Raw genomic sequence first — 71,568 nt, 5'->3', positions numbered from 1 at the left:
GGCAGAAGGAGAGAGCTGCAGACTGGGTGGTGCTGGCTTCTCGTGGCAAGGACGGCAGAGAAGCTGAGGTCATCATCTGTCCTTGTCTTGGGGGAGAGACTGTCTGCTGTTACATTGGCTTTGCTTACAGCCCCTGGTGAGTATCAAGCTGGACTAGTCAGCAAGTAGAATAAGGGGCTTGAGACCTGGGGGCTGGAGTCACCATTGGTCTGGGACAGATACTGAAGAGACCAGAGGGTCTGAGGGTCAGGTGCTGGAGAGACTGGGAGGCCAGAGCCAGCTGCGGGAGACCAGCAGATTTGGTAAGGTTGTAGGTCTGGAACACCTACTGAAGAGTCCTGTTGCACTTGTGTGGTTTTGTACCTGAGGCAGCTGGGAGACGACGGGATCCTGGAGCCACCTACTGGATAGGCTACTGGAGGGGACCTGTATGGCTTCTGTGTGTACATTTGTATGTATTTCCCACTGAGACTCTTTCATCCTGATTATCATGACAGAGAACAGGATCAAGGCTGTTTGTGCTGTTCGTATTTGTGCGAGGGCTTTCTTTTCAATCAGTGTGGATCTATGTGACGTGGCATATGCATGCATGCACGCACGTGTACGTGGGCCAGTTGGAAAACACATGCTCAGCCTCACTACTTGGCTGAACATGGGGACATGGAGCTGTAGCAGCTTTGTACTGCATTGAGGTACTGGATTTGGCAAGTAATAACAGTAGGATTTTTCCTATGCTAGTATCTTAGAAACAAAATCTCTGTACACTGTTGGAGGCAGGGAACTTCTGGGAGGCAGCGAAGACATAAAGAGGAAAATGATGGAGGAGACTGTTTAACAGAAAAGAAACCCATATGAATGAAGGGCCAGTAAGTACAGTGCCGTGTCATTTCAAAATAAAGTGGTGTTTACTCTCTGGAAGGAACCCTAGAGCTCAGGTATGGAACTCTGGGGATTTATACTTGAGATTAATTTTCGTACTGCCTCTTGGCAATCAGAAGAGTGTCCCTTCAGACACATTACATAGAAAACTTTGGCTTTAAAAACGAACGAATGTAGGGAGTTGAACAGAGCGGAACAGCTCTTTGTTTTGCCTGTTGTCTGAGAAACTACACAGAACTTTCTAATAAGGCTTCCCTCTTCAAAAACACAGAGCGGATCAAATCACATTTGTCCAGATCCTACAGGTAAGGAAATGCTTGTGTATAAATGCTAGTAACATTCTTTTAGCAATAATTATCTGCTGTACATCTAAGTGTAGATGTTCAGCAATCTGAAGTGAAGTTAGATGTAGACTAACAGATCAAGCAACTGTGGGATTCAATATAAATTAATTTCACTAAGGTAAAAAGGACACAGCAATGCGTTAGAAATGCTAGTTGGTTTAATGGTAAAACTGGAATTATTTTGTGAACTGTGCGTTCATTTTAATATGGACTTAATTTAAAACAGCTGCTCTGAAGATGTTCTGACACACCTGCAATCTTTATGATAGAGAACCATTATTTTCTTCAACAAAGAACCCCCCCACCCCCTGCCAAAAACAAAGAAAAAAACAACCCAGAAGAAGGAAGACATCGAGGGAAACATAGGCAGTAAAGTTGTGCGAGATTGCTCAGAACTGGTCAAAGTTTGTGCAGAGATTAGAGCTTGCACTTCAGATCTACATCACTCAGCATGGTGAGGGTGTATGCACCTTCCACTGGAGTCAGAGGGAAAAATGAGAAGGGAGCTGCAGTGTAAAGAGTAAAGGAAGCCGCATTCTTAGGAAAGCTCACAATTTTCTTTCCTTTTCCATGTCCTTCTCTTCCAGATCTCTGTGGTCGCAGTTTGTGCTGCTTCATCTCTAGCACAGCATGCAGAATGAAACGATTGTCACAGAATTCATCCTCCTGGGGTTCTCCAGCAACCCAGCCTTGCGGCTTTGCCTCTTTGGCCTTTTCTCTGTCCTCTACTCTGCCACTCTGATGGGAAATGCGCTTGTCTTTGTGCTCATCTGCCTGGACTACCGCCTTCACAGCCCCATGTACTTCTTCCTCTGCCATCTCGCCATTGTGGACATCTGCTATGCCTCCAACAATGTCCCCCACATGCTGAGGAACCTCCTTGGACAAGGCAGAACGATCTCCTTTGCTGGCTGTGGTACACAGATACATCTTTATTTAATCTTTGCACTTACAGAGTGTGTGCTGCTGGCCACAATGTCTTATGATCGCTATGTGGCAATCTGCAATCCCCTCCGCTATGCCCTCATCATGAATCGGAGGGTGTGCCTCATCCTTGCCACAGTTTCATGGTCTTTAGGGTTCCTATTTGGTACACTACAAGCCTCTCTGGCTTTCCACCTGCCTTTCTGTGGCCCCCACAAGGTTGACCACTTCTTCTGTGAAATCCTTGCTGTCTTAAAGCTGGCCTGCGCTGACACTACTGCCAATAAAACCCTGATCTTTGCTGTTTGTGTGTGCTTCCTCCTCTTCCCTTTAGCCTTAATCCTAATTTCCTACCTGCACATCCTGGCCACCATTCTGCACATCCGCTCTGCGCCAGGATGGCACAAAACCTTCTCTACTTGTGGCTCCCACCTGACTGTGGTGGGTCTGTTTTATGGAAATGCCATCTTCATGTACATGGGGCCTGGGAGCAGTAACTCACCTGGGAGGGAGAAAGTTCTTTCCCTTTTCTACAGTCTCATCAGCCCCAGTTTGAACCCCCTGATTTACAGTCTGAGGAACAAGCAGGTGAAAGAAGCCTTGCTGAAGCTTCAGAGAAGGAAAATAGTTTTTCATTCTGTGTAGTTCGGGCTCTAGGCTTTCACCAGTCTCCTGCCCTTCTTCTTGAGCTCTTTGAGTATTTCTCACTGAATTCTAAGCGTTTAAAATGTAACACAAGAGATTATTCAAATGTATCTGTTTCTCTGTACAGTCTAATGAATATCATAACACAAAGTGACTAATTATTATTCCTTTTATTAGAGATAACTGATTATTCTTCCTCATATGCAGCCATCCTAGGCAGGTAGTATGTTTTACCAGAACTGTTGATTCAGCTGGAAAAAATAGTTTGTCTTCTCGGTTCTAACTGGCAGACAGAACAAACTGCTGTGTAGCTGGGTTTTTTCTGAGTATATCAGTTGATCTAATAAGATATTATTTTTCCCTACCATATTTGTATTTCCGATATCCTTAGGATGCTAGAGCTTCAGCACTATTATTAGAAAGAAAACCAGAGAAAACATGATCCTAATGGGCTTTGCTTCTCAGGAGGGTGGATGAGCCTGTGAAGGATTTTCCTTCTGCACATTTTTGAGCCTCACACCTCTTATGCCAGAAGTGAACATGACAACCACTGCAGCGCAGAAGCCAGCTTTGTGTGGTTTTGCCAGGCTGCTACCCACAGCAGTTCCTTGGACTGAGCTAGCTGAGGTATCTGCACGCTGCAGTGTAGTTCTTGCATTGAGCCTGACTCAGGGTGTAGGCTCTTAGTGCCTCCCTGTTTAACCACATTAAAACGCCTGTCTTACAGCAGCTCTATTTGCTGACGATTATGCTTTGGAAAATGTTCCCTGGTCTAGGTAGATGGCACATCTAAGTAGCAGAGCTAATGGTTAAAAAATGCCCTATATTCTGCTGGTCTATCAGCTTTCATGGAATTAATTGCCTGCGGGGTCATTCTTTCCAGGAAATAAGGCTGCTAACTGGGATGGGGTTTTCAAAATAATGGACTACATTCAACACGTGATTCGTCTAGATCTTTCTACTTGGCACAAGTAAGAAATAATAAAGAAACATCCCTTCCCTAAAGTGGATTATTGCAGATTTCAGCATGAAAACCATCATCATTACCATGGTACCTACAACATTTGGATAATTGGCTCTGTAAGAGAGCTTCACTGCCTTTGTTTTCCTGTCTTATCCCCACATTGGCTCTCAGTTCAGAGACAGAGATAATTCCTGCACGCAGAGACTCACAGAAGAAGTTAGACTGGAAGGGACCTCTGGGGGTCAGCTGGCCCAGCACCCCATTTCTGAAGCAGGGTACCTCCCGATGCATGCTCCTTTGCACAACTGCATCATTCTTGCCAGTCCTTGAGACCACCAATGCAGTCCTGAAGAATGTTATCCGGTTCCTCATTTTGTGCCACCCTGTAGAGGGAAGAAGAAGAAGAATGGTCTTGTCTTTACAACCCAGGTGGGCGTAGAGCCATTCAATGAAGTATGAGTCTCCTTCAGCCCCGCTGATGATGGCCTCTTCTCTGGGAACAAAACTCCTGGAGTTTCATCAGACCTATGGCACAGCATGCCCCTGGGCCCCTGAGCTGGCGGCTGTTAGCTCCGTGCCCATTTACGCTCCATTCAAGCTGAGACTCTTGGAGAGCACAGCTGGGCTTGTGACTTTTCTCCTCTTGGCCACTTGGTGTGAGATTGAGGAACGCCTTTGTCATAGGCAGTGTACCATTTCTTTGAACAGAGGGAAACAGACTTGCTCTCTTACACCCTTCCACATCATTTTGGTAGGTTACAGTCAATAAACCTGAAGCACAGGCAGAGAAAAGGACAACAGTGACTGTGACTTGCTCTCCCTGTTGCGACCTGTGCTTGTTGTTTTGGTGGTAGAGAGACAAAGCTGTTGTTAAGTCCAGCCAGGGAGCTGATCTGTCTCTGATTCTCCTCTATCCAAAAGCATCTGCCCTAGTTACGCCACCCAGCAAAACACCGTCATGCCTAAAGGTTGGGCTGTCTGCGCACACCCATATTAGAACTGAAGGGAGCAGTATATGCCTCAACGATGGGGATCTAACACCTTGCTCAGGGGCTGGGGCTTTTTCTGATCATGCCCGAGGCTTATGTCCATTTGCCTCCCTCAAGTCCTTCCTCCCTGGTCAGATTCAGCAAGATTAGATGCCAAATCCCTCAGCCCCCATGTAAGTACCTCTTTCCTGTCTGGGAATGGTGCTGTTTGAATCTCATGTTCTCCCTTCCTGCACACATGTGATCTCAGTCATGCTAAAATCACCTTCCTTCTAACCACATCGCAAACCTCGTTAGAATAACTCTCTCTGAGCATGCACTTTTGCTAACTCCAGGCATCCCTCAAGAGGTTGCCCATCCCTTTTTAGAGACTGCTGCACAACCTAGCCCTGACTCATTAGGATAAGTGATAGGCATCACTACGATGAACTTTATCTTTAACCACATTTTGCTCTTGATATTACCTGAGAGCTTAAGCCCTCTGGAGCTGAAGTCCTTGACGATATGTCTCCCTTTGGCCACCAAATGTGAGCCTGTTGCTCCATGCCGCTGTTATGTTCCCCTGGACTCCCTATGGCTGACCCAAGCCAAGGGCACCAGATGCTGGTCCCTTTCCAGACCTTCCTTCAAATCACAGGTCATGATTGCCATCACAGGCTGGAACTGCAGGAGCTTCACCTTTCACAGTTCAACAAAAGCCAGGTCCACAAGGGCATCTAAGCACCTAAATTGCAGCTAATTTTTGGTATGCTGTGCAATCAGGTGCTTTTTCCCCATCTCCACTTCCCCGTAGTTGACTGTAGTTTACTCAGCAGCAATCTCTGTTTGTTCTGGTCTTTGAGGACAACCTCTGGGGTTTGAGGTTTGGGGTTTGGGTTTGGGGAGGGATTTAACAGCGGGTATCCGACAGGAATCACTTCATCCATGAGACGGCAAGGGAGGAAGAGCTGAAGAGCACAATGGGAAAGGGAGGAGCAGGTGACAATGGCTCTTCCAGGGAGCAGCTGTAGATGAAGAAGTGGCTGGAAGAACGCAAGAGGAAGTGGCTGAGAAGGGAACTGAACCTGACCTAAGTAAATGGTGAAATCCCAACTTTTATCTGACAACAATTGTCCACAAATGCTCCAGCAGCAGCAGTGGCTGTGCCTGACCTGCCATGCAGGCAATCCGCTCCCAGAGGCTGAACCGATCAATATTTCAGGTAATGGAGCCAGTGGGCCAAGGCTCTGCCTGCCCAAACAGCACAGGGCAGGGTCCCGTGGCACCTGGAGAGGAGCCGCACAAGGCATTGTTCAGGAGTCAGCGTTTCAATGATAACAAGTCTGATGGGGCTTCAGCAAGTGGCACAGGTGATTCCCAGTGCTGTTGTTGTGCTGCAACACAGGCCACAGTGGGGGTTGTTAAAAGGTAAGAGTACTACTTTTGGAAAGCATTTACATGCCTGCTGGCAATGATGTTTAGGGGTTGGCCCGCAGGGCCCCCAGGAGATATGTGGTGAAGTCACTGGGACTGTAAGCAAAGCCAATGCAACAGCAGTCTCTCCCCCAAGACAAGGACAGATGATGACCTCAGCTTCTCTGCCGTCCTTGCCACGAGAAGCCAGCACCACCCAGTCTGCAGCTCTCTCCTTCTGCCACAGCCCGAGCACCTCCCGGCATGGCTGCTGCAGGCATGGGAACGCAGGCACAGCAGATGCAGATGCAGATGCAGCGGGGGAAGAAGGCTCCAGGATTTCACTGTGAACACCACCTCCCTGCTGCCCTGTCCACTCTCATGTCCATAATAAATATAATCCTTCTCCTGTTTGCAGGCACACCCATAAATGCTTCTACACATTTATTTCAATGGCAGCTTGTTGGGAATAAAAGCTCAGCTTGTGCTGGCGTTACGCTGAATCTGAAAATGTGTTACTGTGGTTGGGATCGTTAAACTACAATCAGGATCAAAACACAAGGGTCAGTCAGCCTTTTGGAGGGACTAAAACCACCCCATTTAATTTCTTTGTGCCCGAAAGGTGTAACACAGAGGGCTCTTACTGGTCACTACCTCTAGCTCTTCCTCTGTCTTGCCCCAGCAAATACAGGGCTTTGTCCTCTCCCACTTTCCCATGTCGCCCCTGATAGTTCTCTCTATAGCGCCAGGATCCCCTTTTGTCCAGAACAATGAATCACCAGCCAGGTGCCATTGCTGACTCTTTTCCCTCACAGCACTCATTTCCATTCTTCCTTTGCATCCATTTTCTTTCCTTCCACATGCCTTGAAGGCTCAGAAAATGCTTGGTGCCATTCACAGCAGGGCTGGATATGTCCTCTCTGAGTCCCTCTGCTCTGCCAAAGCTTGCCTGTCCCCACATCCCCCCTTCACTGCCCAGTCCCACTCTCAAGGTTTCTCCCACAGTGCCCCGCGGAGTGGAAGCAACCCCACTCATTTGAAGATGCCTGGTTCCTCCCATCACCCCCTGCTTGAGGAAGAGTCCTGTTCTTCTCACATTACATAGAACGGGGACCAACTTGCGGAGAGGACTGGAAACCACCGAGCCAACAGGGCTGTTAGCAGAGAGGCTGTAAGCAGTGACAAGGCCAGGACTTGGAAAGTCTCAGAGTCAGCATCTGTTCTCCCCTCCTCCGCTCCAGCCTTGCCCCATAGCTAGAAGAAGAACCTTGCAATTAAGCAAACGTGGAACATGGTTCCTTTCATAGGCAGAAAGTCTAGCACAGTTATTTAACACACCTCAAAACACCTTGCAATTAGACAAACCGGTAACATGGTATCTCTCTCTCCTGCCAGGTTATCTTGTGCCACACACCTCAACACCAGGAAAGGAGAGAACCAGAACACTGGTCATGCTTGGCTTATTTTCCCATTTCCAGACGCGGGCTGTTTTTTTTAACCTTGGGTTGCCCTAATATACTGAAGATATTTTAAATCTCCTAACATTGCAACAGCTGACTGTTGCGTTTGGAGCACTGATTATTAGTCAGGAGTACTTGCTTATTTTATAAATTCCCCATGGTATCAGTATTTATATCAGCAACAAGAAGTTTGTGGTGCCACTGAGATCATTTCCCAGGTGTCCTAGGGATGTGTTTATGTGCTACGTATTGCCTCTGAGGACTAAAGACAATGGGAGAGGGATGTGTCTTTCCCCTGGTCCCCACTGGAAACCACTTCTGGAACGTGTCAGTAGAGTGAGACTGAAACAAGAGAGTGTTTTAACTGTCCTTGAGCCAAAGCGCTTCACGCCCCAACTTCCATTGAAATCCTGCAAGAAGGCAACACACTTCCCTATGGCACGTGTGCCCCTCCTTTGCCTAAACGTATAGGATCCAGAAGACCTTGCAGTGTGGAAACAAACAGGAAACGTGGGGAAAAATGAGTAAGATTCATTGTCAGAAAGCAGCTTTTCCTGACTTCCCAGGGTCTCGAGTGGGGATACGCCCGATGGGAACATCCCACAGGAGGGCCTTTCCCTGTGTGCTTCACCTGGAAGACAGGCAGGCAGTGTGGTCAGACTGGATGAGAAACCTGAGGGCTCTTGGAGAGCCATGGAAAGAAAGGTGTGGAAGACACCGGCCATCGGGCTGCATGGGCAGGCAGCTGTGGGAATGGGCTGTGATGAGCCCAAGCTCTCCTGCCCTCGCTGCCCAGGAAGGGCAAACGCAGATGGACTGCGAGGCACCTGCTGTCTCTCCCATATTCCCCCTTGGGACAGTGCAAGAGGAACCTCCAGGACCCTTTGCTCTTCCACAAGCAGTCACCCTCACCATCTTTCACAGCCTGTGCCCATCCTTTGCAGGGCAGATCCCTTCTCCCCCTCTCAGCTGCTTTCAGACCAAGTGCAAACCTGAGCTGGAGGCAGGCACTGCCCATCAGGGCCAGTTGTCCTCCAGGCAGGTTGCTGCCTTCCTTCTCAGCAAGGGCTGCACTACAGCCTCCCTTTGCAGAGCTTCCCCAGAGCCACAGGCTGCCTGCGTCCAGCTGTATACCTTGACTAGCCAGGACATGCTAGTCCAACACACGGCACAAGAGGCCTGATGTCCCACACAGCATTGCAAAAGCTTTTATCTTACCCTTAGATCATAATGGTAGAAGCTTTCTCAGTGCTTGGCATGTGTGAGCCACTGCATGGCCAAGCACCCTCTCCTCTCTCCTCTCCTCTCCTCTCCTCTCCTCTCCTCTCCTCTCCTCTCCTCTCCTCTCCTCTCCTCTCCTCTCCTCTCCTCTCCTCTCCTCTCCTCTCCTCTCCTCTCCTCTCCTCTCCTCTCCTCTCCTCTCCTCTCCTCTCCTCTCCTCTCCTCTCCTCTCCTCTCCTCTCCTCTCCTCTCCTCTCCTCTCCTCTCCTCTCCTCTCCTCTCCTCTCCTCTCCTCTCCTCTCCTCTCCTCTCCTCTCCTCTCCTCTCCTCTCCTCTCCTCTCCTCTCCTCTCCTCTCCTCTCCTCTCCCCTCCCCTCCCCTCCCCTCCCCTCCCCTCCCCTCCCCTCCCCTCCCCTCCCCTCCCCTCCCGTCCCCTCCCCTCCTCTCCTTGTGTCCCTGGCCCTGCCCTGAAACAGCTCTCCCTTCATCCCTTGCCTCTCACTTCTGACCCAAACCCATATTGCCACTCATGGGGAGAGGACTTCCTTCCCTTTGTCATGGCATCCCAGAGCCACAGGCTGTCCAGACATGGGTCCCATCCAGTTTCGAATATCTCCATGGGTGAAGACTCCACAACCTCTCTGGGCAACGCCCCTGAGCCTTCTCCTCTCTGGGATGAACAGCTCCAGCAATCTCAGCTCTTCCTTCCAACAAAAGCTACCTTTTCCCAAGCTTTCCTCTTCTTCTTCCAATGCCTCCTTCCCCTTCCCTCTCCGTGCTGGTTCGGCAGAGCAGGCTGGAGAATAACCCAGGCAGAAGGAACTCCAAACCAGCCTCAATGCCTTCTGTGGTTAACAAAAACATAGGTACCTGGGGCGTGACAGCAGGTGTGTCTGGGCAAGGCTGTGGAGGAGAAAAGCCTTGAGTACATCTCAAGGACTGCAGAATATTCCTGTCTGTAGCACTGCATCTCCTGTGCTTCACCCCAGAGGTAATGCAGGTGATATGTTTTCCCTGGATTTGTATCCTGAGTTCTTTTCAGGTGGCTTCTGTCAAGATAAACGTGTTAAAGACATTCACACTTTTTTTATGCACACTCAGCCTTCTGGGATTTTTCTAGCAATATGGGTAGTTTTTCAGATGGCACGAGGAGTACTTTTTTTTCTTTTTCGACTTTTTTTTTTTTTTTTTTAAACTAAAAATTCATTCCAACTTATCATTTAGGTACTTTGGAAGCCCACTCCCTCCTCACATATTGTCCAAAGTGGATTTCACACTTTCAGCTTAAATAGTAAAGCCAGGTCTTCCCCTTGGCCCAATTTTCCATGTCTTTTCAAATTTTCCACTGTCTGCTCTTACAGTCCTTGAGTCAGGGATGCCTTTGAAACGTACGTGGAAGCCTCATGACATGCAGAGGCCGTGCCTGTCAAAGAGCAGCAGCTGGACTTGTTTTCTTTTTTTCCAGGTTAGCTCTAGCAGAGGTGCAGAGGAGATAAATCATGCTGCTTCATATAAAAGCAATATCTCAGGGACCCAGAGCTGTACCTTTCCTAGTGTTCTGGGAAAAGTTGTGGAGTTTTGGAACCACTCTCTGGGATGATGGAAAGAAGAATATCCTTCATGCATGAGGTCATTTCAGAAACAGAGTATTTTCAAATGCCTGTATCACTAGGAGGAATGCACTCAATTTTATATTTGGCTTCTGGTATTAATAGTAAATTCTTGTTGCTTTCCAATTGCTCCAGAGTTCTTACCATTGATATAATATGATTTTTCATACCCCAGTCTGTGTAAGTAGTCACATATCCAAATTAATATCTATGAACCTTGCTATCTTTGTGGCACTGTTTCATAGAATCATAGAATCATTTAGGTTGGAAAAGACCTTTGAGATCATTGAGTCCAACCATCAACCCTACTCTACCAAGTATACCCCTAAACCCTATCTCCAAGCACCAGATCTAAACAACCTTTAAACACATTAAGGGATGGTGACCCAACCACCTTGCTGGGCAGCCTATTCCAATGTCTGACAACCCTTTCAGTGAATATTTTTTTCCTGATGTCAAGTCTTTACCTACCGTGGTGCAGCTTGAGTCCGTTCCCTCTTGTTCTATCATTAATTACCTGTGAGAAGAAACCAGCTTTCTTGCCCTTCTCTGGACTCTCTCCAGGACCTCAATACCTTTCTTGTATTGAGATGCCCAAACTGAACACAGTGTTCGAGGTGTGACCTCACCAATGCTGAGTACAGGGGGATGATCACCTCCCTACTCCTGCTGGCCACACTATTCTTAATATAAGCCATTGGGTTTTTTGGCCACCTGGGCACACTGCTGACTCATATTCAGTCACTTGTCAATCAGTACCCCCAGGTCCTTTTCTGCTGGGCAGCTTTCCAGCCACTCTTCCCCAAGCCTGTAGCTCTGCATGGAGTTGTTGTGGCCCAAGTGCAGGACCCGGCACTTCTCCTTGTTGAAGCTCATACAGTTGGCCTCAGTCCATTGATCCAGCCTGTCCCAGTCCCTCTGTAGAGCCTCCCTACCCTCAAGCAGATTGACACTCCCACCTAACTTGGTGTCATCTGCAAACTTACTAAGGGTGGACTCCATCCATTCGTCAAGATCATTGATAAATATGTTAAACAGAAGTGGGCCTAGTACTGACCCCTGCAGGACACCACTTGTGATCAGCTGCCAGTTGGAGTTAACTCCATTGATCACCACTCTCTGGGCCCGGCCGTCCAGCCAGTGTTTTACCCAGCAGAGCGTATGCTCATCCAAGCCATGAGCAGCCAGTTTCTTCACTAGAATTCCATGGGAAACAGTGTCAAAGGCTTTATGGAGGTCTACGTAAACAATATCCGTAGCCTTTCCCTCATCCATCAGGCGGGTCATCTTGTCATAGAAGGAGATCAGGCTCGTTAAGCAGGAGCTGCCTTTCATAAACCCACACTGGCTGGGCCTGATCACCTGGTTGTTCCGTAAATGACTTGTGATGGCACTCAGGATGATCTGCTCCATGACCTTCCCCGGCACCGAGGTCAGACTGACAGGTCTGTAGTTTCCTGGATCCTCCTTTTGGCCTTTCTCATAGATGGGTGTCACATTTGCTCTTCTCCAGTCCACTGGGACCTCCCCGGTTGGTCAGGACTTCTGGTAGATGATGGAAAGAGGCTTGGTGAGCACATCCGCCAACTCTTTCTGTACTCTTGGATGTAGCCCAGCCCCATAGACTTGTGTGCATCTAAGTGGTGTAGTAGGTCACTGACCACTTCCTCTTTAATTGTGAAGGCCACATTCTTCCCCCCCTTCCCTGTCTTCCAGCTCAAGGGGCTGGGTGTCTAGGGAACAACCGGTTCTGCTACTAAAGACTGAGGCAAAGAAGGCATTCAGCACCTCAGCCTTTTCCTCATCCTTTGCCACTGTGTTTCCCCCCCTATCTAGTAAAGGAGGAAGATTCTCCCTAGCCCTTCTTTTGTTGTTGATGTATTTACAGAAACATTTTTTATTGTCCTTAATAGTTGTATCTAGTTTAAGTTCTAATTGGGCTTGGCTCTCCTAATTTTCTCCCTGCATACACTCACTACTTCTTTATAGTCCTCATGAGAGACCAGCCACTTCTTCCAAAGGTCAGAAATTCTCCTTTTGTTCCTGAGGTTGTGCCAAAGGTCCCTATTCAGCCAGGCCAGTCTTCTTCCCCGTCAACTCATTTTTCAGCACATGGGGAGAGCCTGCTCCTGTGCCTTTAAGACTTCCTTCTTGAAGTATGTCCAGCCTTCCTGGACACCTTCACCCTTCAGGGCTGCCTCCCAAGGGACTTTGTCAATCAGTCTCCTGAACAGGCCAAAGTCTGCCCTCTGGAAGTCCAAGACGGCAGTTTTACTGACCCCTCTCCTTACTTCCCCAAGGATTGAAAACTCTATCATTTCATGATCGCTATGCCCTAGATGGCCTCCAACTTTTACTTCCCCCACAAGATCTTCTCTGTTCACAAGGAGCAGGTCCAGGAGGGCACCTTCCCCAGTTGGCTCCCTTACCAGTTGTGTCAGGAAGTTATCTTCCACACCCTCCAGGAACCTCTGGGACTGTTCTCTCTCTGCTGTATTGTATTTCCAGCAGATATCTGGAAAATTAAATTCTCCCACGAGAACAAGGGGTAGCGATTGTGAAACTTCTCCTAACTGCTTATAAAATATTCCATCCACCTCTTCATCCTGGTTGGGTGGTCTGTAACAAATTCCCACCATGATATCAGCCTTGTTTGCCTTTCCTCTGATTCTTACCCACAGTTACTCAACCCTTTCATCACTGTCATTAATTTGTGTGTATTCATACATCTTCCTAATATAGAGGGCCACCTCACCACCTCTTCTTCCTCGCCTATCCCTTCTGAAAAGTTGGTAGATACTGATTGCAGTGCTCCAGTTGTGGGAGTCCTCCCAGCAGGTTTCTGTGATGGCAGCTATACCATAGTTTTCTTGCTGCAGAATGGTCTCCAACTCCTCTTGTTTATTGCCCATGCTGCATGCATTAGTATAGTTGCACTTCAGCTGAGCTAATGATCCTGTCACCATTTTGGGAGGAGAAGCCCTAATTCCTACCTGACCATTCTCAGCCACTTCCACGGTCACTAACTTATCAACAAGCCTAGTGTTTTTGCTGCTGCATGGGTCATCATCCCCCACCTCAACTGAGATGTCAGACTGAAAGAACACACTGGCGCGCCGACCCACGAGCACCGATATGCCGCATCCAGTGTCCTCTCTGGCAAGGCTGGTTTCATCCCCATCCCCCTTCGAAGCTAGTTTAAAGCTCTTCCTATAAGCCCTGCTAATTCTTGCCCCATGATCCTTTTCCCCCTTTGAGATACGTTAACCCCATCTGTTGCTAGCAGGCCAGGTGTCTTATAGACCACTCATGGTCAAAGAACCCAAAGTTCTGCTGATGGCAGCAGGCTCAAAGCCAAGAATTCATCTGATGGCTCTTCCTATCAAAACCCTCATCACTCCCTGCAATTGGTGGGATAGAGGAGAACAATATTTGCACTCCTGATCCCTTAACCAGCTGACCCAGGGCCCTGAATTCTCTCTTCATTGCCCACAGACTTCTTGATTTAAGTCCATCACTACCTACTTGAAAAATTAATAACAGATAGTAATCCAAGTGATGAACCAGGGTAGGAAGTTTTCTTTTTACTTCCTTGACCTTGGCCCCAGGAAGGCAGCAGACTTCCCTAAGAAGTGGGTCCGGTCTGCAAATAGGGCCTTCCTTTCCCTTCAAAAGTGAGTCCCCTATGACAAGCACGCGCCTTTTGTTCTTTACTGAGGCTGTTTTGATACAAGGCTTAGTCTGACTTTGTACTGGCGACACCACTAAGTTAGGTGAGCCTTCATCCTCATTTTTGTGTTTGATTCTTCCTGCAGAGCAGCGTATCTATTTTGCAAGGGCACCTGGGGGGTGCAGTAGCTATTGGGGTGCCATGCCTGCTGCGCCTGGCAGGAACTTATCGCCACTGATCCCTATCCTCTAAGTCATCACATTCAGTGAGATGGAGAGAGGATAGGGAATCCTCTGTGTCCTTAGCACTGTGTGCCTGTTGGGACTGTTCCAAGGAAGGTAGAGTCTGACTCATACACGTACTCCACAAATCTTACATATACTCCACAAATTGCGGCTCCTGATATTCATGATCTCTCAAACAGCAGTAAATTCTTAATAGAATAAACACTTGAGTGTCAGTATTTTACAAATCCATTGGATTCAGTCTTCCTGGCTTTCTTTAGCATGCTGGAAACTAGAAATCTACCTTTAAAAGTAATGGCCAATATATTCCCAATGTCATTTGACTCAAACAGCTTGGGTAAAATACTGAATATAGCAGGAAACTTCATATGCAAATACTTTTATGAAGCCACAACAGAAATTAGAATTCTGTTCTTGAGTTGTTCTGCTCATAAAAGTCACCTGTCTATTAAAGGTATCATTAATTTCTAGTTGTTGGGAAATTAAGGGTCTGCAACTTACCTTTTGCCCCAGCTCTCATGGAACTGAGTCCATTTGTTCATCATAAAGTAGCTTCTTCAGAGTAAGTAGAAAGCACAACAGGGACACAGTGCTGCTTCTCCATGTAAAGAAGCTGGGACCCAACAACCCAGTCTGGGAGAGTGAAATCCCTTGAAAACTGGGGCATAAGGCTTACATTTCCCATTTTACAGATCATTCTGAAAAAACCTCCCATGCCTTAAAAATCTGTTTGTAGATGCCTCACAAGGGGAGAGTATTCAGTGCATTCTGAAATATGAACAGGACAATGGCACCCACAGTGATTGTTTTGAGGAGCAAACCTTGTCACAGTTCATTTTGCAATAAGCCCTTACCTGTTTGTGGCACAATGACAGAACGAAGTTGTGCCAGGGGTGGTATAGATTGGATATTAGGAAAAACCTCTTCAGCAAAAGGGTTGTCAAACATTGGAGCAGGATGTGCAGGGAAGCATTTGAGTCACCATCCCTGGAAGTATTTAAAAGAAGTGTACATGTGGTGCTTAGGGACATGGTTTAGTGGTGGACTTGGCAGTGCTCGGTTTATGCTTGGACTCAGTGATCTTAAAAGGGTCTTTTCCAACCTAAATGATTCTATTGATTCTATGACCAGAAGGTGGCAGCAGGTCAACATCGAGACTATCCAGGATACGTCCCTTTCCTTTATGAGATTCCCAGTCGTTTCGCTATCCTACAAAGGCATTTTACAGATGTTTCTGATACAGGAAGTTTTAAGCGGGACACAGGGAAAAAAGAAAATGCTTATCTTAAAAGTTCAATTCGTATTTCATCTTTCATGATAAGAGTCTTGGTCTTATCTAAATAAGAATTTTGCACTGATTAACTACAGACTAATGTACATTGGTTTAAAAGTCAGCACATGATATTTCATACTGCATTCAGTTTCTCTTTGATAACATTCTGGTAACAAACTTCAGTATCCTAAACTTACTATATTATTATACTATATCATAGTGTAATTTTAAAATAATTAAGAATTTTTTAAGGATGCATTTTCAACTATAAAATCCTGCTGGTTTAATTGCTATGTCACAAAAAGCATATTTTCTAGTAAACACTACTTTTCAAGTATGTTGCACATTTTCTCACAGGTGCTCTACATATGAGCTTTCTATAGTGTGGTGGTTTGCTGTCTGGCAGGGTATTGGCATGGTTTTGGTAGAGGCAGAGGGGGCTACCGAGATGGCTCCAATAAGGGGCTTTGAGAAGCTCCCCCGGCTCGTTTCGGCCCCACCTCTGGCCAAGGCCAGACCAGTGGCGCCTCTGTCAGTAACAATTTAAGAGTGACAGAAGCGGTTGATTGTGTCTCTTTGTTCTGTTTGTAGTGGTGAAAGAAGGGGGATGGCAGAGGGACAGCCCTGCGGACACCTAGGAGCAGTGAGGAAGCAGAGGGGGAGCTGTGCCGGAGCAGGGGTTCCCCTGCGGCCCGCGGGGGGGTGGCGGCTGAGCCCCTGCAGCCCCTGGAGCCCAGCGGCGGCCCAGAGGTCGCCCTGCAGCCCGCGGAGGGCCCCGGGCCGGAGGGGCAGGGACCGGGCCCGGAGCAGAGCGCGACTGCGGCCGTGCTGGAGCCGCCCGTGGGTGGGAGGGCGGCAGCCCCGGGAGGGACCCGCGCTGGGGGGTTCTGGGGAGCTGCGGCCCCGCGGGAAGGACTCGCGTTGGGGCAGCGGGAGGAGGAATGTCTGTCGGGAGAGGGACCCCGCGGTGGGGCAGGGGAGGGCTGCGAGGGCCTCTGTGCCTGAGGAGGAAGGAGCAGCGGAGACACCTTGTGCCGGAGGGACTGTGACCCCCATTCCCTGCCCCCTGCGCTGCTGGGGTCAAAGAGGGAGCAGAGCTGAGCCCGGGGAGACCGGAGGGGTCGGGGGTGGGGGGGGAGGTGTGTTGTATTTAAGATATGGTTGTATCTCTCATCATCCTTGATGGTGGTGGTTGTTTTGTATTAAATGTATGTTGTTATCCCCAAGTTGAGTGTGTGTTTTGCCCGTGACCATAATTGGAGAGTGAGCCCTCCCTGTCCTTTGTCTCGACCCTCAAGCCGTCTCGGTTGTATTTTCTCCTCCCCATCCTTCAGGGGACGGGGTAGGGGTGAGTGAGCAGCTGTGTGGTGCTTTTGGAGCCAGCTGGGTAGGCTCAAACCACGACATATAGTTGTCATCCAAAGCAATGAAAAGCTGTTCACATGTGCCCTGTGTATTTTTCTGAGGCAAATACCACATTAAATGGCAGATCATTGTAACAGAAATCTTGAGTTCAGAATGAATGGCACCTGAATGGAAATATGTTTGTAGAGGGGTCTGAAAAAGGAACAGGAGTCAAAGACATGTCATGCTTTATTTACTTTGTGCGGAAGGTTGTAATTCAAATAACCAGAGAACAAGGACCGCAGCAATTTAAAGCCATAAAGATAAGCTGATAAAGAGGTGAAAAACAGGATTGCAGCCATAAAATACTCAAGTAGAAAAATAAAGACTGAAATTCAACAGTTTTTCCTCAGACTTGCAAGGAGCAAGAGAGGATAGTCAGACAAAAGATGTCAGAAAATCTCCACTCATGGAAGATGCAAAATGTACAACCAAAATTCAGTTAATAATTATTTGTGACTGCCAATCAAGAAGAACCTTTAGAGACATGATGAGAACTGAGCAACTGCTGACAGCTCTCTTCTGTGGCACTATTATTCCTTCCCAAATTACTTAGACAAGGTGGCACTTGTGAATATGAGAGAATGAGTAAGTGAAATCCATGGCAAAGGAGCATGAGTGAAATCAGTTTTTTTTTTTAAAAATCAACTTTCCCTTCCAGAAGGATTCATATTGAGCCTTCCTACAAAAACCACTTTAGAGAACATAGCATTGTTTTCACATCTAAGAAACCAGAAACAAAGTGTAAAAATTTAAAGCATGATTTCTCCCCCATAAGTTTCTCCTCTTTTCTTTGATTTTTCCATTTCATCTTATACCACTACAAGGGACAGTCATTTTAAAAAGCTGCTCAAAAATATGCACATTTGTAAATTAAAATGGATTTTCTCTGGAAGAGAACTGAGATAACCTCTGCTTCCATCTACACTCTCTTCTTTTTACCTATTTTCTCTTTCATGTCTGTGTCTCAGTGCCCAATATTCCATGCACCAGAAAGATTCAGTAAGATAGGAAATCAAGGAAAACCAGATGTAAATAGCAGGGAAAATCTCCTAAAAGCAAGCGTTTACTGGACTATGCAATCATCTTCTGTGTGAAAATAGTGCAAGACCCAGCTCTAAAGGCACTGCAAAATATTGAAAACTATAGGAGAATAAATTCCCTCGTCTATTCCAGCTGTGGAGGAAGAAAGGGAAGGACACCAGATAATATTGTGCATTCAATGTTACTTCCTACAGTTTCTTCTGCCTGAGAGAAAACATGGCCTCAGACTGTGTGTTGCCTTCCTCCTACATAGAGCTATGCAGATGATGTGTCTTAACAGCTCAGCAGACAAAATATAGGTCCTCCAGTGGGATCATACCATCTCACCAAAATATCAAGTCACCTGGAATTGGTTGTTACATTTAACAGACTTCTTTAAAGCAGGTGTTATGAAGTCATCTGCATTGGAAAAATCTCCCCACTGCATAACCCAAAAGTCGAGTTGGAAAGTGGGCACACATATAAAAGGTGCTTAATCTCAACAACCAAATTTCCACTGGGAACTCACACCTGAAGGCTGCCATACCATGACCAGTTTAAGCCACTAAAAGCAGTTGATGCTGCCCATTGTGTGCTACCACGAACATTTTCAAAGCTACAAAAGGAACTGGGTGCTGTACTGGTGAACTGATCCAACTTAGAACTAACCTACAAGACTTCATTCTACCACAGATTGCTCCATCTGGCTAACCGCAGGGTTTATACAAGTGCACATACTGGCACAGGAGGATGACACAGGGTCAGTTCTGGCCACAGTGCTCACAGAAATTCAGTGTAACTTGGTACCCTAGGTTTCTTTTCCCTAGAAACACTTTGATTCTTGAAGGGTACAATAATGTGATAGAAGAGTAAAATTTATGACTGGGGCACAGCAGACATTCAGCTATGCAGACATAGCTGAAAAAAGCAGACACAAAAGAACAATGTACTGTTATAAAGCAAACCACTGAACAAAAATGGATGCACATTTGGAAGTATAAATTCTGTATTTCAAGAAAAATAGTCAGAATACTCAAGGAATAACAAAGCACTATTCCCTTTGAGCTAATATCTTTTCCCTCCCTTACAGAAGTCTTTGGCTTCTGTTTCAGTACTGAGCACATCTGTGCTTGGTGTATATGCAGAATAGTCTTACAGCAAAGTTCTGAACTGTAAACGGCACAATCCTAGTGCAGATCCCAGAAAGCACACAGTATTTGGGGACTAAAGTAAGAAAGTTCATTAATCTTTTGGAGGTTTTCATTGTCTCCATGAAAAGTGAAAGTTCATTAGAGAGCACAGGCCTATGTGCATGTGCACAGAGACATGCTGACTTGAACACCTGCAGCAGAAAGGGAATTTCGCATCAAGTCCAAATGAGCTTTGTCCGCTCCTGAAAACAAGGTTAAAAACTGTTAGCCTTTGACCTCTACTGTTTTTTATTTTGTTTTATTTAAAACCATTATTTCAGCTAATCCTAATTGGTATAAATCATGCACTATCGTGCACATATATGCACATATGTGGCTTTTTTTTTCATCTGAAAATGAAAAGAGCAGCATCAAAGCCCAGAATCAGCCTCCAAAATTCAGGGGCAATGTGACTTGGTCACCTTGCCAAATTACTCAGTCCATAGTAATACTGCAAGACAGGCCCATTTGATTTGACTGTGGTACCCAAGTGCTCCTGATACTCCTTCCAGTTCAGGTCAGACTGCAAATGGAGCCTACATCATTGGCAGCACTCAGTGTTTGACTGCCAAGAAAGTCCTGGAGCAATCCAGGCCAGGACAAGGCCAGCTCTGTCTCGACATTTCCTGAGAACAGCTGCTTGAGATGGGAGCAGTACATGCATGTCCCCTGCCAAGATTTTCATAATTACATTCAGAAATCTAGACACCAAGGACAGCAGTTTCTGGAATACTGAAATGCCTGAGAAGCCCAACTCCAAAGAAATCCATGCCACTTACGAATTTCCTTGCTAAGTGTCTTCCAGAATCTTAAAACTGAGACGGTTGCTAGATAATTGCCATACATGCTTGTTTACCTCTTTAAATGAATGGTCTGATTTTCAAATAGGAAGAATACCCAGAGCTTGGAAAAGTTCGAAAATAGTATTTTCCTTTTGGGGAAGAAGGGAGAAGGTCAATAATGGTAGACAAAAGTCAATATTAGTGAACATTTCCATCCACTTAGCACTAAGACAACTCCAGTTAGTCTGATCTCAAAAAGTGCCTGGCACATGCTGCTCCTACCAGACACGTTCTTGTTCATACAGTAGCTTGGCCCTGGGTTAAAAACAAGCAATCTCTGTCTTCAGAATAATCTTTTAATCCTGAAGGATGAGCAAAGGAAAAGGAGGTTTCTTAGCTGATGTTTCCAATCATAACAGACAAATAGTCCCTCATCCCTTCAACCTTGTTATGTCCTTCCTCCTCCAGTCAGATTTTGCCATTGTTTCAGAAACTGATTCCAATCTGTGCTATTGACCAACAGGACATCTGAAACTTTTCACATTGAAATTTTTGAGAAAGCACCAGTGTTCTAATTAATCTTATGTGGTACAGAGTAGCTCCAAGGAAACAGAAAGGTTTAGACCCTCTATTTCTGCTCCCTCTTTCACTTCCATGCATGAATATATGATTTTACTTAAAACTAGCTACTTTCAGAACGGTGTTCGAATGCACAAAAAGTTAGGATGTGCTGGATAAATGTTGCTAATGAGTATGGCTTATGGAGATATCAGCCTGCATCTAACACTTTGATTCCTGCCTGAAAAAGACTAGTTTGGCTCCAGAATGCCTTCAGAAGAGCAGCCTGTAATCACCAGGCTTGAGAAACTAACAGCCAACTGAAATGCAATTTTTTTCTTAAATCTTAGCTCCCAACTTCAAATCATGTTGTGACTCAGTTCCATCAGTCACTCAGGGAGGAGATAGTATCTCTAGGATCAAAATATATTAGTACAAGAGGTATCACATATACGAGCTTGGTACAGACACCTCGTTGTTCCATTTCCTGGATCTCAGCAATTACTCAAACCCAAAGATGGGATAACCTTTGGAGGTCCCTTCCAGCTCAAACTATTCTATGATTCTATAATTCTATGATTCTGTGATTCTATGACTCTGTCAATCTTTCCCAGCAGTCAAATCCCAGTTCCAATGGGTTAGGAGCAATTTGCAGTAGGAAAATTGCTGCTACATCAAGAAAGAATTTAAGATGAGGATGTGCAGCTGCTGGCCTGCTGCCCGTGATTTACCTACAGTGCTAGTTTCCACAAACTTATGGGAAAGGTAGGACTCGGTTGCTGATGGCACCTCCGTCTTTTAAAGAAAAAAGGAGATTGCCACTTAAAAAATTTAATATATTACAGTGCATGTTTTCAGAAGGAGTAAGAAAGCGCATGAAATGACAAAACTACTGGACCCACATCTTACCGCTTGCAGCTCATGCTCGTTCAGAGCCAGTAGCTGAATACTGGAGCACCTACCTGTACTGGAGAATCGCATATTCCCAGCTACGCTTCTCCTGCTGTGTAAACACAAATACAACTCGGGCTGCAAGCTCTGGACAGTAAGCACCATTCAGGCTTCAATCTAGACCCTCCCAAAGGGCAAGCAACAGAACAGTGGAACAGTCTTCCTTGTTGGATGCAAGGTGCTTTATGACAGTGACAAAGGCAACTCAGATGTTGCACATTTCAAAGCAGATAATCAAGTATGCCAAATGTGAAAAAAAAGTATTTCAACACCCACCACAGTTGTTGAAATATATAGAGCAGGTCTACAATCAGCAGAAATAGCATACAGAGGAGATTTCTTTCACTTATTTATAGAACACTAACAGTTTTATATAACTGGCTATTTTAATTAAAATTTAAAACAGGAGAGAGAATTGCAAACCGAACACCAGGTCAATGAGCTGGGTGTTTGAAAAGTGTACTTCCTTTCCACCAGTATCACAGCACTCTGCAAGAGGCCCATACCCCTGCTGCAGTTACTGTCTAGTTCACAGATCCTTATCTCCATAAACACAAAACACAAAAAATGTTGCTTAATTTTTCATCTGACTCTTTATGTAAGAGAAGACTTTAACAATATGTCCAGCAGACTACAAAGTCCTACAGCATAAGAAAAAAACAAGTAGAGACATGGTTACATGAAAGGGTGACGGGAAGAAAATAAAATGTAGTGTTGAAGAGTCCTCATCGTGCTCCAGTGCTTTGTATGAAAAAAAAGAGCAAAGTACATCCCAGTGAACTTTACCACTTGAGCTTGATTATTAGATAAAAAAGAGTGACTTTCAATCTGTAAAATTTTAATGCTGAGGATTATTCTTCTTTTGTGCTCAGAGAAACACCTTCCGGGCAACTCCCCAACCTACTAAATCCATTGGGCTCAGAACTGGGCCACGCCTGTGCTACTTGGAGATTGCCCTGCTGACATTTGCTTTTGGCTCTCAGGACAACGCTGCAGTCTGACAATAGTGCAATGCATTAAGAACTGTCTGATACAGCTTGTTTTCTGAATACAAACTCAGCAGAAACAATTTTCCATGTTTCTCCTACTTTTCAATTTCATTTTAGAGAGACACCAGCTGAAAAGACAATTACTTTCATGTGGTTTATTCAAAGTATAGCTTGTCTATAGCTGCAAGTGAAGACATCAGCCAATGCCACATGTATTGAAAAGAGATACAGTGCCTTGGGGTGTAAACATTAAAGCTCAGCTAACCAACATACAAGTTCTTCTCCAGCAGGATGAAGAGAGAAAGTCCAGACACAACTCAGAATCATTAAGTCCCTTGAAAAGCATCTTTGGAGCATCTTTTGGTTGCACGTAAAACGGATTACAGATGCAGCTTTAACCCAAAGCTTTGAATCAGCCTTAAGAAAGCACATCAGGATCCAAGCTGGCTGAAGCACAAAAGGCAAAAGCATGTTTTAGCAACTGCAGAGAGCTGCTGAGTTGGAAAGGCAATTTTCCATTGTGGTGGTTTGGTGGTGGCAGGGTATTGGCATGGTTTTGGTAGTGGGGGAGGGGGCTACGGAGGTGGCTCCTGTAAGAGGCCTCGAGAAGCTCCCCCGGCTCCAGTTTTGGCCGCACCTCTGGCCAAGGCCAGGCCAATGGCACCTCTGCCAATAACTATTTAAGAGTGAAAGAAGCGGCTCATTGTGTCTCTTTGTTCTGTTTGTGTTGGTGAGCGAAGGGGGATGGCAGAGGGACAGCCCTGCGGACACCTAGGAGCAGTGAGGAAGCAGAGGGGGAGCTGTGCCGGAGCAGGGGTTCCCCTGCGGCCCGCGGGGGGGTGGCGGCTGAGCCCCCGCAGCCCCTGGAGCCCAGCGGCGGCCCAGAGGTCGCCCTGCAGCCCGCGGAGGGCCCCGGGCCGGAGGGGCAGGGACCGGGCCCGGAGCAGAGCGCGACTGCGGCCGCGCTGGAGCCGCCCGTGGGTGGGAGGGCGGCAGCCCCGGGAGGGACTCGCGCTGGGGGGTTCTGGGGAGCTGCAGTGGGAGGCATGCTGTCTGCCCTGAAAGGGACCCCGCGGTGGGGCAGGGGAGGGCTGCGAGGGCCTCTCTTCCTGAGGAGGAAGGAGCAGCGGAGACACCTTGTGCCGGACGGACTGGGACCCCCATTCCCTGCCCCCTGCGCTGCTGGGGAGGTAGAGGGAGCAGAGCTGAGCCCGGGGAGACTGGAGGGGTGGCGGGGGGGAGGGGGAGGTGTGTTGTATTTCAGACCTGGTTATGTCGCTCGTTATCCTTGATGGTGGTATTTGTTTGTATTAAATGTATGTTGTTATCCCCGAGGTGAGTCTGTGTTTTTTGCCTCTGACCATAACTGGTGAGTGAGCCCTCCCTGTCCTTTGTCTGGACCCTCAAGCCTTTTTGGTTGCTTTTTCTCCTCCCCATCCCTCAGGGGACAGGGTAGGGGTGAGTGAGCAGCTGTGTGGTGCTTCTGGACCCAGCTGGGTAGGCTCAAACCACAATATCCATCTTCCCTCAAAATGCTGCTACTAAGAAAGGCCATGCTGTAAATCAGAGAAACTAGTTGGCCTGGTTATTACATTTGCCCTTTCATGGGACCAAAAGCGTATTATGAAGGCACATAGTGATATAGTTCACTTCACTGCTCACTCCTTCTGAGAAGTGCATCCCCCAGCAATTCAGCAGTGTAAAAGAACACTATAGAATAGCTCATGACAAGCTACGAGTTCAACATTCACTGAAATCTGAAAGCAGCCTGAGCAAAGGTTGCTGCATTATTCCATCTCCTCTGAGACATACCACTGTCTTAACTTCTAACTCAGCAAGAGAAGAGGGACACCACCTGCAAGCGAGAAAAACTAACATTCGAGGACTGTGCAAGAGTGTTAATAAAAAAGCACCACAACAAAATGCATCATGTAAATTCCAAGTTTGCTTCAGCCTGAAAAAACTCATTTGCTGGGAGCAATCCCCCACCTGTGAAAAGTGAAAGCAGAGGAACCATCCTGCCCTAGAAAAGACTAAATGTCCTTTTAAGGCCCTACAGTACAGAATGAGGCATCAGGAAGCAATGTGCATGTGGAAACATTAATTGCCTCATTCAACTAATGTTTATTAAATTCAGTAGACTGTAGTAGAGATGTACTTACACATCAATTTTGTTTTTTCTAATAATGACATGCTTTTAACCTGCCAGCAGAGTTTAGCACAGGACTATGAATTAATGATTGTTTGTGTTTGCCTGAGAATAACTGACATTTGGGATATCTTGTGAGAATATGAGTATACTGCCAGAGATAAATATTTAAGAGAAAGTGCATCAAATAATAAGAAAAATCTGTAAATTTTCTGAGGCGTGATGCTTCCTACCCCACTCACATATTTAGAAATTTTGGTCTGCTTAGTTCTCAGACTCACACTTTTTCACTGAAATGCTGCCTAGCTCCCTCCCTAGCATAGATTAAACCAGATCTTACTTCACCTCGTGTCGTGAGTTTACAGCGCATTTTCACATTGGGCATGACACGCTGCTTGCCCACCAATGCCAAAAAGTTGCATTGTAACTTTGCTAGCAGCACCTCTGGGTTTTCATGCTAGTTTGGGTAGCAGAGGCACAAGAGTTATTTTAGATCTCCTCACAGCAGGTAAATGCATTTGAAGTCGCAATGCAATGCTTCCACTCCACCTGCTGGTGCCCACCCTGCAAGTCGCCTTCTTGGCTCTCTTCAGTGACCCTACCACCCTGGGTCACCTTGCAAAATCCAGTGTCCTCAAATTTTCAATGGTCCCACTGAAAGAGTACCCTGTCGCGGTCGAGACAGACAAGCGACAAGACAACAAATATTTTTGAAAGCCTGGTAGTACGAAAGCCTTTATTGCCTGTTCATTTACACTCTCTTTCCCCTTAGCTTTCCCAGATGTGTCTCTCTAATTGGTTCAGAATTGTTATACAATGTTATCGTTTGTTATTTGCACGGTTCATTATAACTCATCTCTTCTGCCAAAAGGATATGTATGCTTTGTCTTGTAGTTGACACTTTCTCAGGACTTGCTTATCTTGCAGCTGCAGCTCTTCTTACTCCTGTCTGTTCTCTCACAGGTAGACTGGAATCCTCTCAAGGTCAAAGTCGTCCTGTTCAGGGGCCTCAGTCCAGCTGAGATCCCCCGCAATACTCTACAGAGGCTGAGAACACAGCACAATCAGCGCAAGGAGAGGAGGAAGGAAAGCAAACAAGGAGATGCTTGGCAGCATAAGACACATGATCATTGTCGCCAAAGCCCAGAAAGGTAACTAAGCTTGCCTTGTTGGACTTCTGTGTTGATTGCAGAGCTTTCTAGGTACAATTTTGCTAGGATCCTCTGGGCACCGGTGCCCCACCATGAGAGCCGATTCCCCCTCCTGCACGAGCCTCACCTCATCATGCCAGGGACTGGTAGTGCAGGGGGCAGGTGGCAGGGCGCAGCTCAGGGACACGCCAGCTCCAGAAGGTCTTATCCCCTCAGCCGTGCTGAGGACCAGGATACATGGGGCATAGACCACCCCACAGCAGCACTGCCCCCCCCCCCCCGGTGTCCCTCCCCACCAGACTAGTTCTGGGCACTTCCCCAACAGTAGTAGTCAGGGCAGCTGCCCAGGACTCCCTGGGGAGTCTGCCCACCTGTCTGCTCCCCTGGGACCTCCATGGGGTTCTGTCCCCTCAGCTCTCCTCAGCTGCCAGGGTCCAGACAGGGAGGACCAGCACATCAAGTCTGGTGACTCCCCACAGGTCAATAGCTCCCTTTGGGGGCAATAGGTAACAGAGAAGTTACAGAGACTACTGGCTCCACATAACCGCTATCATAAAACATGCGCTTTCCCCCTCTTCTGGCCAAAGAGCTTTGCCTGCTGCCTGGAAAGCCAGAGCCTCCCCATAGGCAGAGGACAGGGAAGTTGCAGGTGTCATGTCTTGCAGAGGAGGTCTCCAGGTGGCACCTCGTCTCCCTGAGATGTCAGTTGCCCAATGCCTACCCCAGCCTGCTGACAGATGATGTTCCTAGGGTCATCCCCATGAACATGCCACCGGTCCCTCTCCTCTTTCTCCTCAGCACATTTCCCCATCTCCTTATCAGCCTTTGTCTACGGCATTTGTCAGTATTTGCCCTGCTCTATTTGATGAAGGAACATCTCTCCAGTGACAGCTTTGGGTTTAGTTTCCCTTTGATTCCTGATTGTCTGTGCACCTCGCACCACACCCATGGCTGCCACTCCCGATTCCTGGCAGTCCCAGGATGGCCAGGGATGTCATTTGAAGAGCTGTGCGTGATTGCTGCTTAATCACTGTATAATCATCCTGAGATTATGCAAACTGTAATCATTGTTTATGATAATATTGTTCCTACAGTCTTGTAAGGGTGATTTGTCACTGTTGTCCAAGAGACCCAGGGGAGGGTCCTACGGCTGCAGCATCATCTCCGTACCAGCTCTGCTTTGGACTGTGGTTGGAGTGCCTCATTCCCCTCTGTGCAGGAGAGTCCTGAGCTATGTGGCAGGACTTGTTCTTGTGTTCCCTCAGGAACTGCTATTTTTGTTTCCTCCTATGCAGACTGAACAAGGGTCAGAAGGCTGCAACACAACAGTGTAATCCAGGATTATAATGAATATACACCTGGTGTTCACAGTAGCGTGGGGAAACCATGTAGTGGCTGGTGTCACTGCAGTGATAAGGGTTTATTCCTTCAGTTTCAGGATGTCCTTTTACTGTCTGACTCTTGCCAGAGGGGCTCTGAATTCAGTAGTCTCCTTTTCCATGTCAGCATCAGTCCCCAGGCAGACTGGTTGTAGATTGGAAGGTGACACAGCCCAGTTCTAGGGATCTTCAGATTTTCTTTCAGTTGACAGTGGCCCAAAGTATTTGCTTTCAGCACTGACCAAACTGTATTCACTGCTTTGAGAGAGAGATTATTTGTTCCTATCAGATTCAGGCAATTACTAATCTAACGAAGTGAAGGGTTTGGGTCTTGTTTATACCATTAAAAGCACTTATTCTGAAAATAAAGATGCATACAATAAAATGCAGGCTTGGGCCACACCTAGACTTACTGTCTTATTCTCTTATTCTAGCTGTTGCTGCAAATGTCTTTCTGAGGTGTTTCTGAGCTACAAAAAAGTAAAGCTCCTATTTAGTGATACACTGCCTCTAGGGACATGGCTTTCAGTGTAAGGCCTCCCTCAGTTATGCAGTTATATGTGAGGTTCTCGAGGAACACTGAATGTGAATTATATTTCAAAACATTTCTTTGCTAATTTAAGGAACTTTTTTTTTTTTTTTTTTTTTTTTTTTTTTTTTTTTTTTTGCATTGTGGCCTTATTTTTAGCAACTCAGCAGTTAGGAGTGCAAATAAATCCCTAAGATTCACATTGGTGAATAGAGAGAGACTGGGACGCTGGTGCTTCTGCTCATCTTATTTTCCCCTTAGGAAAGGACTTGAATTATGAGTTTACACAGAAGTAGTTTTCAAATAATGTAACATGCTTTTAAGTTCTGTTCATGTCTTTGACATCTTCTCTAATGAAATGTTCGCCCTAATCACACAATAGATCCCTCTCCTTGTGCTTGAATCTTTACATGTACCTTATAATAGACACATTGCAAAAGATTCTTAGGGAGGGCAGAATTTGGCAGCCCAACAAAGGTGAAAATGCTGCATCTCCTTGCCCCCAGGTGCAAGCAGTAGTAAGGCTGAGCATGTCATTCCTAGTAGGCACACGCACACAAATAGGCATACACAGCACAGATATACATACATACATGGCCGCCACACAGATCTACATAGACACACAGAGCACTCCCATGAACACAAATGGCATCAACAGCCTCCTTCCTTTCTTTCCTCCCTGGCTGAGCAGGATAGAGATCCACTAATATGAAATATATATGCGTATGTACATGTACAATGTGGATCCCATCAGCAGCTGGGCTCTTGCAAATGGAAATATTGTCAGGTCAAGTAAAACAGATAGACGATGCTCTCCATGGCTTGAATGTGCTATATAAAGAGAGATAAAATCCCAAAATGAACTTTGGGATCTCTTTTGATCCAATTCTGGCCTTTGATTCCAGATCTCACTGTCAGGAAGTAGCTTCTTGAAGAGTGAAAACATCCATCTTCCAACATCAGATGAGTTTCAGCATTGGGTAACTGTTGTTACCTAGTGAAGGGAGCTACTCCAAGTTCCAAGTTCTTGCTGCTGTCACGAATCAGCTATGGTGCAGCCCAGTGCTCCTCTGACATCACATTAAATTACTTAGTATGAAGGTTTTCAGGTTAGCAACACTAAAGAGTGACTCCACCAAGGATGTAAATATATTTCTCCCCACTGCTGCAGGGAAAACTAACCTTCCTGATGAATATCACATATTGTGCTCCTGTATTTCCTGCTGTAACCAAAGGGCAGTCAAAAGGAGACAACAGAGAGAATATCTCTGTTGCTAAATGCATCCTTTTTAGGAAGGGATCTCTGATCAGATCACATGATGCTAAATGTCCTGTATCCACCAACTTAGGCTTCTAGAACAGATTGGAGTGCCTGGATTGCACAGTATTATGCCCAGGTCTTCTCTGTAAGTGCAGAAGTAACATGAAGGCTTTGCTGCAGTCCACAAGGTTGTGTCACACGTCCTCAGATGCACAATGGAGGTATGTGGCAGTAACTGCAAGTGCAAAGCCTACTGACAAAGCAAAAATGGATCCTACCATACTGTGGTCCAACCCACCATGACTATCAGTAGTGCTTCTTGTCATGAATTACGTTCAGAATCGTACCTAGGTTTCTTCCTGAAAGGAACTGCTTGGTTCGTTCCAAAATAGTTCCCTGTGGTGAATTGATATCTACGCAGGGTGGACAAACTAGGAACCAGGACATCGTAGCCAAGTGATCTAATAGTGCAGATATACCCAGATGATGAAGTGTTAGCTGAAGGGGCAGGAGCTGACCATGTCAGATGTACCTGTGGCAGTCGTGTTGTGTGAAGGTGCACAGGGTAGAAAGGTTGTAAAACCCTCTCAGGGCTTTATAGCAGCTAAAGTGTTTCTCCTGGAAAATGCAAGTTCCTCAAGGGGATGATCTGCAGGGTGATCTTATTGATTGGAAACAGTGAGGTGGACACACAAGGCGATTTCAGCTGCAGAGTCTGGTCCCTGGTCCCTGCAAGAATGACTAGCTCTTCAGGTAGGAGGGAGAGGGATGGAAAAGCCTTGTTTTTGCTGCCTTAAAGGGTCACTCTTGAAGGCTTCTCCAGCATCCTGTTGCTTACAGATTAGCTCATTGAGCTCTACCCCTTGCAAAATTACAGTGGGTAGCACCTCAGGTGCATGTGGCTTGAAACAACCGCATGTAGCAGTTTTATATCACCAGGGAGAAGTTTTCAGAAGCCCATAAGCCTTTGTTAGACAAAACAACACACCTGAAAAATGTCTTGTCCTAAGCAGGAGTCTTGGAGTTGTGAGGCATGTGTTGGAGCCATTACTCACGCATTGCACAAAAGACTGGGAAAATCAGGTCTTAAAATACAAAGAGGGATGACATCATTTTATACAGTATCTCTTATGTCTTTAAACTACTGATTCTTCTGAACCACTGGCAGCCCATAAAACCATATTAACTAGTTCTCAGCTTATCCATGAGATCATCTAGTCTTTGTAGTGTTTTCAATTAGAAGTTTCATGATCAAGATACCTGGTTACTTGCACGTGGTAGTCCACTTCGTGATTGTTTGGTAGTGGTTCATTGGAACATGCAGCTGGGGAACTGTTGCTTTTAGGCATTTGTTCTGACTTGATTTTAGCTGAGCTCTGGAGTGAGCAATGAGAATCTGTCCTGGCTCATTGACCAGCTACAACTTCAACCTGAGCATACCTTGTAAAATGTCTGTTGGCAAGGATCATCCCAATCGTCTCAGAGAAGGAAAAGCAGCAATGTTTTTAGGTCTCAAGCCTGGCTTTCCTGTGATTGCAAAATATTCCTTTAACTTATAGAGTTTGAATATTTCCAAAAGGGTAAAACAAGGTGATTCCATGAATTAGGAGACTGTTGAGTGGGCTAGTCTAGGGGCTGGTCTATTGTTCTTTTTTTAAAAAATAACCAGATATGAAACCCAAATGAACTCCCTTAACCATAGCAAGTAAGAGGTTATTTAGAATTTGCATCTGGAAGAAACTCTTTGATTCATTTTCTTTGTAATAGAATCCAAAATTTGAGATCCTGACATTTCAAAAAGGAAGCTCTCAAATACATTTATTTATTTTAACTCAATTACTGTTTGCCTTTTTCGAAGTCTTGTGCATCAGTCTGCCTATCTCCACATAAAACAGCAGAACAATATGAATAAAGGAATAAGGAAATAAGGAAAATAGTGAAAACAGGAAAACTTTTCTACTGAAGGAAAAATTATTTTTACCCTTTGAAAGGCTCCCTTACACACGCTTTTGTTCTTTGTGATCAAGTGAAATACATATTATTCATGGTCCCTTATGACAAAGGTCTGTAATAACCAAATCTTAAGTTAGACTGGTATGTCATTAGTTCAAGATTTTGAGCTAATTCAGAATGGCAGCAATATAATCACTGTGTCAGAATTACGGTGTCCATAGATTGTTGGATATTTTGGGTTTTGAGAAATGAAATTTTGATATCAAATGATACAATTAAAGACAGCAATATTTAGTACGTATTAGATTAACTAAAACAATAAGGAATAGTACTTATTGTTTGGACTGCTCCTGCACTCTTCTTGACCTCATCTTCTATTCTTCTCATTATGTGTTCCTGTGGATTCTCTGGCAGGCTTCCTATTCCTGTTGTTTCTGAAGAAAGATTGATTATTAGTTTTGATTGTCTTTCTTAGTTTTTTTAAACTCTTTTTTTGGCCACGCTATTTTTATGTCCTCCTATTTTCATCGTGTAGACACAGCAGGGGTATTTGGAGGATGTCTGTGTACATTACACTTTATAGATCAAGAAAACTGGGTGATATTTCAAGTGTTTCATGCTGTACGAGGTTGTAATGCTTTATTTTTCATAGGCAGGGCTAAAATATGTTCCAGAAAGATGATGTTGATAGCATACTAGTTAATTTACTAGATTATCTGTAACAAAGATCATGCAGGGACTGAACAGGGTGCTGTTTACTATTCTCAATAAAAGTGTTACAATGCTTAATATTACCTGATCTTTATTATTAAATATTCTAAATAAGAATAAAAATATATTCTTGTATATTAAAGAAAATGAGCAGTATCAGAAGAACGTTCCATCCATTCAACATGAAATGATGCAGCCTACTCTAACAACTGCACTACAAGCTGCCTGTTCCCAGCAAACAGTCTGAGAAATACCATCACTTGCAAAGCTAAAAGCTTGCAGATGGGAATATGCTTTGAAAGAGTGGAAGGCTGTGTAGGCAGATTCATCCAAAGTATACAAACTCTGAGACATATACAATACTATTCAGAGATATGTTAGCTTTTTAAAACAAGATGTTTTGCCAGAGTGGGTTTGATAAATGCGTTGTGGGGAGGCATTTCTTATATTACAATAGAATTTCCTTGAGAAGATCCGAGACTAGCAAATATCCTGGGACTGTTGATGTGGGTATTTGCATAAGTGAAATGGAAGCTGGGTCTCTGGTCCACATCTATGTGTTTTAGAGAAAGAAACCAGATAATAAAACAGGTATTGTAGTGTGGGGTGGATTGTTTGTACATCATCTCAGGTGAAGTAATGACTTAGAAAGTACTCTCAGTCCTTAAGTGTTACGCAAATATAAAGTGGAGCCATAGAAGAGAAACAAGTAATTATGTATTACTCATTCTTCTGGAAAATCCAAAGCTTCACTTTTGAAAGCTGTTCATATTTCCACTGAACTTCCTGCTATATCTCTGAGACAAAGGAATACAGGCATGACTTAGACCTGTGTTGACCAAGAATTTGAGTGTCTCAGCTCCACTTTCAGACTATGCAGTGTTCTGCATGGCAAATGGACATTCTTTGACATTATTATTTTCCTAATTTGTGACTGCATCTAGTGTCTGGATTCTGCATATACAGCTATATTGGGCATTTTGGGATGACATAGGGACATCTGAGATGCTCTACACAAGCCAGCTGGGATATCGAAGGTGACCTAGTCGAAATGTCATAGAATTCTCTGTTGTTAGTGCAGTGTACATGAAAAACACTGAACTTAACTGCTCTCAGAAAGTGAATGGGATCCATGTTAGTTGGAAAACTTTACATTGCCCTGATGTGTATCTGTGAAGATCTTAGAAGAGGACAGATGCATCTGATGTGACAAAATGGCTTGGCAAATTGAGCTTTATTTGAAAGAAACTAACCTGTGAAAAACATGTTTCCAATGCAACTGCAACAATCGTTCCTCCAACTCATCTAGAGAAAGAATGGGGGGAAAAAAAGTATCTGTATATAAAATTTCTTCATAAAAGAGAGAACAAAGGCAGTAACTTTCCAAAGTCTGGACTGAATGAGTTGAAGACACCTTGATTCTATGACATCCAAAGAGCATGCAACATGACTGTTCTACAATTCTATGATTTCATGACTCTACTTTGAAAACCAAGTATATACGTGATACTTAAGTCTGTATTTGCTTTGTTTTGGTCTTGAAGTGCATTTGGCACTTTTCCTCATTTTATCAGTTTTCAAGCCAAACTATGATCTCCAATTACATCTTTCCTTATGCCAATACAAAGCAGAGCTAGCCTAAGGTCAACAGATTGGTTTGTATGATATCCAGTACCACGGTACCTTCGGTATGTCTGTCTTAGTGTGAGGTTCATTATCTCCCCCATGTTAAGTCATTACCTTCATGCTTCGAGATGATTAATCCCCTCCTGCTCCTAGCTTCTTAATCATCCAACCCAAAACTTCTTCTTTTTCCCTCCTACCAAAGACCACTGGGATAATTTCACCATTGCACTGTGGTCTTCTTAAGATTATCCCTGACATGGTAGTGAGGTGCATAAAGATCTGAGCTTACTTTTGCTACCACAACATTGCTACGATAAAAAGAGGTCCTCTAGGATCAGTAATTTCACTAAAGTAATGAATTCAATAGCTTGTTTCCAGAGAAACATGTGCTCTTCAAGAAAGAAACTGAGATAGCCTCGTTTATTCAGCCTAGAGAAACAAAGGCCAAGAGGGGACATAATTGCAGTCTTACACTATATAAAGTGGGATTATAGAGAAGGCAGAGACAGATTCTTCTCAGGGGTGCACTGTGAAAGGACAAAAAGCAATGGGCACAAGTTACAGTACAGGAAATTCTGATTTAAGGAAAAAAATCTTCACAAAATGGTTTATTAAGCATGGGAGCAGATGTCCAGAGGTGATGTGGACTCTCCATCCTTGGAGATTTTCAAAGCATGACTGGACAAACTTTGAAGCTAGCCCTTCTTAAAAGGCGAGATTGGACCACATAATGTAAGGAGGTTGCTTTCTATCTAAATGATTTTATGATTCTGTATCTGGATTATTCTGAAACTCCTCAGTCACCAACAGGCTTACAAGTTGTTTGATGGGGGCACAGAGATAGGGGGAAAAACCAGACTGACAGACAGATGAATAAACAAATGAAGTAATACTGTCAGATTCCTTTCCCTAGAGATATGCTTGTCCTGACCACTGGCAGAAACGGTAGGCAACTAGCCAACACCATTCCTTGCCGAATGTTACTGTGTAGAGTAAGAAATTCAGATTATGATTAGGAGGTTCCTTCTGTGCTGTACTGAATGCAGCCATAGCCTGATGCTGTATTATTACTACCCAGGCCCCTGTGCAGGCGTACGATAGCACTACGTTACTATTACTTCTGTTTTGTGAGATGTATCTATGGCAGATCTCAACAGAACAAGGAAATACTTCAGCAGTGGAAAACACAAACAGGTTGAAACATTAAGGAAAATTCAGTCAACGACACGATAATTGAAGAGGTAAGCTTCAGTAAGACATACAGATGGCAGGAACCGGTTTGGCTTGCAATACCTCACAAAGCTATGTGAAATATGAGAGCTTTCCTAAGCTATTGTTTGAGAGTTCACGGAGTGTGAGAACAGACAGCAGAGAGGAAGATGAACCTATGCAAATTTTATGTAGATATATTTTATGAGAATCTGAGCCATGGAGGAGGAGCACTGTCTCAGGCCAGTTTAAAAGCCAGAAGACAGGCTGTCCACTTGAGATCAGTCTCTCTTCTTTCTTCATCACAGACAGAGATGTGGTCAAGGATTCTTCTGAGTATTCTGTCCTTGAACTGGATTGCCACAGTGTCTTCTGAACCGTAAGAGATTATTCATTCTGTGTTTTGATGGTAACACATTTTATTATATTTCCCATCAGTTTATTTCTTCTGGGACACTGCTATGTAATAAACTGATTTTTTGAGACCTATGTTCTGAAATATGTCTGAAATGTAAGATGACATTGAAAGATGATTTGGAATGATGCTCTCCATCATAAAACTGCTATGAAATCTGATTTCAATGACGGAACCCTAGAACTGGAGTAGATGAAGTCTGAAGTGCATGGGTAAAGTAGTGGGGAGATTCAAGGCTAGACTAGCAAGTTATACTAACGATCAGGGTTGATGTGCATCAGCAGTACAGAGAGAGCATTGTGTATGAGGAGGTGCTACAGGCAAGAAAATGGTTGGTACTAGGGACTATGCTGAATGGCAATCCTAGTGTTAGTGTTAGTGTTAGTGTTAGTGTTTGTTAGTGTTAGCATCATGCCTGCTGTATTATCACAGGTTACACAGCACTGTCAATGCCCATGGCTTTATACAAACAGAAGTTTTCAGCCATGATTTTCAAAATTGCACCAACATTAGATCTTATAACTTTCAGAACTTCTCAAAAGTTCTGAAGGAAAATGCTGTGAAAGTCACATAGTTCACCTTTCTCAGATACACTGTTGGTTTTAATAATTTTACTTTTGGTCTTTGAATATCATGCAGTCTGAACTGCGCAAGTGAAAATAACAATAAAGGCAATATGAGCAGGCAAAGCTGTGGGAGAAAAAAAGGGAAAGGATCAGATTACCAAGAAAAGATTGTGCAATTCCTGTTGTGCTGCAGAACCAACTCATCAGTTCAGTCATACATTGTTTGGAAAGACTAATTTGGGCCGCAGAGAACTGTGGCCAGCAACAGAACCTTAGCCAAATATAGCAAATCTGAAGGAACATTTTTCAGAGGAAGAATCTGGGGAAGGAAGGCTGCCCTAATTATAGATGGCAATACAACTAAAAAAGCCCAATGGAATAAAGAAGCAAAGGAAGCAACACAGGGAGAGGCATGGAAACAGAATAGAGCGTGTAGGTTAGACTAAGCGTTCCCTGGAATAATCTGCAAAATGGAAAAGCAGGATCATTTCTTATGCATTATGCTGATTGACTTACGCTATGTCAGTTCTTATCTGGAGAGAGAGGTATCCAGAGAAAAAGAAATAAAAAATCTGTTGCAACCATTAATATTTTTGTCATTGACCTCAAAAAGAAGCTAATTATCACTCCTCATTATGGGAGGTTCCAGAGGTTTAAATATACATATAGGTCATGAGAGGATATATGCAGCTATGCTTGTCAGGTGTTTAGACACTTTAGTAATTGGAGCTGTGTAAATACCTGGAATGGAAAGATGCAGTATCATGCTGGGTAAGAAACTGCATAGAATGATGCCAGGTTTTTAGCTCAGAAAGAACTGTGAAGGACGAAAAATTGTCATCTGTACTTTCTTAGCATGTTATTCAAAATTCATTGAAAAAAATGGAAATCCTTCTGCCAGTTTGAGCAAGCTTTGGACCATGTCTTCCTTCACATGTATGGCATTTCTGTGGTATTTTCCTCTTCTGTTTGCTCTGACTTTCCTCCATGACTGAGTTCTCTGATCTGGTCTTGCCTTCTTACAGTCAGTATGTGCTGCTGGTCCCGACAGTAGTGCGGAGCGACTCTCCACAGACTGCTTGTGTGCAGTTCCACAGCCTCAGTGAGCCTCTATTCCTGAGCATTGTCCTGGAATATGGCAGTACGCAGAAGACTCTCTTTGAGGAATCCCTGACAAAGAATGATTTCTTCAAGTGCTTTGATTTCAAGGTATTTTCTCTTTTGAGACTACTGATGAGGGTGTAGAAGCTGGAAATACTTCTGAGCACACATCTCCTTGTCAGTGAGGGCGAGAAGATGAAGAGTGCGGGCAGGGAACAGGATGAACTACTGGAAAGGCTGACAATATAGACAGGAAAAAGAAAGACATATGGTTTTCAGGGGGAAGCTGGAGAAAGACTTTCAATCTCCATTCACAGAGTGAATAGAAAAAAGCTTTTGAATGCCATCACAGGTGCATGCACCGTATGGGACTGTCATAATTATCAAGCTGGAGAACCCAGTTAGGATATGCTCGTTCCCTTTTGACTCTACAAGATCTGGACAGATGTGACAAACAAGTCCCAAGGTTAGGTCTTCCAGAATGCAGCAGGAGAAAACACTTCAGAATTGAGCTGTATGGCTGGGGTAACCTATGTATAGGCAGATAGCTACATGAGACAAGGAAATGCATATGGCAGGGCATAACTTAAAACCTTAGTACCTGATGACAGATTATGGGACTTTCACAGCAGAAATTCCCAGAGACTATGTCACTGGCAAAAGTGGGGCTTCTCATGATTTTGCACAAGCTATTTATGACTCGCTTGACAGTCAGTATCTTACTCAAGAACCCTGGTCATTAGGGGACCTCAATATTTTTTATTTACCACTTTTTCTCTGGGGTTTTGTTTCCCTCCAGGTTCCTCCTGCTGCTTCTGACCCCCTGGCATTCATTTCCTTCTCTGCCAAAGGCACCACAGTCAATTTAGCTGAGAGAAGATCAGTGGCGATTCAGAACATGGATAATACTGTCTTCATCCAGACGGATAAACCCATCTACAAACCAGGGCAAAAAGGTGGCTGAGAATTTTGAGTCAGCTAGTGAACTGGGAAACTGAGTGCAAGGGTGGGTCTAGAATGATAAGGACTTCCTCTTGTGGAATAAAAGACCATGGACTGCGACAGCCATGAGCAATCCTTCAGATAGTGTATAATTGTCATCTGAGGTTAGGCTCATCAAAAGACAGTGAAAAGACAGAACTGATTCACAAAATTGCAACAAATGAGTAGAGTTCAATTGTTTTTTAATTAGTTAATTGTATTTACAGGATCTTGAGTTCTGCCAGGTTTACTGAGGTCACTCACATAAAAAGTGTCTTTAAAAACACACAAAATAATTGGTTAAGCTTGAAATTAATAAAATTAATTTAAAAATAAAGTAAGCATGTAATTTCCTGTCAACAGCTCTTTCTACTTAACTGCTAATCTAATAGCACTGGTTCCATCACAATATTTAAATGGCAGTACTGGCTGTGGTATTGTTAGCTATCTCTTTAGTATAATTATACTTCAGTGCGGCACTGGGTTTACACTTAGAATAAAGGCAAATTTTTCCTTCTCTTCAATTTTTTCATTGAATTCATTTGTATAAACAGTTTTTTAGGAAATGCTCCAGTGAACTGAGTCCTTCAAGAATTGAAGGCAGTACAGAGTATTTGTGTTTACTATAGAGGTTACTGTAGTCCCAGTGGGTCAGAATTGAAGATATTAGTCTGGATAAGAGGAGGCTGAGGGAAGACCTTATTGCTCTCTACAACTACCTGAAAGGAGGATGTAGCGAGGTGGGAGTCGGTCTCTTCTCCTAAGTAACTACAGATAGGACAAGAGGAAATGGCATCAAGTTGTGCCAGGGGAGGTTTAGATTGGACATTAGGAAAAATTTCTTTACTGAAAGAGTAGTCAAACATTGGAACAGGCTGCCCAGGGAAGTGGTGGTGTCACTGTCCCTGGAGGTGTTCAAAAAACATTTAGACGTGGCACTTCAGGACATGGTTTAGTAGGCATGGTGGTATTAGGTCAACTGTTGGACTTGATGATGTCAGAGGTCTATTCCAATCTAATGATTCTATGATTCTATGGTATTTCAGCTAACAAGCTTATTTTGATTTTCTTTTTCACTGGCAAAGATAATCAAGTGCTTTCTAGTTCTCTGGGGACTCTAGTTCTCCCTGAAAGCCTGGGCAAACTTTTTTTCAGTTGTATTTTGAAAGTGACTTACCACTGCTAAAGTAAATGATCCCTTTTCATCCTACATCTTTTTCAGTGTTGATTCGTGTGGTCAGTTTGGACACTCAGTTCAGACCTGTTCAGGAGACAGTAAGTATGAGTGATAGTCAAGATTTTTCAAGCACCTTCTTGAGGTACCTATTCACTGTGACTCTCTCACTTAGAAATTGAATTAAAAGGGCCTAGGATAGGCCTCCTGATGTTTTTTGAGAACTGCTGTAACTCCTTAGCTTCACACTCCATCCTTTCCCTGTCTTTATAGAGGGCAAAGGGTCTGAAAGCACTCCTGGAAATCTCTCACAGTGCTCAGATTTTGTAGTGGCTTCACCCGCCCCAGATATGTAGAAACAGACTGCATGTTTTTGTAGAAAAGGTAAATTCACAAGCAGGTTATCCTCTTAAAATTTTCTCTTTAGTTACGGACATGAGTTTCAAATTGCTTCCTTGGCCCAGTCTTCTACATCCAGAGAAAGCTGTTCACAACCTTCTTTCTGTTCTAGTGTTTCTGAAGCTTACAGTTAATTTCTCAATGTTTTGACAATTTTTTTCTTTCTTTTTTTCCCCTCCTTCAGTATCGTCGAATCATCATTGAGGTAAGAGATGCAACATGTCATTAAAGCACAAGTTGCTTTGGAAAGATTATGCTTCGTCATTCCCCATAGTGTCAATAGCTGAGGGAGACTCATCCAGAGCACACCGTCTAAAGCCAGTGGACTTGAGGTTGAACACTGAGAATACCCATTATCAAACACTAGAGGAGAAGAAATCAGCAGAAATGGAGATGCTAGTCAGGAATGGCATGGAGTTGTTGCTGCAACTCTCATTAGGGTTCCAAAAAGAGTGTTCGGTGTAGTCTTACTTTGATAGGACTACAGTAAATGGGCTGGTGAAATAGCCTCATTCTCATGCAGACATGAGAATAGTAACTTTCTGAAATGTCGTGTTCTGCTGGGGGACAGGCTAATGGTGAATCAGTCTTCTACCACATTTCACGTCACTAGATCTTGAAGGACTTTCTAAAGGAGGCCAGCATAATGTTCCCGTTTTACAGAAGGAGTTGAGTCAGAAAGAATTATGCCAGAAGAGCTACAGATAAACAGCGTGAGTCCCAATAAGGCGCTATTCCTGGATGATCTGAGGTCATCTGGCAGTGTAGCTAATTTCCAGTTAAAACATGTATTTAGCCTTGTTTAATCAAATCTGTTTAAACAGATCTGGAATATTAACAGGAATTAAGAGCACATGTCATCAGCCCAAGCTCACGTTCATCCTGTGATGCACTTAGCCAATACATGAGGATGCAAAACTTGAAAGGTAAGAAGACAATAAACAGGTGATAAAGGTTTTTGTACATCTTTTTCTCCTGCTCTCCAGGATCCAGAGCAAAACAGGATCTTCCAGTGGTTGGAGGTAGCATCTAAGCATGGAATTGTCCAGCTCTCCTTTCCACTAATCCTGGAGCCTATTCTGGGCTACTACCGCATCACTGTGGAGAAGACGTCAGGTGAAAAAGAATACCAGTTCTTCACAGTGGAGGAATATGGTAAGCAAAGGCTATCAACTGCCCTGCACCAGCAATGAGACTGCCTCTGCCTAAGTCAGATAGGAGCTGCTAGTGCAGAGTTTAAGTGCTTTGAGTTCTCCACCTCATGCCTGAGAAAGAAAGATGTGGAGAGAGCTGGGTGGAGAAAGTGAAGGCAAGAAAAGAACAAAGAAATGCTGCGAAAGGCAGCATTTTTCAGGAATTAAATCAGGAGTCTAGTTATCTTCTGGGCTTGGCACAAAGTCACTGCGTAACTTTGGGATCCACATCCTATCACTCAGGCCTTACACTCCCCATCTGTTCAGAGGCAAAATGAATGAGTCAGGCCTGTCCTGTTTTGTGGAGGTCATCACTGTATGAAAAGCACTAGGCTAAAATATGCAGCAGAAATCTGAAGATATTATCTATCAAACAGATTAAATGACAGGTACCGGATTGGTACTGGGGCAGGCTAGATAGCCAGTGGAAGCACAAGATAGAAAACGGTGGGTAATGCAGGTGCCAAAGCCCTCATAGTGATCAGCTTACTCTCTGGAATGGACCATACCAAGGGAGTTGTTAAGTTTGACTTGATTTTACAAGTTTTCTCATCTTATAGTGGCAGGTTTTCCTTAGTAGTCCCCAGAGAAGGCTTGGACAACTCCCAGTTGTTTGGTTTTTTTGTAAGGGCAGTGACACACCTTTCCTGCTTACCCACCAGAGCTCTTTCATACCTTCCAATTTCCTTTTCCAGCTATATTGTCATTATTGCTGGTGACTTGGGACAAAAGATAAGCTGAAATGCAGAGTGACAGTGACCTGCTGGATTTTACTATTTCACTTATTCTGTTGCCTTTCTCCTTCAATGGGGCTGGATTGCGTAATAGCTTCTGTTCTCCAGGGCTTAACTGGTTTGAGACATCAGCATTACTCCTACCTTTCTCTTGAAGAAAATGTACAGCCAGTTAAAGTGATTTATCACAGTTCTTACTGTGGCTGTTACCATTATTAGTATGATTATTATTGCATTTTAAAGAAGATATTAATCTTACCGCTAGAGGTTATTTTCTCTCTGACAGTATCCAACAGTCAGCTGCTAGGCAGAATATTCTTTGAACCATTTCCTCTACCTTGTTGGCAAAAATTCCTTTGCAAACTGTTTTTTTTTACTCTTACACACACACACGTGCCTATGGCATGAAACTGCTGATCAGTCATACTCACATTGCATTCCCAGTCCTGCCAAAATTTGAAGTGACAACCAGTGGGCCGAAGAGGATTTCTTTCTTTGATGAAGAAGTCAGGGTGAACGTTTGTGCTTCGTAAGTATCAGACCTGAGAACAGCACATTTGATCACAAGAAACATGGGATAGAGGATGGTGTGTCATGCTGGGAAGCAGGAACCCTGCTGCTGATTCAGAGTATGGGTTAAAGCAATTCCTTTAGCTATGACTTCCATGACATGAAGTATGATAACTTTCCTCCTGCTACCTAGCAAAATTAGCACTGGGAGAGTTTGTGTAAGTAGTAGAGAGTTTGTGTAGACAGTTTGAAGATATCAAGTGGTACATACTCGCTAGCTGTTCTTTTCTATTATCACAGAATAGGAAAGAAATAGCACAGAAGGAGAGTCTATGATTAAGATTGCTAGCTGTGACACTGCCAAAGGGCAGGATGGTATGAGCTAAAGGGGTAAATAGGGATCTTTCTGCAGTGTGTCCTGCTTTGCATAAGGCACTAACAAGGAAAAGTAAGCAACAGGGAATGATATCCTAACCCTGAGTCCAGCACCATTTTCCAGCTTCAGACCTTGAAGAATGACTACACTAAGACAATGGTAAAGCAGGCTTTTTTAACAAGATGACAGAAACAGCCTAAAAATAGTTGAAGGTAATTCTGCTAGGGCTAACTGATCCTAATTCCCAGCTGCTTTTCTGTCTGTGTTCTGGGCACTCCTGAGGGATTTAGAGTGAGCATTGCTCCACAGTCTTTGCAGGTTTCATGCTAAGTCCATGATTGGATTCTTGTGTCTCTTCCTTTCCTAGGTACACTTATGGCCAACCTGTGCAAGGGAATGCCCGAATCAATGTGTGTCAGCAGCGCTTTTATAGTCAAAGATGTGGGCAAACCCAGAAAGAAACCTGTGAAGCTGTCACTGGACTGGTATGATACAGGGCAAGGCCTTCCTTCCCAGTCAGCTTTACTACCCAACATGTAGCACAGTGTTTGGTGGCCTCATTCATTTCCTGGCAAAGACCAGAGAAACAATCCCAGAGGCATGTTTTTTCTCACTGTCCCACAGACAACACTGAAAGAACATGAAGGTAGTTTTATCAATGACCTCATTAGGAGACTTTGATTTTGCCCTCAGAGTCAGTAAGAGGGAGGGAAGCTTATGCAACAATAAATTTGTGATCATTCCTAAAACACTGGACTTGTGTTCTTACCAAATCTAATCAATAGACCTCTATTGGGAGACTTTGAGGATGCTTAGTGTTAAACTAGTGATTAATTTCTCCACTAGATCAGACACAAAGTGCTCTGGTCATAGAGCTCAGGTATCATGCAAGATGGGTTTAAGAAGGAGCATGAGCATAGAGAGGACTAGGGGGAATGAGGAGAGAGGTTTCCAGGTGCAAGGGTAAATGGTATTGAAACAATGAGCTGGGAAGGGAGCCAGGGAGTGAGAATTGTAAGGTAGGAGGGGAGCAAGTAGAAAGGAAGAGCTGAAGAAGATGTAAGCAGAAGCAATGAAGCTCTTCAGAAACCCACTAATACAGATTCAGGAGCAATTTTCCAAACCTTGAGAAAAATGGGTTTTCCCCTCTGTCCTCCTTTTTCAGCTGGGGAAGGATGGCTGCCTCAACACTGTCATCTCCATCAAAACATTCCAGCTCTACCACAGCTATGCCAGAATGTATACCAGCCTTAACATAGAAAGCATCGTCACTGAAAATGGAACAGGTAACGCCAAGTGGAGGTTGGGAGTAGCTGATTAAAGCTAGTAATGTGGTACTTTCTGTGAGGAAATCTGGATCCCAGTCTGTGCAGCAAACAACCAAAAATCACCATTGTCTTCGTGTAGCTCTCGCTCCAGAGCATCAACGCTCCATATAGCTTTTCAAAAGAAACAGTTTTCTGCCCATGTCTGATTTCTATTTCCTCCCCTTTATACTGGCTGTGACTCACAGGTGTTCAGATGAAAGGTTATGACCATGTTGCAGTGAACCAAGAAAATGACAGAGTGATGTTCAAGAATATGGATCTTTACTACAAGAGAGGAATTCCCTACTATGGTGAGGTGGGTACCCGAGAGGATACATTTAGATCAAAGCTCCCTGAAGTCCAATATCGTGATCTTTGTGTTGCCCCATTTGTGGTTGTCCCTTAACTCCGTGCTGACAGCTTCCCATGATAATGCTGCATGACAGTGACTGCTGCATAGTTCTCTCGTTATGCTAGATGCTTCTAGAGAAAATAAGAAAATTATATCATATCTGGAGTGTTAGTGTCTCTCTTCTGCCGTAGTTAGAGAATGCCTAAAAGGTGGATAAGTGGAAGGTCATATGAGAGGGAAAGGAGAGTCTGCAAGAAACTACTTTAGCAACAGCTGTGCCTAAATGGAAGGTAGAATTTACCCTGTGTTGCATCACATAGTCCCAGGCATGTTTACTTGAAGTAGTGTAAGCGTTGGAGCCCATTTTGGCTTCTTAGCAACCTGCACACAGAGGATAAACCCAGGCAGAGAAATGAGGATGAGCTGTACAGCATTGTCCTGAGATGCAGTGGGGACAGAGGGTATGCACAGATGGCTAGGAGCTGGAAGGTGCTGAGCTCCACAGGTTACCTTTGGCCATGAAGTCATCTGATTGCTTTAGGTTTGTTAATGAATGCTCTCCAAAGAGTAGGTGCTCTGCAGTCCCTCTATTTCTATTTGCTCAGGAAGGGAGAGTGTGAGGTAAGAATTTAAACCGTCATCTCTCACTCAGCAGTCTTTTACGTGATGGCCTACTGCACTAGTGGTCACTGAAGAGAGACAGAGAACTTATCATTAAAAGAATCTTTTATACGAGATCATGTATGTAAACAAATCCTTCTCCCTCTGTGACATATAGTTTTTCTGTGCACTGATAGGAATTGCCTGCCTCTGCCGGTCACAGAACTCCTGCTCCTTCAAAATATTGAGGAGCATTTGCATCTTAAATACATTTCACTCTTGATTTCTACTCCCTGCACTTGTCCTCAGCGCTTAAGTGAGCATCTTCTGGTGACCAGAGCATTTCCCAATTTTGTTTTGTTTTATTTTTTTTTTTTTTTCTCTGAATCCTTTGGGTATTCTTTGTGTTTAGATCACTGTGACAAATGTGGATGGCAAGCCTGTTGCCGATAGGACTGTTCTGCTGGAGCTCAATGAAGAATATCTGGCCAACTATACCACTGACAAGAATGGCACTGCTGCTTTTTCCATTGACACATCCAACTTCTTTGATCCCAGTTTTAAGTTGAGAGTAAGTAAATACAGGCTTCAGTCTAATTCTTGAAAAAATACTTTATTGGAGAGAGGGCTTAGAAGCAATTGGTGGGTGCTGGAAGGATTGTTTCAGATGAGAGAAGTAGGCAGTCAGTCCACCAACACCTGCAACCCATGTGAAACTAATATGAGAAAACACCAGTGCCTGAGAAGTGGTAGACTGCAGCCCAGAAGTATTTGGGCTGCAGGGATTTTTCAGCACCTCCCTGCTTTTCCCTGTGCTCAGAAGCCCTTTCTGCAGCCATCTTCCTTCTCTTTATTCTGTGTGCTAGAGGACCTTCCTCACAAACTGCCCTGCCTTCCCCACCTAGCCTGAGTGCATACTAGCCTCTTCCTGCTGCTGCCTGCTTCCCTGCATTTCTGCTGGCACAGACTTACGCCTGTTAACATCACATGGTCTTCTCATCTTGTCATGCCTTTTCTCTGGTGTGATGGGAAGCGCTGAGAAAAGGAAGGCTTTGAGAATAATGCCATTCTAACTCACAGTAAGTCCTAGCAATTTATACAACCTGTCCCAAACCTGCAAGAATCTGAAATAACCTCCTTACTGCAATATGCCATAGATGTCTGGATACATTAAGGTGTTCAGAAGGCTCACCCCTGCTCTGGACTGGTGAAGCACAAGTTTTTCACACCAGCTTTTGCTCCTGGCTTAAACAGCCCCACAAAATCAGCTTCCCAAGAGAATATTTTAGAGGGAAGATAACTTCGCTTCTCACCTGCCTGCCATTTTTTTGTTTTCCACTTTGTTCATTCCCTATGTGTGACTCTTCTGCTTCATAGGTCAGGCAGGCACCAGATGACTGTGCAGACTTCTTCATTTGGAGTAATGATAATGAGCCACAAGCCTTATTTTCTGTCCGGCGTTTCTACTCACGGACAAACAGCTTTGTGAAAATTGAGCCAGTGAAGGAGAAGCTCAGCTGTGGCCAGCAGCGAACGATCAACGTTCAGTATGTCCTGAACAGAGAAGGCTACAGGAATGCCAGGGAGACAAATTTCTACTACATGGTAAGTGCTACCTTGACTCACAAAACATCTCTTTTCTTTCACTTTCTCTTGAACACCACACAAGGCAGAAGTCTCCAGACCAGGGAGTGGTTACAGATCATAGCTTGACCTGATGACCTTTGAAGCCTCTCAGGACACCGCTCAAAATCAACTATTTCATGGGTAAAGGGAGGAGGTGTTTTTGATGCTGTCTCAGAATCACAGAATGGTAGGGGTTGGAAGGGACTTCTGGAGATCATCTAGTCTGACGCCCCTGCTAAAGCAGGTTCACCTAGAGCAGGTTGCACAGGATCATATCCCGGTCACTTTTGAATATCTCCAGAGAAGGAGACTCCAGAACCTCATGAGGTTTTTCTATGCCCAGGTGATGACAGAAGGAAAAATTATTCTTGGTGGACAGAAGCAAGTCAGCATCTCTGGCGGTAAGTTCTAGACCGTATTATTACTGATACTTCAGAGCATCGTTCTAAGCACCAGAGCATTGGTAAGTTTTGTAAGAAGGGATGAAAGCAGAGACCTGTGGCTAAATCAGGTACTAGTTCTTAAATCCTATGACCTGTCACCACTCACAGTATCATTTGCTTTTGCTACAGCATCTAGCCAATCCCCCATACCATAATCAAATTTATCTTCTCAGTTGAAAGATGAAAACTTCGTTGTGACCGGACACAAGAAATGTAACCTTCTTTTTTATTTCTTGCTGAGGAGTATTTACAATTTCAGAGTTACTCTGTGACATACTAGTCTTCACCAATTATTCTTTGAAATACTTTTTAAAGTTTGAAATAATAGGTGTCCAATTTTACAAGGATATTTAGTAGTTAACTGCTTGGAATTCATTGCACTTTTGAAAATCTCCAAATACCCACAAATGACAATGATCATACTAATCATAAAAAACTGAACTTCACTCTTTCATTGTTAAAAATGTCTTTTCTTGCACAACCTGGTGTATTTCCAGTCTTCGTTAGGTGGCTTAAGTAAGCCTCACTCCACACTTGTTAATGTTTGTCATCTTTGGTCTTAAGCTTAATTTCCTGTCCCTGCTCTAGTAGTTGTCATCCATGTAAATAAGAACTTCCTAGTGTTAAGAGAGCTCTCCCTTAGCTCCGGAGATTGACCCATCTCCTCTGGTGTAGGAGGTTCTAGGTTTAAGACCCACAGGCAGTGTTGTGCCCTTCTCATAGCAATCATGCACAGATTTCCCTGTCCAACTTCTACTCAGCTGAGACCCTTCTCTGGAAAGAACCCTGCTCTCAGCATCCTCTAGTTTGTATCTGTTGTCTTGCTGATGGGAGCTGTTCCTCAGCCACTGAGATGAATCTTCCAATATCCAACTTCGCTGTTTTTTAAAGGTGCTGGTAGGTTATGGATGAATATGTGGTCCTTCCACCGAAGCTAAGGTTTGTTTAATCTCTTTTGTTGTTTTCTCCTCCCCTGTTCCATGTTCCTTCCACAGCTCCCACAGGCACATTCTCCATCACACTGACTGTCACCAACAATCTTGCCCCCAGCGCCAGAATTTTGCTCTACACAGTGCATCCTCTTGGGGAGATAGTGGCTGACAGCTCTTGGATACGCAGCAATGTATGCTTCAAAAACAAGGTGAAAACCTTTGCTTTCTTATTAAGGGTTATATCAGCTCGCTCTTTGCTGAGAGAACAGTTAGGGAGTGACTTCATCAAGAGACCTGCACTCAGGATGGCCTTTAGGAATAGAAAAGGTACAGAGGTGCCTGGGAACATGAGGAGCTGTCCCTGGAATGGTCACGCGTTCTCAGGCTCAGACCTACTACTCAATGGAGTGGGAACAGTGAGATGTCTAGGGCATTAGAGAGGTTGTGAATTTTTACAGAACAGGGATTCAGAAGGGCCATATAGTGGTAGGAGCCTTGCCCCACAGAGAGCAGAGTGAGTGCTGGTGAAAGGTGAGATTTAGATCTATGTGCCAAGTTGATTCTCATAATTTCTGTGTGGTTGTCTTGGATTTATTAATTTCCAGCTCCATCTTGAGTTCTCTGAGAAGCAGGGTCTCCCAGGCTCTAAAGTCAGTCTCCACCTTGAAGCTGCTGCCAACTCCTACTGTGCCCTGCGAGCTGTTGATCAAAGCGTTCTTCTTCTTCAGCCTGTACAAGAGTTATCTGCTGAGAGTGTAAGCCACATCCCCAGTCCTGTGTTCTTTTGACCTAGGGACAACCAGAATGACATTCCAGTCCCCACCTGTGATCTCTGCTGCTGGCTGTATTTTTATTTTGCCTTGGAAACAGGTAGCTCAGTGATTAAAGAAAGGTCTATGGCAGTTGTGCACTCCAAAGACAGAAACTGATAGTGGAACATTTGCTTTTGGAAAGCACAGTAGTGTAAGACATATCCCAAGAATATGTCTAATGCAACTCCTTGAAAGCATAGTTCCTCCCTGGGGAGTGATTCTGTCAAAATTGTACTTTATGACTCAAATAGGCCTTGGGCCCAGAACAAAATCTGTAGATGTCAGACTCCAGTCTACTCTTTGCATAACTCAAGAGAATATCTCCATGCTTTTTGCTCAAGTTCACCCCACAAAGCCATTGCAGCTCAGAAGGAGGAGGGTAGAGTCCAGCCCTTCTTATGCATTGTCAGCCGAATTGCTTATTCATCACTAGGTAGGCATCACTAGGCAAACCCACTGCAGTCTATAGGATTGCTCAGGGGCCACCATAAGCTTTCAATAGATGTGATTTTGCACCTGCTTGGGACCTTCCTTGTGTTTACCTTAGTCATTCTCACCTACCAGGTGTACTACCAATTTCGTGCAAGTGATTTATATGGCTATTACTACAATGGGCTCAACCTGGAAGATGACAAGCCACAGAGGTGTACCCCAGTCAAACCCACCTTTTTTGATGGCTTGTACTATGAACCTGTGAATGTCAGTCGTGATGGTGATGTCTACAGGGTTTTCAGGGTATGTGCTCTGTGTGCTTCTTTGAGTGGGAGGTATTCCAAAAGAATTCATACACATTAGCATTCAACTTTCTCAGGTGGTGGTTCTTACTGCTAAGAGAAGGCAGCTGATACCTGGAACTGTCTAAAGTCAGCCAGTTGCTGCCTTCTTATCCACAGCTCTTTTTCAGGAAGACTGAGAATCACATCTAGATATATTTGCTGGGATCCTGCCCATGCTTCAGCAGACATTTCCTAAGCAGGACCATGGCGTTGGCTCATGACCTCAGGCATTCCTACTGAAGAGCTGAGTTGGTATCTAGTGCATGCCCTGAGTTAAATGATTGATTCTTTCACATCCAGGATATGGGCCTGAAGGTTTTAACCAACTCCGTGCTGCGGAAGCCAGTTCTGTGCAATGAAGACAAATCTGATGTGCAAGATTACCCTGGATATTTTGACCACGATGTCGCCCATGTCAGTGGCTATGGCACAGGTAAAAGAAGGTTCATACTATATCTCCGATCCCAATCTACTTGGTCTTCAAAACTCTTGCCTGTATAAAATAACAGCCAGCATGTTGAGGGTTTTTTTTGGGAATAAGTCTATGTGTCCCAGTTTGCCTCTAGTAATCTCTTTCTGACAGTCCTTGCAGTACAATCAGTTATCTCTCACTTAGGCACAGGGTGCATATAGAAAAGACATGGAATACTGGATTCTTTCATAAACTGATACTGATTTTTCAGGTCAGATCTTTTCATGAAATCACAGTTCAATAAAATATTTAAAAGGAAATGCCAATGCACAAAAATAACGGCAATTCCCAGTGTCAAGAATTCACGCAGCACTTAGCATACTTTGCACATATTTTCCAAAGCCTTTATAGATCAGCAGGAGTTATGATTATGTTTCTCCAAGTCAGATTGCTCAGCAAAAGAACAAAAGCAGCAGACATAGGTTGCCACAAGGGAAATTGCTGTTCAACACTAGGAAAAAGTTCTTCCCCGTGCAAGTTTTACTACACTAGAAGAGGTTCTCCAGCAGGTTTTGGAATCTCCATCACTGCAAGTTTTCAAAATGAGACCCTTGAGCAACATGATCTGACTTTGAAGTTAGTCCTACTTCAAGGAGATTGGACTAGAGAACTCCAGAGGTTCCTTGCAACCTAGATTTTTTCTGTGATTCTAGGTCCAGCAAAATAAGAAAATATTGTTATTTCCATGATACAGCTAGGAAATCTGAGATACCTCCATGCTAAATGAGGTGTTGGACATCACATGAGTCCATGGCAAACTGGAAGGAGGACCTTGGTTCCTGATATCATACCTGTAGTTTAACTATACGTACAAAAGTAGTTTTCCAATGGACCGGATATTCAGCTCCAGTTTTAACTACTGAACAGGGTAAAAATGATTGAGTTTTCAGGGAGGTTTGTAAAGCATTATAAACTTTGGTGACAATATTGGCTACTGTTGCTTTTTGCCAGTCAAAGAGAGCTAGTAGTAGAGGATGGGGAACATGCGTTTCAATATGAAATGAAGTGAAATGTCTTGTGAAATACCTAAATTTTCTAGTATTTTCCTATGGGAAAATAGAATAGATAAGAAATTTTCCTTCCCATACCCTATATCTTCAAGAATTTTCCTTTTTTATGGGAAAAAGAATGGAAAAATGCTCAGATGGAGTACTTAGTGTTCATTTATGGTGTTGAGCATGTCTGATAGCAATTCAGATTCTTCTGACCTGACCTCTCTAATATTATACACTTTAATCATACACAATCTTCTAGATGAGTCAAGGATTCTTTCTGAGCGTGGTGGTAAAACTGTTCGGAAATTCTTCCCTGAGACCTGGATTTGGGATCTGGTTCATACTGAGTAAGTATTTTTATCTTCACTTCTTATCTCCCATGTGGATTTTTGAGTTGACACATGTTGCTGAACTGAATTTGGAGAAGAAGCCATGGAACATATGTCTGCTTTGTAGATGTGGTTCTCCTTTTCCCATCTTACTCAATGACTGTTGAGCTCCCAATCTTGTATGCAGTGTCAAATCTACTTGAACTGTGAATGACATCTATTCTGTGCTCTGCTGCCATCCTTCTGATGGGGAGAAAGAATGAAGTCTGGGTAAAATGAAAGCATTTGTTTATGAGAGAGCAGGAAGAAAACTTGTTATTTTTCTTCAAATTTTTAATTCAGCCTCAGAAAACTCAGGTTATTTTGTTTTTCTTTCCAGGCTCTCACAGCATCTGCAATGAGAATATCTCCATCTTAGCTATGCATCTAGGGTCTGTTCTAGAACATTAATCCAAATTTATTGTTTCTAAACTGCGTGTTTGGGCACTATGGTATTTAAACGAATGGTATTTCTAAATTAAAATAGCTGAGTATTCTTCCAAGTGCTTTTTAACATGTAGTTCACTGGCACTTTCATCTTTATTTCCAGCTTAGTATTTTTTTTAATATGGAGAGGCATCTTGCAGAAAGTAAGATGAAAACCAAAGTACTAACTCAAGCAGGGAGCCTGTTTAATGTGCCTTTAAAATGCCAAGGATCATTTCTCATTCTGTTTTTCTTGTTTTCCTCAGTTCCAGGGGAGAGGTCAATGTTTTTTACACCATTCCTGACACCATCACAGAATGGAAAGCCAGCGCTTTCTGTGTGCAGGATGATGCCGGGTTTGGCATCTCCTCACCTGTTTCACTGACAGCATTCCAACCATTCTTTGTGGTTATCACTTTGCCGTACTCTGTCATTCGAGGGGAAAGCTTTAATTTAATAGCCAATGTCTTCAACTACCTCAACAAATGCATCCAGGTATATCAAGTCCCCTTTTACTTCCTATATGGTTTGTCTGTTTCCCAGAGATCCCAGCATTCTCCTGCATAATGCACCAGAAATTCAGGAATAAGTGTTTAACTTATGCTTTAGCCTAATTTATTGCACTCTCACCCTCTCTCCCTGGACCCATTCCTGTGTCATAGCATTAGGAAAATGTGGCTGATGATCCCTATGGCTGGTGCACGGAAGATAGGAACTTGCTTATCATTGTTTCGTAATTTAGTTCTTCTTTTTGCTGCTGAAGGAGGAACTTGAGCAGAGGGTATGGGTACTGTGCTGTGCAAAACACAATACATACTGAGTATGCTGAATGTAGCAGTAACTCATAAGAAGACTTGACTAATGAGCACAGACACCTTGGTATAATTCTGTCAAAACCAGACACTAATGGAGGACAGAAAAGAGACAGGTTTGCCACTTCCTCAGAGAAGTGACCCATTCTTCTGTCCTGGTACCATCCCACAGATTAAGATAACAAATAGCTTCTTCAGCAGGTCTCCCTTGCTCTGCAGCCTAACTTTATCGGCCCCCTACTTCATTTGTAATTTTGCTCCTTCTTTCTTTGTCTCAGATCAGTTCCATACTGACAAAGTCAAGTGACTACAAGGCAGAAATCCTTTCACCGGAAGGCAACATAGCAAGGCTGTGTGCCAATGAAAGAAAAACCTACATTTGGGCTGTTAGCCCCCACAAACTTGGTAAGTTTGTCTTTTCATCACCTTGGTATGTCTCTGTTTGATCTTTTTACCTCTGTCACTCCCAGCCTTTAATGCAACATCAGTAATCCACAGGCAGGCGTTTCTGGACAGCTCCATTATTTGCTCTACAGATTTAATGTTGGACCTCTGCTAAAGCTCCCTTAGACACACTGAATGAGCAGTGAGTTGTTCTGGTGTTTTATCTCTTCTGATTTTTGGTAGTCTGTTTCCTGTCCATTTTAAGAAGAACTCTTCACTTGCTACATTATGTATGAAATACTGGCAGGATTTCCTGATCTTTCAACTGACAGTGTTAACAAACTGTATTCAGTAAGAATAAAATTTGCTAATAATTTTGGACTGGATTCTGAATGTGCAAAGAGGACATTGCTCCTCCCCAATTTTACATCTGTGTTAATTCACACTGCCTTCAAGTCAACTTTGTCTTTTTAAAAAAGTAGTTACAGCATCTTGCGTGTGTAAGTGCTCAGAAGTTGAGGTACAAAACCCATTTAATTAGCAAAGATCCTTCTCAAAATGAACCACAGATGGGCCTTTTCTTTAAAACATTGCTTCTAAACCCTGTAGTTAGTATGACTGGTTTCCTTCAAACTCACAGAGAATAATGCAAAGTTATAGTGAGATGAGCACTGGATATGCAGTGAAATAATACTGCAGAGATGAAAAAAAGAAAGCTACTGTCTCTCCCTGGTAACTCTGATAGTAACGCATTTTGATCCAAGTAAAAAACTCCTTTGGATTTCCAGTTTGCCGTGATTGCAGGGGTGAAGTGAGCAACACTGAAAAGCTGCTCACTGAGAGTTGCTCCTCACCAGTCCATCTGAAGGAAGGAGGCAGCAGAACTATAACTGTTGCAACACTGCCCTAAGCCAGAGAAAACTCAGTACAAATCTAAGTAGAGGTGGAAACTGGTAGTGAGTACTGTCATTTTTGTTATCCAGGATCATCCTTATTTTGTTCCTCATGCTAGGGCCCCAGGCAGCCACTTCTTCAGCGAGAATACATTTCTCAGCAGTCCATCAGCCTAGAAGAGAAAGTGAAAACCAGGGGTAACTGTAGACATTGAAATAACTTTCTTTTCTTGGACTGGTGGGTGGCTTTCCAGGTGAGGTGAAATTCACAATTACTGCTGAGGCCAAACTGAATACCAGAGGTACTGGAAACAGCACATCCCCAGAAGAGGAGATAATTCATAGTGACACCCTGATTCAAACCCTGCTTGTTGAGGTACAGTAGGAAATCTGCCTTTGCCTTCTGCTTTGTGGAAACTGAAGTTTCTATAGCTGTGGGTTAGAAGCAGTTAGCTAGTGTGAGGAGGCAAGGCAGCTGACACAGATGGAGCTGTGTACAGTAGACTTCTCCACGTGAAAATGAGAGTGTAAGTCACAACAATCAATGACATCCACTGTCCTCCTGCTGCTGTCTTCTTCCTGGCACCATGGGAATACATGTCCTGACACCCCACAGATGTCAGTAGAGATGTAGCCAGAAGGGAGGAGATTCCACACTTTACCACACTTATGTGCCTTTAGTCTGTGACTCTAATACTAGGGAGGGGGTGGAGGGAACATACAAAAGGAAATGTATTTCTCTTGAGCATCATAAAGCAGCATCCACATAGGATTAGTTGGACAGAATCCCTCTCAGAGACTGGAAATGTCTATTTTATGACCACTTTCTAAGAAGGAAGGTGCTCTGGACATGGGGTTGGGTAAAAGAGAGAGGGAGCCACGGACCAAGAGATATTCTAGTGCAGATAGGGTAGGACTGGGTACAAGGGGTGCGCTGTCTGGATAGCCACATTCACATCCCATTTTATGCTGTTAAATTGTCATGGTTTCACGGTGATGTTCTACAATTTTCTTCCTCTTCCTGACGACTTCTCTGCAATGAAACAGCCTGAAGGTATTAAAAAGGAATTGACTCAGAGCTCCCTCATCTGTACAAAAGGTAAGGCAAGTTCATTCGTTCATTCATTCCAGGGAGTCAGTGGAACTGATTCACAATCTTGTAGGTTTTGTCCTACAAAACCAGACCCTTCCAGGGGAGGAAAGAGGGTCTCAGGGTCAAGGTGCTGGACTACAATTAAGGATTTTCAGAGATACCTTTGACTCATTGGGCAAGTCTCTGCACCTTTTTCTTTACCCGGACTGCAGATTGTATCAGTCGCTGTAGTAATGCTTACAAAGTGAAGACTTTTGGAAAAAAGATTGTTTTAACAATACTTGTTACATTTTCTCATCAGGCATAACCGTTTCTGAGCCAGTGTCTCTCAGCCTGCCGAGAAACCTAGTACAGGGATCAGCCAGAGCTTACTTTTCTGTCATTGGTAAGTTTAGTACTTAGACTAAAAACAAAAGTAAGTGGCATTTCTCTTGTGCTGCACCAAGTTCCATCACATATACATGAGCAAAACTAATGTAAATTTGAGGGAATACTTAATCTTGATTTTAGAGGAAATGTTTTGCACTTTGCAAAATGGCAGTGGAAGACAAAAGTTGCTCAGAATTCTCTCATATAAAAAGAGGACCAAACAGTTCAATTATTTCAACTTATATTGCGTTTCTGATTATACTTCATTAGCATATCCTGTTCTGTATAGTAAAACAGTTAATCCAGCTGAAAAGTGAGATAAGGAAGAATTTGAAAAAAATTATTTTGATTTCTTGGAAAGAAGACTTCAGAACTTTGCTGACTGCATAATTTCAAATTTACGCTTTTGCACAATGAAAAACATTTGTCAGTCGATAAGTTCCCATAGAATATGACTTTCAGGTCCCAATCAACTCTACTAACCTTAAAGTCATTATTAAGACTACCAGTTCTCTTCAGCGAAATTTTTTTGAGGTTCTGAATTCAGATTGCTTTCTAAATGCTGTTGTTTTGCATGCCTGGGTCAGTGTGAGATGTGCTGGTACTGTGCAATACAGCCTCTGTAGCCCATCAGCATACCTGACACATCATTCTCACATGTACACATGAAACAGGAAGCAGGTTGTAAAGGGCAGGGAAGTCTAACCTTTCCAAGTGTTCATAGCTGTTTCTGAGAGCACATGCCAGCCAGTATTTGTGCTCAGTTTTTTCTCATTCTCAGATTCTCCCAGGTGTCCAGCATCAAAATAAAAAATAAAAAATGGGGGCATTTCAGCCTTTCTTCTAAGTTGTGTCTTTGGTTACTGTGATTACTCTACATTGGTCATTGCCCTTGGGTTCATAATAAGGTAATATAAAGCAATGTAATGTCATGTATAATGTCATGTAATAAAAACATGTTTGAACTGAACTGACTTCTTGTATCTTTCATTCTTCAGGAGACATTTTGGGTACAGCTCTGAGGAATATAGAGAACCTTCTCCATATGCCTTATGGCTGTGGAGAACAGAACATGGCCTTGTTCACACCCAACATCTATGCCTTGGATTATCTGAATAAGACTGGGCAGCTGACTGAAGAGGTTAGAATCAAGGGTACTGGATATTTATCCACAGGTGAGAGGCTTCCAGATTCTTCCATCTAATATTGTGATTGTGCACATTGAACTCTTAAGCTCTACATGCTGAACACTGACCTCTGAATTCCAACACCCCATTTATTGCATAGGAGCAGGCAATGACAGCACCCCAAAGAAGCAGTCATGCTTCCAGGAGTAAAAACAACTAGTATTTATAGTGGATGATATTATTCACCAGACATACATTAGTTAATATCAAATTCAAAAGTCTTACTGCTTCAGCAGAATAAACAGCAGAACTAATCTTTTTCTGTGATTACAAAATATGTCTTCTTTATTGTGTTTTCAGGGTACCAAAAACAGCTATCATACAAACACCGAGATGGATCCTACAGCTCATTTGGGACACGAGACAAGGAAGGAAGTGTATGGTAAGTGATGATACTTTCTTTTCCCTTAGTGCAGGATCTTTAGGCTTTGAAGAATGATCAAACTATTAAGTGATTCTTATTTTTGGTGGACTAAATGGGCATAGCTCAGTTAATTTGAATCCCCTTGTAAAGGAGAGATTAATAAACCAGAAAGAGTGCCACAAAAGGATGATAAGATGATTGGGGGCTAGAGTACATAATGTTGAAGGGGAGACTGAAGGATCTGGATTTGTTCAGCCTGTAGAAGAGGAGGCTAGTGGGAAACCTAGATAAAGGTTTCTGCTACCTAGATGGGGACTGTAGAAAAGACAGAGTCAGACTCTTGTCACAGGTGCACAAGTTGCAAGAGAGAGAACTCCCACTGGGTAGGAGTAAAAAATCATCTTCCCCAGGAGAGGACTGCAGCACTGAGACAAATGCCCAGAGAGGATGTGGATATCTCTATCCCCGGAGATTTTCACAGCATGATCGGAAAAGACGCTGAGCAACCTGACAGAGCTTTGACATTGGACCTAGTTTAAACAGGTGGTTTGACTGGAGACTTCCAGAGGTTCCTTCCCACCTAGATTATTTCATAATTCTGTTAATTAAGATTACAAATTACTATCATCAGTCATCAAGCTGTGTCTATACTTTACCTCTGCTCTGAAAGACTTGTTTCATCATGATAACAGAGAAACCTCAGGTCAGTTTTTAATATCAGGATTTTAACTATCTTATTTATTTAAATCTTACAAAACACTTCTTTCTTTTACTTCAAGCATTATGGAGTTCATTTCATGTCATTTTCTGTGCACATCCAGTTGCTGGTAAACCTTCTTGGTCTTGTTGACACCTTAGCTGTTTTCTGTTTCTGGTTCACCTGCAGGCTCACTGCCTTTGTCTACAAGTCATTTGCACAAGCCAGAAGCTACATCTATATTGACGACAATGTCCAGTCTCAAACTTTGCTTTGGCTGGCAAGCAAGCAAAAGTCAGATGGCTGCTTTGAAAACACTGGGTCACATTTCAACAATGCTTTGAAGGTGAGACAAGAATATTCCCAAAATTCCAGTCCTGCCCTTGGGATTGATTTGGATCATTTCTGACAGACACAAGCTTATCACCACACCATTACTCTTCCTAGTACTGTTCTCTCCTGTCTGTCGTTTACAAGCAGGGCATGATTCTGTTGTCTGCTATTGATGATGAGGTAGAAACAAGTAGAACTTTCTGAGCCAGAAGACTCAGGTTTTGTTTTCAACCACTGAATTATATGTGCAGCCTCAGGCTATAATGTGCTTTATTGCATATGTGCAAAAGCCAAGAAAATGCATGAGATAATTTTGGTTTTATCCTGAGTGAACTTGATCTTTCTTGTTCCTGTGCACACAGGGAGACAGAAATTACTTCTGATCTCAAATGTAACTGGTATCTAGACTATGAAATAATTCGTATTTTGTTTCATTCTAGCACATCTGTACTGACCTGGTCTTTGCTTGTTTTTTCTTCAGGATGGAGAAGAAGGTGAATACTCACTCACAGCCTATGTTGTGGCAGCATTGCTGGAGGCTGGACACTCTACTGAGGTAAGTATGTGATGCTGTTATGTGCTATTAGTCCAGTCAGCCATTTGTCAAACAGTGCACAAGTCATAGGCCTTAACAATGTGGTAAATACTGATTGTAGGACAGTAGGGTCAGCTGAGGAAATCTATTTCCAGAACACTGCAGTTGCCATAAGTATTTGATGAGTATTACAAACCAGTTATGTATCCACTTTGTATGGATTAATTTGAAAAATCCCTGAGGAATCCAGTTGTATTAAACAATGGTAATCTATGTAGGTGCAAAATGCAGACTGAATTTGCCCACTCCATACAGAATCCAGTTTGGAATTTTCTCTGAATTTGCCTGGTCCAAAGTCCAAGCTATCTAAATCTTCAGTCCTACAAACTCGCTCCGTGCATTTGGATCCAAGTTGTGTTTCCATTTCCCTATGTTATTGTTAATAATGAAGGAAAGGATGAGCTGCTGGTTGGAAAACTAGGCACAGGGGAATGAGAGCCAAGTTCTGTTCTCTGTAATATACTTCCTACATATCCTTGAGACCCTGTTTTTTTGCTGACTTTGTTCTTTGTAAAATGGGGAAGATGAGAATTGTTCCTAAGCTGACAAACATGTTCTAGGCTTGCTGAGTTTTGCAGGTCCCTCAGATACGGTGATATGGGGTGTCATTTAAGTACCCAAGACTGGCAGAATAAAAACATTGTTCAGAATCAAATAGTTCTTAAGCAACGGGAATTTAGTTCCTAATATCTTCATAAGAAGCTCCAAAAACTGTTACCACATCTATAAGTGAACCTGCATAGACAGGACATGGTTAGTGGTGATGTCTAAACTGAAGCAGAGCTCACAGAGATAGTCTGTAATGCTAAAAGGGCTGAAGAGTTATCTTGCTAGCTAACTATAGCTAACAAATGAGTAATAACATCCATCTGAGAGAGCCTGCTTCATCATGAGGTCTCAATATACTTTACATAGTTGTGTAAAAATGATCCACATCTTAGAGCTAAAGTAACCAAGGCACAAAGGATTCACCTGTATAAGGACATCTCACAAGTCAGGAGAAGAACCAGCACACTGTTAGTCCAGCCATACTGCCTCTAAATAAATGCAGAAAGAAGGCAGCACCACTGGAAGAGTATTTTTTTTACAGGATACACACCGTAGGACCTTAAACATGCCATGGTTCATGTATATTTTTAGCATGAAGGGTCAGTGATGGCAGCTTAAGCAGTGGTGATAGAATTTAAAGTGAAGCTGAGACACAAATCCAAATACCTGACGACCCTACTGTGTTTTGCATTACTAGCATCCTGTTGTTCAGAGTGGCATGAACTGTTTGGAGACTGCATTTGGCAATGGGGTCCACAACCTGTATAACCAGGCCCTCTTTGCCTATGCTTATGGCTTAGCTGACAAAGAGAAAAGATACCAATTCTTCCTTGAGAAGCTGGACAAGACAGCTACCAAAGAGAGTAAGTGCGGTATGGCCATGATAGGGAACACAGCTGATGGAATGGCCTGTGGTATGATGTAAGCTATTCTGATGTTCAGTTTTCCCATTCATGCTGCTCCCTTCCCATTTCATGCCTGCTATGCTACTGAATTTATTTCTTTGAATTTCTCTGTCTGTCTCTTTTGGCTTCACAAAAGATTGAGCTGTGGCCTGGTTTTCTTAGAATTATGAAATAATGTAGGTGGGGAGAGACCTCTGGAAGCCTCAGGGCAAGGTATGGAAGATTGCACCTAGTTTCCCATTAGCCTCTTCTACACACTGAAAGAACCCAGTTGCCTTGACTATGTCATGTACTCCAGTCCGCAACTGCCTTAGCATCATTCTGCTGCATTGCCTTCGCTTCAACCCCTCTTTGACTTATACAGCCCCCTTTTATTAATTCCCTTTCCATCCCTTCCTGTTTTCTTTTCTATTCTGGAACTAAAACTTACTCAGGTCAGGACATTAATGGCTGAAAAACCTTTTGGGTAAAGGCAGAGAGGAAATTGTACGCCAATCTTCCACATGATACTGTAGAGAATTAACCAGCAAGTAATTTTTCCACACTTTTTACACCCCACTTTTCTGTTTTCAGGTGGTTTGGTTTATTGGCAGAGAGAAAATAAGCCACCAGCAGAACATTTCCCTATCTTCTATTCCCGTGCCGCTTCTGCTGAGATTGAAATGACCAGCTATGTGCTCCTGGCTTGGCTCAACAAAGCCAAACTCACATCGGAAGACTTATCTTACATTTCTCGCATTGTGCACTGGCTTGTTAAACAACAGAACCCATATGGCGGTTTCTCCTCCAGCCAGGTAACAGTTGGGTGTGGTAGAAAGAAAGCTGCTGGGAGCAGTCCAGCCTGCAAGCTGGATCTTGATAATATGACATTTCTTCCTGACTGCATATTCATTTGAATAATGTTTGATAAATGGTGCTCGCATAAGTCTCCTTGTCAGGGCACATCATGTTCATCATAGGCAGCTTGATAGATGTTTTAGTTGTAAGAAATGGGAATTTACCTGAGTTTTAAATTAGCAGTAGACAGCAGTCACTGTGGACACAGCATTAACCCAGGTTTTCTGGGATAATTCAAATCTACTGCCTTGGAACAGATATCTTGTCTCCTTAGCTCTTTGCAAAGTCCTACTCCATTTATGAGCACCAAAAAAGTGTCAGGGAAATAGAAAGTGTGTTAATCTCATGTACCATCTTACAGCTGGGCATCTCTCTAATTAGGGATCATGTTGCTCTTTTAAGGACACTGTGGTTGCTCTCCAAGCTTTAGCCCAGTATGGATACCTCACCTTCTCCAAAAACAGTCATAACACAGTCAAAGTCAACTTCATGGAGTCCCCCAGTAAGACTTTCCAGGTGAATGACGAGAACCGCTTCTTGCTGCAGCAGGCTTCCTTACCCACAATTCCAGGGAATTACAGTGTGGAAGTGAATGGCACTGGCTGTGTGTATCTGCAGGTAAGCAAGCTGGATACTCAGCACCGCCCCTCTGAGAACAAAGCAGGGGTTCCTCCATACCTCATTCCTCTCCATACCTCATGCCAAAGCCACAAAAGCCTGTAAGTCTGTGACCATCTCACACTTCCCATCTCTTTCAGACCACCCTGAGATACAACGTCCATTTGCCAAAGAAAATTGCAGGATTTTCTCTCTCTGTGCAGCTGGCCAATGTATCCTGCACAAGCAACTTCCCACCCAAGTTTGACCTTGTCCTCTCCACCAGGTAACTTTCTCTTATTGACCTACCCCCTTGCATTCACAGTTTAGTGAAGCATCCAAGGAAGGATTTAAGTACAGGCAGTTAACTGCTACTGTGCAGCTGCAGGAAGACAAACGGGATCATTGATGTCATTCACTGGTCTCCTCTCCATTTGGAGACCAGACTAACAGAACTTTTCTCATTTTAGTTACATAGGAAACCGCAAAGTCTCCAACATGGCTATTATTGATGTGAAGATGCTCTCAGGTTTTGTTCCTGTAAGCTCGTCCCTGGAAAAGGTAAAGAATGGGAGCAAAGTGAATGGTAAACCCTGAAAACCCAGGAAGTCGATAAAAATAGTCTCTGATTAACAAATTGGAGCCCCATGGGAATTCTGAAAAGTCCCTGGGGGTAGCCTTCTGTCACATACTCTGTGTCTCAGACTTGCAGCTGTTTATCTGTTGAAGACAAATCTGTTAGGAGTTGCCAAATCCAGTAGCCCAACAGAGGTGAGTCTGTTGCAGCTTCATATCCCCAGGTCCAGCAAACAGCAAGGCTGACTAATGTATTCCCAAAAGGCAGACATGTAAACTATGCATATATATACATGTACACTTATATACGTGGCTGGCCACACAGATCAACAGAGACAGGAAAGACAGCACTTACACAAACGTAGATAGCACAAATGGCCTTATCCTGTTCCCCTTTCTGGCTGATCAGACTGCAAGCTCATTTGTGGAAAAGATAAATAAATAAATAAATAAATATGCATACACATGCATATATTTATACATATATATATGTATATACATGCAAATACATGGATCCCTCTGGTAGCTGACTTCAGACACTCAGTCTGCCCAGTAGCTGCCCTTTGATTGTTGTTCTACCCAGTTCTTGGCACCTGGACATATGCACCCTCGATGCCACAACCCCACTCAGTGGCTGGAACTGAGCCCCCCAGCACCCACACATGTGTGAATAGTGGGTACCTCCAGTAATCAGCCTTAGACATGCAGTCTCTGTAGCAGCTGAGCTTGGATCCCTGGTCTCCCAGTTACCTCATGCAGACACATACACACACACAAACACACAGAAATGAGTCTCTTCCAGCTGGTCCAGCACGATAGCCTAACCAGTATCTGCCCCCAAGACACTATGGTCTCTCCAGTAACAGTATTGGACCTCCTGATCCCTCTGGTAGCCAACTCAGATCCTCTGGTATCTTCAATATTTGGCCCAGACTTATGCCTGCTTCAGTAGCTGGCTGCGAAGCCACTTAACTCACTCACCAGCTAGTCCAGCTTCATATTCACTGGCAACCACACGCTGACATACACCCCCCCACACAACAACAATCCTGAAGTCTGGTGTCTTAAGATGCTAGCACCCCTCACAGTTCCTGTGATCTGTGGCTGGCACTCCGTATACACATGTGCACACAGAATGGAGAGCGCCTCACCCAGGAAAATAGTCGGGAAGAGAGTTCAATCAGAAGGCAGGGGAGACTGTGTTGATCAGGTGCAGGGCATGGTCAGACAAGTGTGCTGACCACAACCTGTTTACATGCAACTGGCCCCTTTTATTCCATTTTTCCCACCGTTTTTCCTCCCAATTGGACTTTATCCCTCTCTTTGTTACTTCTGGTTCTTTCCCTAAACATCCCGTAATAATTCTTTTTTGAGTCCCAGCATCCCATACTCAGCCCTGTGCCCCTGTAGGCAGCATTGCCGTTAAGTCTCACTCCCCCACAATGGGGCTGGTCACTGCCCTGCGGCAGCCCTGGAGGCACCTGGCTCAGGGCCCTCCGGTGGTTCTGCTCAGGTTGCTGGGGTTTCCCTGTGCTCCTTAGTGTTTGTGTGTTCACACAACCTAACAGAATCTGTGTAAGAAATATTTGTGCCATAGTTAAATTGCTCAAATGGCATTTTGCAATGTTATCCCTTAGATGTGGTTATTCCTTCCTCAACAGAACAATTTAACAAACACAGAAAAAAGTGGGTGTTGCTCTTCTTTTACTATCCAGAAATTTGGCCATGATGATGACAGTGCTGGGGAGAGCACTGATAAGCACCTCATTTCTGTTCCTAGTAAATTTAGGTTCTGCAACAGATGCATTAGCTTCAAGCTATGAGCCATAATCTTCAAGTAGATTAAAAGAAGAATGCAATTCATTGTAAAGTCTGTTCATATATTGATGCATTTACAATCATTCAATATTTGGCCTGAATTTCTTTTTTAGCTAGAACTATATTAAATTCATAACTTTTCTTTGGAAGATTTTTCTATTGAGATGTTACACTGTTTGGCATCATACTCCTCTTTATATGTACTTGGGAAAAAATAGCTGATTTTTAACCTTTGGATTATTTTGAATTTGTGTATTTTTATAGTAAAATAATTTGCTCATATTATTTTCTAAAATTTTTTTAAACTTCTGGGTTTTATAATATAGAATGGACTAGCAAGTGAATAAGCTTGAGCTACAGAAATTGTTGTGTAATTTTAAATTCTTATTTAAATGATAACATTATCAAGTTAATGAAAAAAGTCACACGTACCAAAGCTGACTGGTAAAACTGTTAATCATTGTGACTGGTTTGCACTTGTCACGTTATGAAAATACTCAATTTTCATTTCCTATTTTGGTCACGAGGTGGCGGGGTGGCACAAGAGGAGCATAATGGCCACTTTGAACATGTTTTGCTATCACATAGTTATTTGTAAGTCTCCTTGGCAAGTCTACGTTAACATTGCTATCATTTGCCTTACTTAAAGCTTCAGTACCAGAATTCTGTTGTGGATCGTGTAGAGATCAAGAAAAACCACATCCTCTTCTACCTTCAGAAAGTAAGTTTGGGAGGTTTCTTTTTAGTTTTATTAAATTCAAAGTTTAAAACAGGCTCCTAGATAAAAGAAAAAACTCATTAATAGCAGATTAGCAATACACATGTCTTAAAGACGTAAAAGGGCTTCACTCAGTCCAACATCAAATATATATATACACAGTAGTTGTAGTCTACAGTGAAGAGATATGCATTTATTACCTTTTGTGAAGAATGCTGTATAATTAAATAGCGTTTCACAAACATAGCTAAGTTGCATTCCATAGTGTGAAAGTTCACAGTCTACATAATATTCCTCAGCCTCTAAGTGGTGCTCCTCATCAGTTGATCTGAGAGTGTTTTACAGGGAGTCAATATTATTCCGTCCCTTTTACAGAGATTTCTGTATGAAAAGAATAATCCTCACACATCAGTGACATTAATAAAGGGAATGAGAGAGGAGAAAGATGAAAACTAAAACTTGAGGGATCTTAAAATACCGAGAAGGGAAGGAGAGAGGAGGCAAAAAAACAGTAATGATATCTACCTCTTAAACAGTAATTTTTATTTGTTGGTGTCCACGGATCTAATAAGGACTATTCTGAATTCACAGAGAAGCTGAGATATTGAGATTTGAAAAGTTTACTCAGCAGGGCACCAGTGATGCAGAAAGTTCTCCAGAGCTTCTGTCCATGGCTCCATTCTTGTAAAGAGGTCAGCAACATAAAAATGAGGACAAAGGGAGAAGAGAGCAGGGGCACAGTCCCAGGCATGCAACAGAAACCTTGAGAACCTGGGGAAGATGAGTGAGAAGGAAAGTTTGGGACATTTGGCTGCAAAAGTGTGGAATGAGGAATGGAACCACAGGGGACGATGGAGATCTTGAGTTCAAAATTATTAAAGAGAGGAAAGTGGAGAGAAGATCCATTGGAGTGCTGAAGGTGATTTTAGCTGGGAAAAGGCAAGGAAAGAAACTAACAGCAACTTTCAATGACAGGATGAATGCTGATGTGCTGAAAGCCATGGTAACCAGGGAATGGTTGGGGTAACTGGCAATAGAAATATGAAGAGGAAGAAAGAAAAGAGCAAACAATTTTGGCAACAGAAAATATTTAGCAGTAGGTTTTAAAAAGTTACCTGATTTGATGTCAAGTTTACAGTCTGGAGAAAACTGTAGAACGGCACTTTGTGACCCAGTCTGACCCAGAAATACATCTGTTTGACCATAGCATCAGAGGTAGATAGTAAAAATATAAAAATCTGATGCATTTTCTTGTCTTTCAATTTCTAGGTCTCCCAGAAGGAAATGAACTTCTCCTTCAGCGTGGAGCAAAGCCTGCCTGTCTCAGATATCAAACCAGTGCCAGTACATATGTATGATTACTACGAAACAGGTAGGTGATAAGTAGGCTTGAGCAAAACCTGTGAAATCAAAATATTAATCTCAGCATTTACAAATTGCAAACAGTGGATTTTCCCTTGCTTTCTCTGTGCAAGCTTCTCTTCACTTTTCTGCATTTGCTGCCTTTGTTTCTCAGGAGAGACAAGTGGAGAGCAAGCTAGCAATTCTGCTGCTTTTGATTACTAGACTGCAAAGGGTTTGCAGAGCTTAGACAGTTTCTGCCCTCCTGTCTTTTCATTTCTTGCTTCATTTCAACATAAAGCAGATTAGAAAGTGATATGTCAGGAGCTGCTTTCTTACAAGCTACATACAGAAAGAAGTGTGGTTCCACTTTCTTTCCACAGTTTGAACACAATGGTTAAAAACAAAAACTCAAAGGTAGCTGTGTTCCTGACCTCCCTGATCTGGGAATCTCATATTTTTGCTTTATATTGCCGTGGTAGGCTGCAGTCAAAGAACTCTTCCTTAGTGGAATTTAAATACTGAAGTAGGAATGACAGTCTCAGTGAACTCAAGAGGAGTTTAAGCAACTAACTAGAAAACTAAGTGCCTGACTACCTTTCTCGATCTGGCCTCGAGGAGCTACAACTGCATCAGACATTATGCAGTTGTGGAACTTATGTCAACAAAACTGTCTCTCAGGCTCAAGCTTGGCACAACATTAGGGAACTGCATCCTAGCAGATTAGCAGCAATATCCAGAGAATTGACCCTGGAGTGCACATTCTGTCACCTGATCCACATCTTGCATGGTCACAGGAATGATGTGTGCTGACAAACATGGCCAGAGAAGTGGATTGGGCTCTGACTGTGCACCCCTGCAACTGGGTGCCTTGACAACTGGAAGACTACCACAAAATCTGTCAAATGTTATCTGATTCATAATGTGTTAATCACAGGTGCACATGGACTGGGGTCGGAATGATTTCTGACCCTCACATAAATGTCATCTTCCTTTCTTCTTTCCAGATGAATATGCCCTTGCAGAATACAAAACACCCTGCTCCTTGCCTTCCAACTGAAATCAGACATGTGCAAAAAGAGGTAACACTTGAGAAGCATCAGGCAAGCATTTGCAGAGAAAGAAGAGGATAAGAGAATTGGTTTTTTTCTGGGAGGGCAATGAAAAGCATGTAGAAGAATGAGGAATAAGCAAAACCCAAACTGCAGTAAATCAGAATGACCCATACTGGCCCACACTTCAAAAGACCTTGGGGTCAGTGTGGATCAGAAACTCCAGATATAGTGCTTTTCCTAACAAGGGAGACACTGTGCAATTGTTAACCCTGACCATCAATCTTTTTGGAAACTCAGGACATATATTCCAGTGAGAGCTTTGTGTAAAGGTAAACTCCTGAAATATGTATTCTTGGCAACAGATTCCTCTTAAGAAATCCAAGATTAAGAGAATAATCTGCTGCTGCTGCTTCTGTAGATTTTGTTTGGTTTGGTCTTTCCAAGGAAGATTCTGAAGAAATTACTTTGATCCTCACCTTTTTCAGTGACTGAACTGAACTGTATACAGATGTCAGAATTCTAGTCACAGTAGCACAACTTTTATGCAGTTTTTGCCTCTATTTAGCAAGAGTTTTTCTTCAGATTAACATCGCATATTTTACTGCTCTTTGTAATAAAACCTTCTGATTGGCAATGCTATTGTCCCAGTCTTCACTCCTTGTATCTAGAACTAGATGCTGTAAAGTATTTCATGAGCTAAAAATTCGCACCTTGGACAGGTCAATCAATGACAATGACATCCTGACATCAGTGACATCTTGTGGCACAGACAGGATCAGGGCCCTGGACTATGTAATGGAAGCTTTCTACACAAAGCCTAACAGTGGGAGAAACTAGAGAGCTGTAACACAGAAACTGTTTGGAAAGGGGCTAGGGAGAAATGGTGGATCCAATGGAGCCCTTGCATGGAGAAAAATGACAAGATTTGGAGGGATCGAAAAATAGAGAGAGCCACAAGGAGCTTATGGTGGAGTGGCAAAGTGCAAGAAATTTCCGGTTGTGCTTTCTGCATTTAGTGAACAGGTATAGCAGACAGCCACACTGTGGCTACTGTCCCTCACAGTCTGCAGTGACCTGACATGACCTTCGTCCTGACCAGATCACACTGGTGGAAGAACACAGAAACCAACCACATATCCATAACAATCTGAGCAGACATCTGCCAACTTCATTCGGTATGTTAGACATAGTCCTAGTTACAGTGTTGGAAGAGACTAGCTTATTTATTATGAAAATGGGCTTCTCAAAGCAGATTTTGATTCCTCCAAACACTTTGCTCAACAGCAGTATACCTGCTGTGAGGCAGACCACACAATAGCTCAGGAGGTGGTAGGAGAGGAACAGCCTTTTGTACTCCCTGAGAGCACTGTTCAGTAGGGTGTCAGACTTGTCCAGAGATGGCTCAAGTGAAACTAATCCTACTGCACTGAGCAGTGCAGGAACCTTTGTGCTAAAGGGCAGCCATGACAGAGACCCACAGGTCAATGTAATCCCGGAAAGATGCAAAAGAAATTTGGAAAATGTAGAAGCACATAAATGTTGGTTTGGAAGGGACCTGTGGGGGACATCAACAAACCTCCTGTTCTAAGCAGAACCACCCAGTAGAAACCTGCAACTCAAAGCAGGAGACAATTGTAAAAGAAGAATCTTCTGGACTACACTGCACTTACTGCTGTAGTTCCAAAAAATTTACTAAATGTTAGTTCTCCTTGCAGCAAAACGCAATCATGCATAGGTCTTTCATTGCAGTGTAAAGGGCAGTCATCCAGGAGGTTCCCTAAGGAAACACCCAAGGGGCGGGAAAGGAAGAAATGAAGGACATTTTACATAAAAGCTGTAAAAATATAACCTATCATCCCAAAAGCAACTTTTCTTCTTTATGTCTTTCACCTACTTTCATATACTTTTAAAAAAGAACTGTAAAATGATTTAGCACGAAGTGTTTCCACTGAGATAAGATCACAGAACCTAAAGCCTAGAGATCAGCAAAGGCTTACTGACATCACCTTTCTTGCTGCATCCAGGACAATAATGTCCCACTTGTCCCTGACCAGCAAAAGCACAATGCTAAGTACTATCTATGCTGAACTTCTGGCCACATTGTGTGAAGCAGTATTTTTCTGCAGGGGGTTTTCTCCTCTGAGTCACACATTAATATATGCATATGTACCTACAGACAAGGAGCCCAGTACAAGTATTTCTTGGTTTTTTGCTCAGAGTTTTCTGCAAGTTCAGACGTGCAGTAGGGTTCCTGTGCTCCAATTTGAAGTTGAGAGCAACTTAAAATTTATATTATATTAAATAAATTATAAATTATAATTAATAATAAAAATATTATTATAATATTATAAATTAAAAATAAATAAAATATATTAAAATATATCAGAGAGCTGTGCTGCAAATCTTGGGAGCTTTTGCAGAAAGCTGAACAGGCAATGTGTTAGCACTCCTCCTGCTACCCCTGCTTACCTTCTTATGGCACAGCACCGACTCTGTGTGTGCTCAGTGGCTCCTTCTTAGGTTCACAACTGTGGTCTCCAGTTTGACTTCTTGTTACAAGTCTTGGGTCTCTCCTCTCTCCATCCGAAAGCCCGGTAACAGGATAAGTCTTCCTTTCCATTGTGATAATTTGCCTGCTTGTTGGACCTAAAGACAATGTCCTGACCTGGCTTAACAAAGCCAGAGAGCTCTGGTTTCTGACTGCTCAAATGACAGAGGTGGTAATAGGAGTGTGTCTTACCTAACCCGTGACAGCCTTGGTTCCCAAATCCCAGGTACTATCTAGAATGAGAAATAGTCTGAACTGTGGCATTTCTAGTATATGAAAGTACCTTCTTTTCTTCTCCTTGCAAATCTATTTCTATTTCCTTACATGTCCTATGAAGTAGTAGTTGTATGTAATTTGAGCTGTGCTCTGAAGACATGAAGCATGTAAAAACACCAAACAACCAAACATTTCTCCTCACAAGGTCCCAGTATCTGCTGGGTCACAAATTTCAGCCATTTCCACAATATTCTCTGTGAAGATGGTTTCATAGACCGAGGCTAAAGAACAGATCTGGGCATGCCCTAGCTGTCTCTGCTTGGTCATGCATCAACAGACACAGAAAAAATACAAATCCTTCTGCCCAAATCTGGGTGGAAAAGACATTAACAAGCTGAAGTCCATAGGTTATGTGGCCTATTTAGATGTTGACTGTTTGCTTCACAACCAGCTACTTTGACTCTTGCATCAAGTCACCTACAGACTTGGATCTTCTGTCCAAAAAGACAGGAGACTTCACAGATAATTTCTGTCATCACAGACAAATACCCTTATGTAGGAGACTATCTAGCAGAGAGAGGACATACCTAATATGGACATAAAGGAAATAAGGGGTGAATAGTAGGTACTAACAGACGCTGTCACATAGAACTTGTAACCAATCGCATAAGTAAGGTAACTGCATGCTGGGCGGGTGGACAAAGCAGGATAGCCAATCTGAAAATGAATGATCACATGTAGGGAAATAAAACAGTATGTAAGTTGCAGCCAAATGTTCAATAAACGGCTTTTACTTGAAACCATATTGGATGGTATGCAGAGTCTGTCCTTGCATGACCACAATTGGTGACCCCAACATGATCATGATTAAGGAGGCTTGATCGCACATCGGAGGAAGGCAAGGTGTCAGTCAAGGGGGAGAAGACGAACTTCTCCAGGTGTCCGAGAGACGGGAAGTATGCACACGAATCACCTGTGAAATTGCAGAAGGGTGACCGGGAAGAATGGGAATCTCTCTAAGTAAAGAGGAAGAAAAAGTTCGGGAAATACTACTACTTATACTCTCTAAGAGAGATGTGAAGATTGATACACAAACTGTGACTAAATTGTTGCGTTGGGGACAAAGATGGGGATTTTTCAAAACCCCAAACAACATCTTTGAATCCAGAATATGGGCCGATATGGGTCAGGACTTGTGGGACCTGGTCAGCGCTGGCTCGAAGGAAGCAGCTAACCTCGCTCCCGTCTGGAGACAGATTAAGACCGGTTTGGAGGATATTAAAACAAAAACGAGTAGTGCTTTCGGTGCAGCAGGCTTTGACCCCGGAAGCCGAGGCTCCTAACGAGTTGCGAGCGTATCCTGTGGATGCCCGACGATTTTTTGGGGGGGAGGATTATGGAGTAATTCCTACTGCACCACTTTTACCGTCCACGCCTGTACCACCTTTACCATTCACGCCTGCACCGCCTTTACCGTCCACGCCGCCGCCAGACAACTCCCCCGTGGAGAATGCACCAATGGAAACAGAGCCTGAGGAGTTTAAGCCACGATACGAGAGGAGCCTGAATCATCTTCTTCTGCTTCTCCTAGTAACCATGAGCTAGATGAGGAGTTATTACGGCAGAAGGAGCAACTAAAGCATATAATGCGGATTGTGCAACAATTAGCAGGGGGAGCGGGAGGTGCGGGGGGAGCGACAAGCAGACCCTTAGATTTAGAAACAACTGAGTTCTCAGAAATGTGCCACTTAACCGATCCGCCCGGGAAAGACCAGCCAGAGGGTTGGGGGTGGGGAACGGAAAGCAGGAGTGGCCCTCCCGGACCGTGATCCTGCTCAGAAATGGCAAGGGATAATAAAAGAAGCCATAATTGAGGGCCAATTTGTTCCTATGCTTTTCCGGTGATCACGCCAGATCCCTCTGGCCCTCAACATCGGCAGTGGGCTCCGTTAGATTGGAAACTTGTTCGCGAGGCACAAAAGTCAATTCAACAGTGGAGTTTGCAAAATCCATATGTACAAGCCATAGTTGATTCTATGTTTTCGGGCCAGTTGTTGACACCCTTTGACTGTACTAAGCTGACTGAAATGCTCTTAACCCCTACACAACGGTTGTTGTGGCAGGCAGATTCTGAGTCTAGAGTCGATTTTGCAATATTACGAAATCTTGACCGCAATCCAAACGACCCCTTGTTTGTGGCCACAAAGGATATGCTGTTAGGAAAGGGTCCATTTGCTGACCTCCAGATACAGGCACAACTCGACCCTGCCATTTTGAAACAGTCACAAGCTCTGGCCACAGCCACAATAAAACAAGTCTCACAAATGGGAAAACCACGGCCACCATATACAACCGTTAAACAGAGGGATCAGGAGTCATTTGTAGAATTTTTGGATCACTTGAGGGCAGCATTAGATGCGGTGCCCGGGCTAACTGCAGATGTGAAGGCCACACTTGTCATGGAATTGGCAACCCACAATGCAAATCACACATGTCGAAAGTTAATTGTGGCCCTTCCCAAATCCGCTACATTAATAGACATGATAGAAGCCTGCTCTAAGGCTTCATTGGTAGAAGAGGAAGAAGATGCAACGGTGCATGCCAAGGCCCAGGCGCAGGCATTGGCTGTTGCTCTCAAACAG

The 71,568-nt window shown here is 43.6% G+C and overlaps 2 protein-coding genes across 3 annotated transcripts; both read left to right on the top strand.

The window, feature by feature from the left end:
* Positions 1-1,853: 1,853 nt before the first annotated feature.
* Positions 1,854-2,792, top strand: LOC104340701 (olfactory receptor 2A12). Its single transcript, XM_009960344.1, has one exon. It carries the CDS (start codon positions 1,854-1,856, stop codon positions 2,790-2,792), a length of 939 nt encoding a protein of 312 aa, XP_009958646.1.
* Positions 2,793-34,795: 32,003 nt separating this feature from the next.
* LOC104344535 (ovostatin) lies at positions 34,796-66,167 on the top strand. Of its 2 annotated transcripts, XM_086465506.1 has the most exons (36): positions 34,796-34,860; positions 36,488-36,671; positions 37,363-37,519; positions 38,767-38,819; positions 39,302-39,322; positions 40,104-40,272; positions 41,489-41,573; positions 42,298-42,415; positions 43,096-43,216; positions 43,444-43,553; positions 44,602-44,760; positions 45,567-45,794; positions 46,159-46,216; positions 47,254-47,399; positions 47,796-47,945; positions 48,567-48,737; positions 49,079-49,196; positions 49,713-49,759; positions 50,510-50,592; positions 51,306-51,534; positions 52,130-52,256; positions 53,383-53,504; positions 54,176-54,227; positions 54,523-54,606; positions 55,589-55,765; positions 56,078-56,159; positions 57,028-57,184; positions 57,653-57,727; positions 59,013-59,178; positions 59,794-60,014; positions 60,460-60,675; positions 60,816-60,940; positions 61,125-61,215; positions 63,698-63,769; positions 65,036-65,138; positions 66,115-66,167. In XM_086465506.1, exons 1-36 carry the CDS (start codon positions 34,796-34,798, stop codon positions 66,165-66,167), a joined length of 4,395 nt encoding a protein of 1,464 aa, XP_086321632.1. The 2 variants fall into 2 exon arrangements, with proteins under 2 accessions (XP_086321632.1, XP_086321638.1); XM_086465512.1 differs by lacking the exon at positions 49,713-49,759 and having other exon boundaries at positions 50,505-50,592.
* Positions 66,168-71,568: the final 5,401 nt, after the last annotated feature.

The sequence above is a fragment of the Leptosomus discolor genome, chromosome 1, assembly GCF_034619465.1.
Source record: "Leptosomus discolor isolate bLepDis1 chromosome 1, bLepDis1.hap2, whole genome shotgun sequence".
NCBI lineage: Eukaryota > Metazoa > Chordata > Aves > Leptosomiformes > Leptosomidae > Leptosomus > Leptosomus discolor.
Note: the sequence above shows the minus strand (reverse complement) of the source record. Positions and strands in the feature narration are given on the sequence as shown.

Excerpts from the sequence above, each read along its gene's own strand:
- LOC104340701 (XM_009960344.1), top strand. The coding sequence starts at position 1,854 with ATGCAGAATGAAACGATTGTCACAGAATTCATCCTCCTGGGGTTCTCC.
- LOC104344535 (XM_086465506.1), top strand. The coding sequence starts at position 34,796 with ATGTGGTCAAGGATTCTTCTGAGTATTCTGTCCTTGAACTGGATTGCC. Across the intron at positions 37,520-38,766 it reads CTACAAACCAGGGCAAAAAG|TGTTGATTCGTGTGGTCAGT; the intron begins GTGGCTGAGAAT and ends CATCTTTTTCAG. Across the intron at positions 54,228-54,522 it reads CTCCCTCATCTGTACAAAAG|GCATAACCGTTTCTGAGCCA; the intron begins GTAAGGCAAGTT and ends TTTTCTCATCAG.